A 70,363-nucleotide genomic window follows, 5' to 3' on the forward strand; every position below is an offset into this window, starting at 1 on the left:
CTTGCGGTCAAACGAAGGATGGTGCCCGATGCTCGGGCGCTCTCTGCTCACCGTGCCCAAACTCCCCTGCCTTGGTGCGAGCTGCCCGGGCTTCTTCTCTACCCATGATCCCAGGTACGGCCCATGCTCCCACGGCCTCCATACATTGCACTTGCGGCTAAAGGAAAGGAAGCCCAGAATAGGGTGACCAGATAGCAAGTGTGAAAAATCGGGACGGGGGTGGGGGGTAATAGGCGCCTATATAAAACAAAGTCCCAAATATCGGGACTGTCCTTATAAAATCGGGGGACATCTGGTCACCCTAGGCCGGAAGCAGGAGGAGATGGGAAGGACCTTGGTGCCCAATGCCCTAGTCAGTTACAAAACATTGACTGGGTAGGGCACCCCCTCCTGCTGCTAGCTAACTCCCTCAGACACAGGGGAGACAGGGGCAGGGACAGAAATCTGATGACGTACAACAAGGACAAGTGCAGAGTCCTGCACTTAGGATGGAAGAATCCAATGCACCGCTACAGACTAGGGACCGAATGGCTAGGCAGCAGTTCTGCAGAGAAGGACCTAGGGGTGACAGTGGACGAGAAGCTGGATATGAGTCAGCAGTGTGCCCTTGTTGCCAAGAAGGCCAATGGCATTTTGGGGTGTATAAGTAGGGGCATTGCCAGCAGATCGAGAGACGTGATCGTTCCCCTCTATTTGACACTGGTGAGGCCTCATCTGGAGTACTGTGTCCAGTTTTGGGCCCCACACTACAAGAAGGATGTGGAGAAATTGGAGAGAGTCCAGCGAAGGGCAACAAAAATGATTAGGGGTCTGGAACACATGACTTATGAGGAGAGGCTGAGGGAACTGGGATTGTTTAGTCTACGGAAGGGAAGAATGAGGGGGGATTTGATAGCTGCTTTTAACTATCTGAAATGTGGATCCAAAGAGGATGGATCTAGACTATTCTCAGTGGTAGCAGATGACAGGACAAGGAGTAATGGTCTCAAGTTGCAGTGGGGGAGATTTAAGTTGGATATTAGGAAAAACTTTTTCACTAGGAGGGTGGTGAAACACTGGAATGCATTACCTAGGGAGGTGGTGGAATCCCCTTCCTTAGAAGTTTTTAAGGTCAGGCTTGACAAAGCCCTGGCTGGGATGATTTAATTGGGGATTGGTCCTGCTTTGAGCAGGGGGTTGGACTAGATGACCTCCTGAGGTCCCTTCCAACTCTGATAGTCTATGATTCTATGATTCTAGGGATTTTGCCAGCACTCCTCAAGGCAGGGCATTCTGGCTGGAGTGGTGTGTTACCTGTTGTCAGTCAGGGGCTCCCTTGGTTGACCTGGACTCCCAGGGGGACACGGGCGCTATGAATTTCCCTCCTTGGCACCCTCCACTTGCAGATCTCAAGGCACTTCCTCAATATTCAGTCTCCCAGGAGATAAGCCAGTTTATGAGCTGGAGAAATTGAGGCACAGGCAGCAGAAGTGACTTGCCCCAGGTCGCCCAGCAGCAGAGCCAGGAATAGACCCCAGGAATCCAGGCTGCCATGCCACCTGCTCTGGCCACTGCCCCAGTCTATCTCCCTGAATGACACACACATGAATGAGAAAAGGACCACTGAGGACCACCCACCCATGGCCGTCTCGGAGCTTTCCATGTGCAGCGTGGCTGAAATGGAGGTCACCTGAAATGGAGTCAGGTATCTATACCGAGTTCCATTGATTCCAATGGGAGTTAGGAGCCCAAATACCTTTGAGGTTCTCTGGGCCTGTTAGGGTTTCCTCCCCACACTGAACTCTAGGGTACAGATTTGGGGACCGGCATGAAAGACCCCTAAGCTTATTTTTACCAGCTTAAGTTAAAAACTTCCCCAAGGCACAAATTCTTCTTCCTTGTTCTTGGATGGGTACAGCTGCCACCACCAAGTAAGTTAGACAAAGATTCAGGAAAAGGACCACTTGGAGTTTCTGTTTCCCTCAAATATCCCCCCAAGCCCCTTCACCCCCTTTCCTGGGGAGGCTTGAGAATAATAAACCAACCAAATAGGTAAACCAGATTCTTAAAAAATAGAACTTTATTATAAAGAAAAAAAAAGTAAAAGAAACACCTCTGTAAAATCAGGATGGAAGGTAACTTTACAGGGTAATCAGATTTAAAACACTGACGATTCCCCTCTAGGCAAAACTTTAAAGTTACAAAAAACAGGGATAAACCTCCCTCTTAGGACAGGGAAAATTTACAAGCTAAAACAAAAGATAATCTAATGCCTTTTCTTGCTTTACTTACAATTCTTGTAATTTCTTATTTTTGGCAGGGTTTTAAGAGATGGTTTTTCCTGCCCCTGGTCCCTCTCTGGCTCCGAAAGAACCCACACAAAGAGACAAACAAAGCCTCCCCCCTTCCAGGTTTGAAAGTATCTTCCTTCCCCATTGGTCCTTGTGATCAGGTACCAACTAGGTTATTTGAGCTTCTTAACCGCTTACAGGTAACCTCTGGCCAGAAGGGATTTTATATTACTGCATACATAAAGGTTGTTACCCTTCCCTTTATATTTATGATACGCCCCCCAAATCACAGAGGGTGGTGGACAGCCTGTTTCACACTGGCTGTGATTTCTTCCTGGATTTTTAGGGGAAAATGGAGTTAATGAGACACATGCAACTTTAGATATACTACTGATTAGATAAAAACTAACAATATTTTTCACATTTTAAGGACAATTTTAACCAGTTTATTTTGGGAAACTTTTGCGGCACTAGCCACCTTGTTAGAAGTTTTTGAAATGTGTTGTATTTTAAAATTAAAATCTGGCAGAGCTAAACTTTATTGAAGAAGTTTTTTGTTATTTTTCTTGACAGTATGAAGCCACTTTAGTGCAGCACGGTCGGTTTGCAGGTGGAAACGCCGTCCGCAAACAAATGGGCATAGCTTTTTTAGAGCGTACACAATGGCGTAACATTCCTTTTCACTAATTGACCAGTGGCTTTTCCTTTTAGACAGTTTTTTGCTGAGAAACACGACAGGATGGAATTTTTGATTTGGTCCTTTCTGCATTAAAACTGCTCCCACACCACGCTCGGACGCATTTGTGGTTACTAGGAAAGGTTTGTTAAAGTCTGGGGCCCTTAGCGCAGGGTCAGACATGAGTGTTGCTTTAAGCTGGTTAAAGGCCTTTTGACACTTTTTAGTTCACTGAACTGCGTTTGGCTGAATTTTTTTGGTTAGGTTTGTTAGTGTGGCGGTGATTTGGCTGTAGTGCGGTACAAATCACCTGTAATATTCGGCCAAGCCTAAGAAGGATTGGACCTGTTTTTTTTTACTTGGGACAGGCCACTTTTGAATAACATTTACTTTGGCCTGTAGGGGGTTGATAGTTTCTTGACCCACCTGGTGTCCAAGGAAAGTCACTCTGTTTAGGCCTATTTGACACTTTTTAGCCTTAACAGTTAGTTTTGCAAAAAGAAAAGGAGTACTTGTGGCACCTTAGAGACTAACCAATTTATTTGAGCATAAGCTTTCGTGAGTTACAGCTCACTTCATCGGATGCATGAAGTGATCTGTAGCTCACGAAAGCTTATGCTCAAATAAATTGGTTAGTCTCTAAGGTGCCACAAGTACTCCTTTTCTTTTTGCGAATACAGACTAACACGGCTGTTACTCTGAAACCAGTTAGTTTTGCCTTCCTTATGCGCTCGAAGACTTTTTGCAGATGCTTCAGGTGTTTTGCCCAGGAATCAGAAAAGGTGGCCACATTATGAAGGTAGGCAACTGCAGATTTTTCCAATCCCTCTAGGAGACTATTTACAAGTTTTTGGAAGGTGGCGGGTGCATTTTGCAGCCCGAAAGGGAGTACATTAAATTCATACAGCCCGACATGGGTGGTGAAGGCTGACCTTTCCTTGGCGGATTCATCTAGCGGTACCTGCCAGTACCCCTTGGTTAAGTTTAAGGTAGAGATGAACTGGGCCCATCCTAGTTTCTCTAATGGTTCATCTGTGTGTGGCATTGGACAGTTGTTTGGGCGAGTTACAGCATTTAGCTTATGGTAGTCCACACAAAAGCGTATTTTCCCATTTGGTTTGGGAACTAGAACCACTGGAGATGCCCATGCACTGCTGGAAGGGCGGATTACACCCATCTGTAACATATCCTGGATCTCCCGTTCTATAGCAGTTTTAGCTTGAGGAGACACCCAGTAAGGTTGGACTCTAATTGGGCGAGCATTACCTGTGTCAATGGAGTGGTACGCCCATTCAGTCAGTCCTGGGGTGGCTGAGAAAGTTGGCGCGTAGCTAGTGCACAGCTCCTGGATCTGCTGTCGCTGCATACGCCCAAGGGTCATGGAGAGGTTCACCTCTTCCACACCACCAGCACTTTTCCCTTCATAGTAGACACCTTCAGGCCACTCAGCGTCGTCTCCTCCCTGGGCTGTCAACTGACAAAGCTTTAATTCTCTGGAATGAAAGGGCTTTAGAGAATTAACATGGTACACCTTAGGCTTTCGGTTGGAGGTGGGGGATGCTAGGAGATAGTTAACAGCTCCCAGGCGCTCTTGGACTGTGAATGGCCCTTCCCACGACGCTTTCATCTTATGGGCCTGGAGCGCCTTTAAGACCATGACCTGGTCCCCTACTTTGAAGGAACGCTCTCTGGCATGTTTATCATACCAGGCTTTTTGCTCTTTTTGAGCATCCTGTAGGTTTTCTTTAGCAAGAGCTAAAGAGTTTCGGAGGGTGTTTTGTAGGTTCTTCACAAAGTTCAGAATGTTAGTTCCTGGAGAAGGTGTAAAGCCCTCCCATTGCTGCTTCACCAACTGTAATGGCCCCCTTAACCTCGCAGCCATACACATTTCAAATGGTGAAAACCCTAAACTGGGATGTGGTACAGCTCTGTAGGCAAAGAGCAACTGCTGCAACACTAGGTTCCAATCATTGGAGAGCTTATTTATTTACATATTATGGCCCCCAAAGTTTCATTAAACTTCTCCACCAGGCCATTTGTTTGATGGTGGTAAGGGGTGGCAACCAAGTGGCTCACCCCATGAGCTTTCCAAAGGTTTTTTATGGTCCCTGCCAGGAAATTAGTCCCCGAATCTGTAAGGATGTCGGAGGGCCAACCTACCCTGGCAAAAATATTGGTTAATGCCTGGCACATCCTTTTAGACCTGGTGTTGCTTAGAGCTACTGCTTCCGGCCATCGGGTGGCAAAATCTATGAAAGTCAGTATGTACTGCTTTCCTCTGGGTGTCTTTTTTGGGAAAAGACCCAGAATATTTACAGCTACTTGAGGAAATGGAACCTTAATTATGGGGAGTGGCTGGAGAGGGGCTTTGACCAGGTCTTGGGGTTTTCCCACTCTTTGGCACACCTCACAAGACTGGACATAAGTAGAAACGTCCTTGCCCACTCCCTCCCAGTGGAAAGACTTCCCCAAACTGTTTTTGATTCTTTGCACCCCAGCATGGCCACTAGGATGATCGTGGGCTAAGCTTACGAGCTTTACCCGGTACTTAGTTGGAACTACCAACTGTCTCTGAGGATGCCAGACTTCCTGGTGCCCACCAGAAAGAGTTTTCTTGTATAAAAGTCCTCTTTCTACAACAAACCGGGATCGAATAGAAGAGCTGAGAGGCAGTGGGTTGCTTTGTGCCACCGTTCAAGCTCCCTGGAGGATCTTATCTGCTTTCTGCTCAGCCTGGAACTGTTCCCTTGATGCTGGAAACATTAGTTTCTTACTGGATTGTGGACTTGGGCTTGGTCCCTCGGGAAGCAATGCAGGTGATGGGGCTGTTTCCGTTGACCGTGAACTGCTCTCCGCTGGGGCACTATGGGGTGTTTCAGGCTCTGGCTAAGCCTCTTGTGTAGGGTTATCTGCTGCTGCCAGGGCAGGCTCAATGGTGCCCTCTGGTGTTGGAGCTGTAGACGGGGTTGCAAGCGCTGGACTCAGAGCTGGCAATGGTTCTGGTGCTGGTGGCTCTGCCAGTTCCAGTTTTGGGCCTGGCTCTGGCTGGGTCTCTGCGACTGGATCAACTACTGCTGTCACAGACGTTGGCATGGGGTCCGGTTCCACCACCTCAGTCTGGGTCTCTGGTAACACAGATTGGGCCCTTGTAGAAGTTTACGGAACAGAGCTAGGTGTGAAGGGTTGCTTAGCCTGGCTGCAGATGACCATTCCCACCCTCTTGGCTAGCTTCACATGATTGGCCAAGTCTTTCCCCAGCAGCCTGGGAATGGGATAATCATCATAGACTGCAAAAGTCCACATTCCTGACCAGCCCTTGTACTGGACAGGCAACTTGGCTGTAGGCAAGTCAAAAGAGTTTGACCTGAAGGGTTGAATAGTCACTTGGACCTCTGGGTTGATTAAGTTGGGATCCACTAAGGATTGGTGGATAGCTGACACCTGTGCTCCAGTATCCCTTCACGCGATAACCTTCTTCCCACCCACAATCACAGTTTCCCTTCACTCTGAGGGTATCTGGGAGGAATCTGGACCTGAGAACCTTTGGTGTGACCCCGGTGTAATGAACTGTAATCTGTTGGGGTTTTGGGGCAGTTGGCCTTTACATGCCCCAGCTCATTGCATTTAAAACATTGCCAAGCTGACTGATCAGTGGGGCAAGGTGGGTTGCTGGAGAATGGTGTGGTGGGAGAATAAGGTGTCTGGAGTTTTCCTTGGGGTGCAGGTGGGGCCTTGGGCTGCCCGCGGTGATATGGTGTGGTCTCGGGATGCCCCTTCTGGTATCCGCCCAACCTGCGATCAGGGTTGTTCCTTTCTGCTACCTCCACCCGTTTTGTTCTGATTTTCCTTGCCTCTTTGGCGGTCTGGGACTGCTCGTATTGATCAGCATAAGAAGCAAGACTTTCTTCTGAGTCCATTTTCTTATCCCATAACCACTGTTTTACTTTATTATTGGTCACAGTCAGGAACTGCTCCTGTACAACCAAATCACACTTTCCTTCAAAGCTAGTTACAGCCCTTCCTTTGACCCATTTATTTAACAGATCCTTCATCTGGTTTACATAAGCCACATTACTTAGTCCAGGCCCTCTCTTAAAGGCTCTAAATTTTATTCTGTAAGTTTCAGGTGTAATTTGAAATTGCTTAAAAACCAAATCCTTAAATTTACCATAGCCAGAAGCATCCTCAATAGGCATCTTGTTGAATATGTCCAGAGCTCTTCCAGTTAATTTTGCTACCAATGTGGTCATCTTGTGATCGTCAGGAATTGTATGGAGGGTGCACAGTCTTTCAAAGGTGATGAAATATTCAGCAATATCACTGGATTCATCATACTGTGGACATAGTCACTCCCATTTGTGGATTTTTGGGGAAGTGGAGCCAGCAGCTGAAGGGTTTTTGTCTCTTCAACTCCATAACAGCCAGGTCATGCTTCCTCTCTCTTTCCCTCTCCTCCTGAGCATGCTTCTGGGCCTTCCTCTGGGCCTCCATAGCTCTCTTGTGGGCAGCCTTTTCTCTGGACACTTGTGCATCAATCTTCATCTGTCTGAGTTCCAGCTGTCTTTTATGTTCCTTCTGTCTTTCCTCAGCTTCAGATCTGGCTAATTCCAATTTTTTCTGGACATCACTTTCTGTCATCCTAGCCTTTCTGCACTTATCCTAGCTTAACCCGAGAGCGAGAAAAAAAAAACAACAACACAACTTGTGAATTGCCTTGCAGGACTTAACTACTCTGCCCTGAGGCAGAGAAAAAAAAACTCCAGCTGCTCTCAGCTAAAAGAAGAAAAATGTCACCTCCCTGCTTTCCAAGCAGCGAAAGAAAAAAAAAATCCTTTTAATATCCTGAGGTTTGAGCTTCTGGTTCAAAATGATCCCACCACTAACACCATGTCAGGGTTCCCTCCCCACCCTGAACTTTAGGATACAGATGTGGGGACCGGCATGAAAGACCCCTAAGCTTATTTTTACCAGCTTAGGTTAAAAACTTCCCCAAGGCACAAATTCTTCTTCCTTGTTCTTGGATGGGTATAGCTGCCACCACCAAGTGAGTTAGACAAAGATTCAGGAAAAGGACCACTTGAAGTTCCTGTTTCCCTCAAATATCCCCCCAAGCCCCTTCACCCCCTTTCCTGGGGAGGCTTGAGAATAATATACCAACCAAATAGGTAAAACAGATTCTTAAAAAATAGAACTTTATTATAAAGAAAAAAAAGTAAAAGAAACACCTCTGTAAAATCAGGATGGAAGGTAACTTTACAGGCTAATCAAATTGAAAACACAAAAAATTCCCCTCTAGGCAAAATTTAAAGTTACAAAAAATAGGAATAAACCTCCCTCTTAGCACAGGAAAAATTTACAGGCTAAAACAAAAAATAATCTAATGCCTTTTCTTGCTTTACTTACAATTTTTATAATCCTAAATCTTATTTTTGGCAGGGTTTTAAGAGATGGTTTTTCCTGCCCCGGTCCCTCTCTGGCTCCAAAAAAACCCACAAAAAACCACAAACAAAGCCTCTCTCACCCTCCAAATTTCAAAGTATCTTCCTTCCCCATTGGTCCTTGTGATCAGGTGCCAACTAGGTTATTTAAGCCTCTTAACCCCTTACAAATAACCTCTGGCCAGAAGAAATTTTATATTACTGCATACATAAAGGTTGTTACCCTTCCCTTTATATTTATAACAAAGTCCTACCCCAAGACAGGGGAACCACAGCCCTGAGACTAACCATGGCTTCTTAAAGGGCATCACCACCTTCCCAGCCCCTTGTAATGCTGCACCGGCTCCCTGTTGGCTCCCCAGCATGGCCCTTAGCTTCTTAGAGAAATGGTGCAGCTGAGGGATGGAAAATCCCAGCCCCTTGCTTGGCAGGGGTCATTCTTGGAGGGGATTTAAAAAGCAAACAAATTAAAACCAGATTTGGGAAGCAAAGGCTGAGTTCCATGGCTCCTGGGGCTAATCTTCCCCCGGGGGAGCTGGGCTGGAATTAAAGCCGGGGAAATGTGCCTGCTTGTTTTCAGTGGCTCCCTTCTGAACTCTGAAAGCATCGGAGAGGAGTTGGACGGCACCTATGGAAGCAACACATCTGTGTTTCACACTGATAAAGTCCCGATTTCCGTACTTCAGGCTCAATGACACCAGCCTTGTCTACAAGAGAAAACTGTCCCGATTTAGCCAAACCAGTTTCAATCTGCTGTAGCGCAGAGCCTTCCCGCCCCACCTCCCCGTCTATCCATGCTCCTGTTTCAGGGGAAGGGTTCCTGGCACCCGTGTGGCTTATCTTGATTCCAGAGGGCAGGTCTACACTACCGCTGAAGTCAACCTAGCGTACGTTGCTCAGGGGTGTAAAAAAGCCGTCTATACACACTCTCCCGCAGACATCGCTTCTGCTTCTCGCCGAGGCGGAGTAATGATGCTGGTGGGAGAAAGCGCTCTCCTGACTGGTGCAGCTGCACCGAAGCAGCACTGTAGTGTAGACGTGCCCTCTAAGACTGGCGCTCTTAAACCGAAATGGGCGAGGAGAGATTGGCACCGATTTAACGGCATCAGTTTCTAAACCCATTCCAGTAAATGGGTGTCGTTTTCTCAGGGCTCGGGGGCTGCGTTTTCCGTTTCTCTAAGTGGGACTCCCTGCCTGTGGCCATCATGGGCTGAGTTGCTTTGGGAAGGATGTAGAGCCCAAAGGCAGTAAAGAAAGAGCTGCTTTAAAAAAGCGATTCCACTAAGGCTGCAGATCCAGCCCCTGCTGACTGCTCCTTCCTGCCCCAGGGTGCCTTCCCGGCTGTGCCAGCTTAGTGTACTGACCCGGCTAAGGCTTCGCTGCGCTGCATGGGGACCGCAGGCCGAGTTCATGCACCAGCAGACCCAGCAAACACATTTCTGCTTTGATGATAACATTCACATGGTGTGCAGGACTAACAGAGGACTGCTGCCCTAGGCATGGCAGCCCAACCCCACTTTCTTTGCTGGAGAGGCAGCAAGCCTCGTGATTAGAGCATGAGTTGGGAGTCAGGACTCCTGGGCTCTATAGCCAGCTCTGTCACTGCCTCACTTGGGCATGTCACTTCCTGCCTCTGTGCCTCAGTTTCCCCATTTGAAATACAGGGTAAGCACACTGGAACTCCTCATCCCCCACCCCAAGCAGGGCCCTGAGGCCTAGTTCATGCAGAGCCTTGTAACGCTCAGGCGAATTGCTGCCAAGTGTGGCTTTTTCCCACACATCTGCCCCTCACCCCTCTTGTCTCTACTAGCTGGGATGAGAACTGTGCCTCCTCCCCCCTGGCTGCCCCCCATAGTCCATCACCCCTTGTTATGTTCGTGGCACACACCCAGAGACAGCTAAAAATACCATCTGGGCAGGTTGCAATATAACCCCACTTTCATCCTCATAACCCAGAACGGGAGCACACAGTAACCTGAAGCCCATGCTCAGGGGCCAACTGGTCGCCGTATTTGGGGTCAGGAAGGAATTCCCCCCCCAGGTCAGATTGGCAGAGGCCTGGGGCTTTCTCGTCCTCCTCTGCAGCATGGGGCACAGTCACTTGCTGGTTTGAACTGGAGTAAATGAGGGATTCTCTGTAACTTGAAATCTTTAAATCAAGGACTCCAGTAACTCAGCCAGAGGTTCTGGGCCTAGTGGTGGAGCGGGTGGGTGGGTTCTCTGGCCTGTTACGTGCAGGACATCAGACTAGATCAGTGGTGCTCAGACTGCAGCTCGCGAGCTGCAAGTGTCTCTTTAATGTGTCTCCTGCGGATCTTTGCAGCCCATTATATAACACAGTGTCATTTAATTATTAACTGATCTTAACAATTTCCATCCCACCATCAACTTCAGCCTGGACCAGTCCACACAAGAGATTCACTTCCTGGACACTACAGTGCTAATAAGCGATGGTCACATAAACACCACCCTATACCGGAAACCTACTGACCGCTATTCCTACCTACATGCCTCCAGCTTTCATCCAGACCACACCACACGATCCATTGTCTACAGCCAAGCTCTACGATACAACCGCATTTGCTCCAACCCCTCAGACTGAGACAAACACCTACAAGATCTCTATTAAGCATTCTTACAACTACAATACCCACCTGCTGAAGTGAAGAAACAGATTGACAGAGCCAGAAGAGTACCCAGAAGTCACCTACTACAGGACAGGCCCAACAAAGAAAATAACAGAACGCCACTAGCCATCACCTTCAGCCCCCAACTAAAACCTCTCCAGCGCATCATCAAAGGACGACCTGAAGGACGACATGAAGGAAGACCCATCATTCTCACAGATCTTGGGAGACAGGCCAGTCCTCGCTTACAGACAGCCCCCCAACCTGAAGCAAATACTCACCAGCAACCACACACCACACAACAAAAACACTAACCCAGGAACCTATCCCTGCAACAAAGTCCATTGCCAACTCTGTCCACATATTTATTCAAGGGACACCATCTTAGGACCTAATCACATCAGCCACACTATCAGAGGCTCGTTCACCTGCACATCTATCAATGTGGTATATGCCATCATGTGCCAGCAATGCCCCTCTGCCATGTACATTGGCCAAACTGGACAGTCTCTACGCAAAAGAAGAAATGAACACAAATCAGATGTCAAGAATTATAACATTCAAAAACCAGTCGGAGAACACTTCAACCTCCCTGGACACTCAATTACAGACCTAAAAGTTGCAATTATTCAACAGAAAAACTTCAAAAACAGACTCCAATGAGAAACTGCAGAACTGGAATTAATTTGCAAACTGGACACCATTAAATTAGGCTTGAATAAAGACTGGGAGTGGATGAGTCATTACACAAACTAAACACTATTTCCCGATGATAATTTTTCCCCTACTGTTACTCACACCTTCTTGTCAACTGTTTGAAATGGGCCATCCTGATTATCACTACAAAGGTTTTTTCTCTCCTGCTGATAATAGCCCACCTTAATCATAGAAACATAGACTTTAAGGTCAGAAGGGACCATTTATGATCGTCTAGTCTGACCTCCTGCACAACGCAGGCCACGGAATCTCATCCACCCACTCCTGGAACAAACCCCTAACTTATGTCTGAGCTACTGAAGTCCTCAAATCATGGTTTAAAGACTTCAAGGTGCAGAGAATCCTCCAGCGAGTGACCCCTGCCCCACGCTGCAGAGGAAGGCAAAAAACCCCCAGGGCCTCTGCCAATCTGCCCTGGGGGAAAATTCCTTCCTGACCCCAAATACGGCGATCAGCTAAACCTGAGCATGTGGGCAAGACTCACCAGCCAGACACCCAAGAAAGAATTCTCTGTCGTAACTCGGATCCCACCCCATCTAACATCCCAACATAGACCATTGGGAATATCTACCGCTAGTAGTCGAAGATCAATTAATTGCCAAAATTAGGCTATCCCATCATATCATCTCCTCCATAAACTTATCAGCTTTGTCTTGAAGCTAGATAGGTGCCTTTTGCCCCCACTGCTTCCGTTGGAAGGCTGTTCCAGAACTTCACTCCTCTGATGGTTAGAAACCTTTGTCTAATTTCAAGTCTAAACTTCCTGATGGCCAGTTTATATCCATTTGTTCTTGTGTTCACATTGGTACTGAGCTTAAATAATTCCTCTCCCTCCATGGTATTTATCCCTCTGAAATATTTATAGAGAGCAATCATATCTCCCCTCAACCTTCTTTTAGTTAGGCTAAACAAGCCAAGCTCCTTGAGTCTCCTTTCATAAGACAGGTTTTCCATTCCTCGGATCATCCTAGTAGCCCTTCTCTGTACCTGTTCCAGTTTGAATTCATCCTTCTTAAACATAGGAGACCAGAACTGCACACAGTATTCCAGATGAGATCTCACCAGTGCTAAAACCTCCTTATCTCTACTGGAAATATCTCGCCTGATGCATCCCAAGACCGCATTAGCTTTTTTCACGGCCATATCACATTGGTGGCTCATAGTCATCCTGTGATCAACCAATACTCCGAGGTCCTTCTCCTCCTCTGTTATTTCCAAGTAATGCGTCCCCAGTTTAGAACAGAAATTCTTGTTATTAATCCCTAAATGCATGACCTTGCACTTTTCACTCTCAAATTTCATCCTATTACTATTACTCCAGTTTACAAGGTCATCCAGATCTTCCTGTATGATATCCCTGTCCTTCTCTAAATTGGCAATACCTCCCAGCTTTGTGTCATACGCAACCTTGATTAGCACATTCCCGCTTTTTGTGCCGAGGTCAGTAATAAAAAGATTAAATAAGATTGGTCCTAAAACCGATCCCTGAGGAACTCCACTGGTAACCTCCTTCCAGCCTGACAGTTCACCTTTCAGCGTGACTCGCTGTAGTCTCCCCTTTAACCAGTTCCTTATCCACCTTTCAGTCTTCATATTGACCCCCATCTTTTCCAATTTAGCTAATAATTCCCCATGTGGCACCGCATCAAACGCCTTACTGAAATCGAGGTAAACTAGATCCACTGCGTTTCCTTTGTCTAAAAAATCTGTTACCTTCTCAAAGAAGGAGATCAGGTTGGTTTGACACGATCTACCTTTTGTAAAGCCATGTTGTATTTTGTCCCAATTACCATTGACCTCAATGTCCTTAACTAATTTCTCCTTCAAAATTTTTTCCAAGACCTTGCATACTACAGATGTCAAACTAACAGGCCTGTAGTTATCCGGATCGCTTTTTTTACCTTTCTTAAGAATAGGAACCATGTTAGCAATTCTCCAGTCATACGGTACAACCCCTGAGTTTACAGATTGATTAAAAATTCTTGTGAAAGGGCTTGCAATTTCATGTGCCAATTCCTTTAATATTCTTGGATGAAGATTATCCGGCCCCTCCAATTTAGTCCCATTAGGCTGTTCGAGTTTGGCTAATCGATGAGTCTCTTTAGACTTGGTATGGCAACACCCATTTTTCATGTTCTTTGTGTATATACACCGGACCCTCGCTATCGCCCGCATCGCTGTAGAGCAGATTCTCTTATAGCGCGGTCGCGGCAATGGATCCCACATTTACATATTTAAATTGGGATCCATGGCAATGCATCCCCTGCGTTAATGTGGGACCGCGCATGGATCCCAAGCCCCGGGCTATAGCGAGGGTCCGGTGTATCGTCCTACTGTATTTTCCACCGCATGCATCCGATGAAGTGGGCTTTAGCCCATGAAAGCTTATGCTCCGATAAATTTGTTAGTCTCTAAGGTGCCACTCCTGTTCTTTTAACTGATCTAAGTTATTAACCAACCAGGATGCTTTTCCTATGTTATTAATAGGGCCCTACCAAATTCGCGGCCATGAAAAACATGCCACGGACTGTGAAATCTGGTGTCCCCTGTGAAATCTGGCTATTGGAGGGGGGTCGCAGTATTGCCACCTTTACTGACTTCTGTGCTGCTTTCAGAGCTGGGCGGCCAGAGCATGGTGGCGGCCAGCCAGGCACCCAGCTCTGAAGGAAGCACCGCCACCCGCAGTGCAGCAGTGAGGGTGGCATGGTGGGGAGGGGAGTTGTCACTTTTTTGAGCGGAGGCAGGGCCAACCTTATGGGTGCGTGATGTGGGCGACTGCCCAGGGCGCCATGATCAGGGGGTTGCTGTGGTCACCACGCAGCCAGCCCAAGGCCCTTTTAATCTCCAAGCGCTGGGGAGGGGCAGGGCAGGGGCTGTGGGCACCCCGGGGCTGGGTCAGTCCCACCCCCAGCAGCAGTGCAGAAGTAAGGGTGGCAACGCCACACCGTGCCACCGTCCCTTCTGCGCTGCGGCTGGTGGCGGCTCTGCCTTCAGAGCTGGGCTCCCGGCCAGCTGCCACTGCTCTCCAGCTCTCCCTCTCTGAAGGCAAGTGCAGCCCAGAAGTAAGGGTGGCAATACCGTGACCCGGCTACAACGGCCTTGCGACCCCTGCCCAGGATCCTGTTTTGGGTCAGGATCCCCACCGTTGCAACACCGTGAAATATCAGATTTAAATATCTGAAACCATGAAATTTAAGATTTTCGAAAGCCTCTGACGGTGAAATTTACCAAAATGGACTGTGAATAGGGTCGGGCCCGAGTTATTAACCAATTAAGATATCAACTGGCCCTAAGTTATCAACTTATTTGCTGTGAGAATAATATATATATATATAATAATGTATATATCATATAATAATATTCTATATCAACTAAATATTTCCCCAGCATACTGTTTAAATATGAATAGTACTACAGTAAATGAAACCATGAATTCACACTGCTCTGGCTCTGTTGGGTAATGCTGAGCGCTAATTTGGCTCCTGAAGCACTGAGGTCTGAGTACATTGGATTTAAATGATCATGATGGTCCCTTCTGGCCTTGAAGTTGAGGAATTTGTGAGAGACAAAGCAGGCTGCTCCCTAAGGAAGAGGGGCATCACTCACCCCACCATGCTCTAGGCTGGTTCGGGCCAGCCTGACTGCCCATCACCATTTGCAGGTTTCCCTACGAAGGCCCCTAACCTGCAAGCAGGACCAGGAACCCCTCTACCGTCACCCTCCACATTCTTAAAGGGATTGCTTGCAATTCGAGGACAGTCCTCAATACTCTGCACCCTTCAGATGCTGCAACGCCACTCCACTTGGGTGCTGATGGTTTGTGATTGGTCTCCCCTGAGCAGTGAGGGCTCTCTGTATCCTGAGCCAGCTTGTGCCTCCAGAATGGCTGGTCCATCTGTGATAAGGGCCTCCTGCAGAGAAGGGGCTTCGGCAGTGGGGTGGGGAGAGATAACAGCCCTCAGACTTTCACTAGCAGCTACCAGCACAGGGCTCTTCATACACAGGCATGGACTAAACCCCCGACTCTCCCTGTCATGGCATTGGGGGAAACTGAGGCACGGAGCATGCAGGGGACTGCCCAAAGCAGAAGCAGAGCCATGAGTAGAACCTGGGTGTCCTGATTCCCCCCCCCCGCCCCCCGTGCCGCACCCAGCAGACCGGCCTGGCTCAGACGTTGGCAGAACAGGGTCTTTGATTTGGTGTCCACCCAGCGGGGACAGCCCAGACAGCAGCTGAGCAGCTCCCCACAGCCAGTCACACCACGGCATAGACGGCACCAGGGCCTGGGCCGAGTCCCTGAGCCGTTCCCAGCCTCGGGGGCCGCTCCGGGCCACTGCGACAGCGGCACCAGAGACGGAGAGGTGACATGAGCACTGCCTGTGTCTTTCCCCATAACCGTCCCAGCAAACCACAGCGCTGGGGGATCGCCCGAGAGGGGTGTACAGCTGGAAGAGGAAGAGATGGGGGTGTGGGGGGCGGGGTAGATGGACAGATAAATTGCTGGTGGAAGGATAGACCTAGCCTTAGTGCATCGTCCACTTCATGCGTTCCGCGCGCCCCCAGAACTCACAGAGACCTATAACCCAAACTCTGCAAACAAACCCACGTCTGTTCCTCTCGGGAAGTGCATAAAAAGCCCCGACTAAGCCCCTGAGTGTGGAGGCTGGAGCACTTCATTTATCACAGTCAGCTGGAGCCCAGGGGGACTTGATGCAGCCCTTTGACTTCCCAAACAGAGCTCTGCCTTACAGCCAACAGACAGACGCAGGGGGCGGGGGGCGGGCTGTGTATATCATGACATTGCTCAGCACATTGCTGGCCCCGGATTCTCCCCAGCTAGCGGAGCAGGGACACAAGGCTTCGGGGTGGGGGGGGGGGTGAGAGAAAGGGGTGGGAGGAGGGTGGAGTTTCTCTTGACCCAAGATCCTGTTTCAACAAGTGGCCCTGTCCAGAGAAGGAGAGGGGTGAAGGAGGGAGCTATTTAAAGAAAGCTGGGAAGTCTCCTCTATTGACTGCTTTTTCCTTTCCTCCTCCTGCGTTCCTTCCATCCATCCCCCGGCGCCCCGGGCTGACAAAGATGGGGAAAGGGGTGAGTAGGACACTTTGAGTGCATTTTAAGGGGCTCGTGCTGGGAATGGCTTGAATGGGACTGAAGACGACAGTGCTCCTGTGGTAGAAAAAGAAGCGGGTAAACGAACCTGAACTAAACACCACATTCCCCGAAGGAGAAGTGGGTAAATTCCGTCTACCCGAGTTTGCCCTCAGCTACGCGACGGGGGAACGAGGGACTGGAGAGCTTCCAAGTTTGAGACAGGAGTGAAGCAGCACCAAACGAGGGGGAACGTGGGGATGTACCTTTCTGGGGCTTGTTTGTGCAGCTTGGAGGGCAGGCAGGGCCAGTGCTTAATATGTGCCAGGGCTGAGTGCTGACACCTCTAGGCTTGGCAGTTCAGAGCCCCGGCACCTCTGGGCTTGGCAGTCCATAGCCCAGCACCTCTGGGCTTGGCAGTTCAGAGCCCAGCACTTCTGGGCTTGGCAGTTCAGAGCCCAGCACCTCTGGGCTTGGCAGTCCATAGCCCAGCACCTCTGGGCTTGGCAGTTTAGAGCCCAGCACCTCTGGGCTTGGCAGTTCAGAGCCCCGGCACCTCTGGGCTTGGCAGTTCAGAGCCCGGCACCTCTGGGCTTGGCAGTTCAGAGCCCAGCACCTCTGGGCTTGGCAGTTCAGAGCCCCGGCACCTCTAGGATTGGCAGTCCATAGCCCCAGCACCTCTGGGCGTGGCAGTCCATAGCCCCAGCACCTCTGGGCTTGGCAGTTCAGAGCCCAGCACCTCTGGGCTTGGCAGTTCAGAGCCCCGGCACCTCTAGGATTGGCAGTTCATAGCCCCAGCACCTCTGGGCTTGGCAGTTCACAGCCCCGGCACCTCTGGGCCTGGCAGTCTATAGCCCAGCACCTCTGTGCTTGGCAGTTCAGAGCCCGGCACCTCTGGGCTTGGCAGTTCAGAGCCCCGGCCCCTCTGGGCTTTCTGCATCAATTATGAATGTAAAAAAATTGCTTGAGCCCTGGCACCTCTTTCATTACAACTTAAGCACTGGGCAGGGCCCCCCGCTGCGCCGGGCCTGGTCTCTCATTCCATAATTGCCATTTCCAATCCACCCCCTCCCCTTCACTGCAGGGAAAGATTTTTGCAACCAAGCGAACAATCCAACGGAGGGTACCACTTACCAAACAATGTGACCGCCATTGTGACCGCCAATGTAAACAGCCCCCTCGCCAGGGCTGGGTCAGAGTCCAGGTGGGGGTGAAGGAGTTGGCCAGGGCATTGGCCCCGGGGATTATTTGGAGACGTAGGTTGCATTCCAAAAGCAAAATCAGCTCAGCTGTCCTCTGCATGCCACCGCCGGGATCAGAGAGCTGGCTTAGCCAGGAAGTTTGTTTGAATCAAGTGGGGTTCCCCGCTGGTGTTTTCAGCTCTTCGGGAACTTTTTGCAGCTGGTATTAAAAAATACCCCAACTGGTGCAAGCTGGCTCCACTCCACTGCCCCTTAAACCTCCTTGGTTTCCCAAAAGCTGTTGAGACACGAATGACATTTTGGAAGGAGCAATCCAGCCTAGCCGTCAAACCCCCCTTGCATTATCACGGGTGGGCTTTGCTGCATTGTGGGGTAGTTTGAGGAGAGAGAAGCATGTGCCCCAAATCCCTTGAAACGCAGAACAGAATTCCTCCAACCTGCAACGGCAAACTCCTCGCTCTGCTTTGCTAATTAGTTCCCCAGAAGCTCAACTGCAGAGTGGGTTGATTTATTTATGTATGTAGAACGGCCAGATCTGTAGGAAATGCCAAAGCCTGGGAACTTTTGTGGAGCATGAATTCATTAACTAGATTTATACACTGCTCCTAACACAAGACTCACGGGAACCTGAAAGAAAACATGGGGAAAGTGCGATACAGCAAACAGTGTTTAGAAGAAGGATTGATGAAGTGACAGTTTAGGAAGGCAGTGCGTAGACTAGGGAACTGGTAGTCAGGACTCCTGGGTTCTGGTCCCAGTACTGGGAGATGAATGGGGTCTAGTGATCAGAGCAGGGATCTGGTTGTCAGGACTCCTGGGTTCTGTCTCCAGCTCTAGGAGAGAGTGGAGTCTAGTGGGTATAGCAGCACTGTCAGGACTCCTGGGTTCTGTTCCCAATCCTGTCACTGACTTATGGCGTGACCTTGGGCAAGCTACTTCACTTCAGTGTCACCAACTGGCTAATGTGTTTGTCTCCCTCTGGTGGGTGGATCCAGAATTGATCAGTTGTATATCCTAGATCCTATAGTGCTTGTGGAGATTCTCCTCTGGCTCAGATGGCATGCGGGCTAGGCCTTGGAAGGTGTGGGTTCCAACCCTGCTGTGCTTCTGAAGCCCCATAGCTGGGAAGTTCCCAGATGATCACAGGTTTGTTACAATTTTCATTCACCTTTGAAGTTTCCAAGTGGGAGGCACCATGGAGGGGCAAAGAGGATTTCGCAGGATTATTTTAATAGTATTTTTCAGCCAAGCAATAATCTTATACAGAAGGGACAATGAAAACCACAGTGCCTGAAAAATAACTCTTCTCTTTAAACAGCTTCAATGGGGAAAACAATTTCCTGTGCCCACAGGAAGCTCTCAGAATGGGGAGACAGCAAGGAGACATGCATAGGAAACATACAGGGCTAAGAGTCGTCATAACCCTACAATAAGTGCTGCTTAGGGGATAGAACCTGGTCTGCATGTGGGTGCATAGAACTGCCCACACAGAGCTCAGCACAGGATTAGAGCCTTCAATAGCATTTAGCCTTCTTTTATTATCCGGAGCCCTTTGAAGAGGTTTGCCATGTGACTAGCTCTAGCTACAATACTTAGGGATGGCTGAAAATTTTCCGGTGAAATTTATTTTCAGCGGAAAATCGGGTTTTTGACTCAATATAATTTTTTGTGCAAAGGGTCGGCTTGCCGGACATTTTCTGGCCATTTCCTGTTGAAAAAACCTGAAAACCGAAATATTTTGGCCAAGAAAGCACTTATTCCTCTTTTCTGAGCTCATTTTTCGTTATTTGAATTTCTGGTACAAAAAGGTGATTTTCCCATGGAAAATGTAGATGAAAAGGAATTTTTGGCCTGTTTTCATCAAAATTTTCCATGGCAAAACCACCCATTTTTTGAAAAGCTACATAAATACTGAATAACAACATCTTGCATTGATACAGCATCTTGCAAGAAGAGATTTCACAGCTGTTGCTCTGGTGACGCTTATGGGGTCAGAGGAAACATAAATGAAGCAGGATGCAGTTTTTCACTGTTATTTCTCTGTGAGAACTGCCCCAATTGTCACATTTCTGTGTTCCGTGGCACCCCTGAAAACTTCACATCCGCAGCAGGACCAGAACTCTGATCCACCTGCTCCAAAACAATCCCATTACCTAGGAGCAGTATGAAGCCTATGACACACAGCTAATTAGTTGGGATCCCAGCCAGTTGAAGGCAGTCATGCACAGATGCACTAGCCAGTTCATTGCACTATTGAAAATGACAGCTGGCCAGATGCCACAGCAAAAGAAATATTACATGAGCGTACTGCAGTGTCTTCGGGGAGACTCCTGATTGGGGCTGTCAAGGGACTAAAAGAAATGTGACCCCCCCCCCCATTCAGAGACTCCACACCAGGGTCATGCTGAGCCCAGTGCCCGCTGGGACAGGATTTGGGGAATTTAGACAGTTCTTGCTGGGCAGATGTGGCCCCTAAAGCTCAGGGTCTGGTGCCTCACTCACAACTCTCTGTGCAGCCACCTGGGTATGGCACTTGCCTGCCAAGAGATGCCAGCTAGAAAGAGATGCAGGAGGGAGGATGGTGTAGATGAGCCACAGGGTCACGTCTTGACCCCCATCCCTGGGAATCATTGGCTTAGGGGAGATCTATGGAAAGGCACAGTGGACAGGGCTCAGGTGGGGATTCGGATCCAAACTCCATCGTAGGTCGGGCTCTGGCTGCCAGAGTCTCAGGGGTGAGTGAAAGGACCCTATTGAAGGCACGGGACCCTTCTCGAGCCCCCTCTCCTTGAGACTCTTGGCATTCTGGGCAGACGTTAATTAAACCCCACAGCACCCTGTGTGGTCCCCTCCAGCTGGGGAAACCAAGCCACAGAGTCGAGCAGCGATTTGCTTAAGTTCTCACTACAAGTCAGTCACAGAAGCGGGAACAGAACCCAGGAGTCCTGTGACCCTCTTTGCAACCACCAGGCCCTGCTCCTATCCCAGAGCTGGGAACAGAACCCAGGAGTCCTGGTACAGTCCAGCTCTGTACCTTGGGCATGGTGCAGGTGTATGTAAGCTCCCCAAGTTGGGGCTTTTTCTCATCTGGCCCCCAGCAACTCCCTGTATAGGTCTCTGCCCCACCCAGTCACCTGGAAGAGGCAAGGCACAGCTGAGGCAGTGTGTGGGGGTCTAGGACCTGTAATATTCTTCCAGGCCATTGGCCCCATGTAAATCCCAGCCTGGAGCTCTGGGCCCCCCTCTAGTGTTCGGGATCAGAACTGCAGCCCCATGAGCATGGCTGGCTGAAGGAGCGAAACTCCTGTAATGGCCCCGATCCTGTGGCTAGTGCGCCCAGTGAGAGACTGGGGGTGGGGGACATGAGGAGCTCAGGATAGGGCCCAAAGCATCTAACTCACCTGTGCTACTGACTACAGGCAGAGGCTCGTTCTGCCAGGTCTCCTCCTGCTGCTCGACAGTCCCTCTATAGGGCATCGTTTGGCACTTGGAGGTTGTGAGGGAGGGGGCAGAGAGCTGGGGCAAGGGGGGTGGGGTGATATTCCCAGAGATATACCAGATGTACCATGTCATGGTAATCCAGCCTCTACGACTGAAAGATAGGGGCTCCCACCTGTACTAGCCCAGCTTTGGGGGGCTTTTCTGCCCCCAGTCCAGAGCCCCCAAAGCAGGACAAGGTCCATGCTGGCTGCTTAGGGGGTGGTGCTGGTGATGGTAGGGGTGGCTGGCTGTAAGTGCCGTCTTTAAGTAATGTTCACCTAACCGTGGTCATTAAAGATCCAAGGCGGCTTATGGCAAGAGGCAGCGTGTTTACCCTGGCGGCCTTGCCCACGCACAGATGGGCATGGGGTTCTGTTCCGCTTGGCTGCTGCATCCACCCCCAGAGGGGGCTGCATTTCGGCAGCTGGGGCAGCAGATCCTGGAAGGTGCTTTGGGATCTTTGCTGGGAGCAAGGGGTGGTCAAACAGAAGAGATTGCTCCTTAGCTATCTCCTCTCCGCACGGCGAAGGATCCCGAAGAGCCATGGAAACCACAGGCAGGACTCATGAACCCTGGGAAGTGCCTGGGAAGTGCCAGGACTATTCAGCCCTTTATATGGAGCAGAAAGGAGGCTCTATTCTCCCTTCCCCATTCATGGCCTGAGAGACGCTTTCTTCCTTGCTCTCTTTCTTCCTACAGGGGGATTTTTGGCTCAGACTCTCCTCCGGTCTCTGGAGACAGACATGACTTCCCTTCCAGACCAGCGCCCTCTGGCATCGCCCTGGGGTGGGTGCGGGGAGCCAGCTCCTTGCTGCCCTGATCATAAACCCCAGGAAATCATTCCCTAATTGGATCTGCCTCACCAAGTCAAATAGGATCCAGTCAAACACGGCCCCTGTCTGGGCTGCAAAACTGATCGAGTCACCCTGGGGACCGGCTGTGTCCCAAGACTGTGAGATTCTGCCTGGACTGGCAGCACCAAACAGTGCCATAACTGGGCTACCGGGGCCACCCACATGGGCGGAGCCAAAAAGGGCAGGAGATATGTTTGTAAAATGCAAAGGGGGCCAAGGGTGGGGTGACCGACTCTCATGCTGCAAGGTGGGGAGCTGCAGGGGTCAGGAAGGATTTCTCATTGCCTACATGGCCAGGTGCAGGGGGAGGAGGGATGTTGGGCAGGAAAGTTGTATCTTGACAGCTGCTGATGCCGGGCTACTGCATGTATGAACCAGTGGCCTGTTCAGATGTGGAGGAAAGTGGGCTACTAGACAGAGGGGCCAGGCGGCCTGATCCAGAGCAGGGGGCTGCTGGGTTAGATGGGCCAGGGGGTGTGATCTGGAGTGGCAAATCTGAGACTCCTTTAAGAGGGTGCACTCCAGCCTCCTACCCCGTCTTCTTAAGGAGCCTGCTGACCCAGACCCAGGCTCACGGCCTAGCTTTGGGGATAGGGGGCTGGACTCGGGCTGCCTTTGAAATGGTTGGCTCTCACTGCGCTGCAGCAGATCCCCCTGGGCCTGCACCTGTCCCCCTCACTCTCACTCTGTTACAGGCAGTTCCCAAGAGTGGAACCGGAGGAGAGGGAGCCCTGCATGCTGGAGCTGGAGCCAGCGCCCCCATCCCCGGGGAAAAGTCTTCCGCTTCTGTTGATACAGGGGAAAGGGAGAGGCCCAGAGCCTGGGGCAGAAACCAGCGGGGCCTGTGAAGAGGGCACCCCCAAATCATAGCTGGGGCTGTGCAGAATGCACCCCGTAGTCATGGCTGGGGGCAGAGAGACATGCTCTGGAAATGCACCATAATGCTACATGGGGAGTTGCAAGTTGGCAGGCTGGCCTTGTCCAGGACTCTCCCCAAATTGTGGCTGCTTTAAGGGTACCTAACAGTTTCAATGCCTCCCTCCCTTCCCCCCATCCTACTCCCACCCCCCCACCCCCCGCCGTAACTTGACCCTTTGCTCACAGCAGTTGTTCTTGGCACTGGGGGGACTTTTCCATGACAGCACAGAGCCGAGATCCTCTTTATTTTCTGCCTTTGAATAAACGCTGCTTTTCCAGCTGCCTGGCCCCGCTCACACAAGCTGCGTGCTCGAGTCCCCGTCTTCGACCCCCACATCGCCCATGGGGGCCCATGCCCCGTTAGGCTCCCTGATGCCCCACTGGTGCGGGGAGGGCCAGGGGAATCATCCCAGGTCATGCCAGTCTCCCTTCAAGCAACCCCAGCCCCTCCTCCCGGGGACCAGCAGTAATGAATCCCAGAACCCCCTAAGGAGCAGCCACCAGACCAAAGTGGCAGGAACCAGGGGAATTCAGTGTCCCTGCTTTGGCAGAGCGTCCCTGGGGAGGGTGAAGTCACTGGCATAGCATGCAGGGCAAAGCGCTGTCTATGCCAGGGCAGCATTGGCAGGACAGCTAGAGGTCCCAGCTCCCCCTCCCCCCAGCCCCCATGTGTTGTCTGGGGCTTGAGTTCGGTTCCCAAACACCAGCTGCCTCCCCGAGCTCTCTGGGCTGCTGGGCTCATAAACTGGGGCAGGAAGCTCCCGAGAGCGGGAATCCTGATGTGATTCCCACCACTCCCTGTGACCGCTGCGCATGGGAATGCTGGGATAGGAATAGCCTCTCTCCTGGCATTCTGGCCCTGGGGCTCCTGCATGGAACAGAAGCAGTCTGCCATCTTCAGAACACCACCAGCAGGCTGGGGTCAGGGGCACTGGGAATGCCATCATCCACAGGGCCATGATCTTTTGCCCGTCCCTCGGAGGATCTTAAAGCACTTCACACTCATGTGCAAGCTGAGCCTGACACCCCTGGGAGGGGCGTCAGGATCATCCCCACTTTGCAGAGGGGGAAACTGAGGCACAGAGCATGAAAGTGACTTGCAGGCCAGTGGCAGAGCTCAGAGGAGCACCCAGGAGTCCGGCCCATGTTAGCCACGAGCCCTGCATTTGGGAGGGAGTTGCCCAAAGTTCTGAATCTCAGCTCCAGTTTGAGCGCTGGGCGGCGAGCCAGTGTGACCCTGGCCTGCTGGAGAGCAGCCCCTGCCTCCAGAGCAGATCTGATTCCCAAGACCTTCCTCGGGCATGAGGCTCAGGTGTGCAGAAGAAGCCAACAGCCGTAAATTCTGTCAGAGTCTCCGTCAGTGTGAACTTCCCAGCACCCCTCCCTCCCAGACCCCCAATGGCCAGAGCACCTGGGACAGGCAGGCTGGCTGCTGAGCCTGGGGCTTCATCACCCGACCACTAGAGCCCCCAGATGTCTGCTCAGCTCCCCCTTCTGATGCCCTTCTGATGACCGTGGTGAGTAATGAGCCTGTTAGCGCGTTTTTCAGGCATAGATCTCAAAGCGCTTTATAGTGGAAGGTCAGGATCATTTGTCCCATGTGGGGAAACTGAGGCACGGAGCGGGACCAACCAAAAATGGGGTCCCCTTGCGCAAGGTGCTGTACAAGCTCAGAATAGTGGCTAAATAGCGGCAGAGCCAGGAACAGAACCCAGGTGTCACAAATCCCACTAGGCCACACTGCTTAACCAACATAACCGCTCATTTCCTCTCGCCCTTTTCGTAGCTTCTCTCCAAACTCCCTCCTGCCGGTCTCCGGCCAGCCCCTCCTGATTGGTGTCCTGGGCCCCACATCAGACTGTACCACCAGCTGGCATCCCTGCCCCCGGGCTCTTCAGTACTATCGGTTGGGGAACCCAGCAGGCTCTTTCGAAAGCATGTTTGGAGCAACTGCTTCCCCCTGGCAGGGGAGACGCCCCGGCTCCCCCACTGGGCTCCTTGCCAACAGCCGGAGTGCAGGCGGGTGTTGTCGCTGGCCATTCTTGGGACATCGGTCCAAGGGGCTGTAGGGCGACGCCTGGCCCCATCCCAAACTGGAGACCGCAGCAAAGATCCAGCATCTCCCCCGCCCCAGCTGAGCACCACAGACCCCACTGTGGGTCAGCAGTGGGGGGAGGAGTTCGTGGTATAATCCATTCCTGCAGCCCACCCCCACCCCACCCCGTCTGGTTGTTCCATGGGGAAGGCCAGTGGCCCATGGCATTGGGTTAGGCAGAAATGTTGCAATCCCAGAGCTGGCATCAGGCCAATGCTGATCCTCAGTGTCCCTTTAAGGGTGTATTTTGTGGGCTGTATTTTTCCCCTCTGGGGGCACTGGCTCCAGTCTGGTCCTGGGGCAGAACTGGCTGGCTTGTGGAGAGCAAAGGTGTTGAGGAGCCATTTACCCCTAGGGCATTGGTTATAATGCAGCCCCCCATATCTAATTCAGGGGACTGTAAGGGGCTGGGCAACAGGACAGAAGCCTTTTCCCGCTGGGCTCCTGGCCCTAGCCTGGCCTCAGACTGGGAGGGCAGCTGGGTCTGGGGAAAGGAGCCTTGTACCTCTAGATTGTTAGTGGCTCTTTGAACCCACCTCCCCCCTTGTGTCCTGGGTCCACAGCTGGAGGTAGCTTGAGCTGCTAGCCCCATGGTAGCTAAACCTCTGGGCCTGGAGGCAGGCAGGGGCCTGGGATCCAGGCTCTCACAGAGCCTCCCCACATGGGTCTTTGGGGAGGGATGCTCGGGGCTCTTTGCTGTGGGGGTTGCTGAGTGCTGGGGCTGACGCAGAGACACCTGCATCCAGCAGCATTCTAGACACCAGAATCAATCAGCTGTGTCATGGCCTGAACTGTGAAATGAGTTGGCAGGTCTCAGCCCAGTGTGTTGGGGCGGCACCGCCTCCTCCCCAATCCTGATCAGCAGAGAGGCCGTGGAGTTAGCAGGCCATGGAGACTTGGTCCCTTCTCCATGGGTGAAGCACTGTGATGGGATGGTTGGGGGTTGGGGGGAGTCGGCCCTGCCTGGGCTGCTCCTGCTCTGGGGTTACACGGAGCCTCCTCTCCAGGCCTGTCAAACCGGTGTCCTTCACCAGCACTCAATGCTTATGATCAGTCATTGTCTGTATTATGGTAGCGCCTCAGAACGCCACCCTTGCACCGAGACCCCCACGGTGCTAGGTGCTGTATGTTATTTATTAGGTGTATTACAGTAGTGCCTCAGTGTTCCACCCATGCACCGGGACCCCATGGTGCCAGGTGCTGTATGATATTTATTAGGTGTATTATGGTAGTGTGTCAGAGCCCCAGCCACAGACCAGGACCCCATGGTGCTAGGCGCTGCACGTTATTTATTAGGTGTATTACGGTAGCACCTCGGCGCCCCACCCATGCACCGGGACCCCATGGCACTAGGCACTGTACGAACACAGAACAAAGAGACAGTCCCTGCCCCAAACAGCTTCCAATCTAAGTGTAAGATGAGAGGCAATTGGTGCAGAGAGACCCACAGACAGGGCAGCCCAAGGAAACATCCATTCTCCTGTTCCTGGCTGTACTCCCCCTTTTCTAATCTCTTGCAGCCAGACTTGGGATGGGGAGGGGAACACGACCCCCCCTCGTCCACTCATGGGTCTCGTCTCCCCCAGGCCTGACCTGCCACAGCAAGCGTGTGGGAGAGAAACCAGGAATCTCTCAGCGCTGCTGCAGGAGAAGCCGCTCCCTGGAGACCTGCCTAGGTTTTGTCTGAGGCCCAGAGCATCCGGGGACAGGACACTTGGGCTGTCCTGAGCTGCCGGGTGGCCAGAGCTAGGTTCTCTTCTGCTTTGGTTGCTCTGAAGTCCTGGCTGAGGACCTGGGGGGGGGCGGAGAGGGGGCTCTGTCTGCACTGAGCTCATTCCCACTTGCCGCCCAGTGCCTTCTGCCAGGGGGACACTCTGACCCGGTTCTGGATCTGAGCATCGCCAAAGATCAGACTTTGGCTCCACCAGCAGTGGGGATGGGCCCAGTGGGCATCCAAACTTCTCCAAAGGTCGGGGGTCAGGGGCCCCCTCTCCTGGGCTCCCAACATACAGACTGGCACCCCCTCGCCCACCAGGAGGTGACCACAGCCCAGACAGTCCTGGGCTCCCATGCCTGCCCGTGACCTTCATGCCGCGTGGCTGCCGTGGGTTGGGATGCCCCTCCTCCCTGCGTCTCTCTCCTCCCCGTGGGTCTGTGTGGCATCTGGGGTCCCCTGCCCACTGAGGTAACGCTACCCCTCTTTCTTCCCCATCCCTCCCCTGGCAGGTTGGGAGGGAGTATTCGCCGGCGGCAACCACCTCCGAGAATGGTGGTGGCAAGAAGAAGCAGAAGGAGAAGGAGTTGGATGAGCTGAAGAAGGAGGTGAACTTGGTAAGGATCCGCTCCATCCCATGAGCATTGCTTGGGGGCCGGGCTGTGCTCCCCACCAAGGCAGGTCACTCCCCCACGCTTATGTGGCTGTGAGGATGCTTCCCCCCCATCCTTGCAAGACCTCGCTGATCACCCCTCTGATCAGCACCTAGCATCAGACACCAAGGCAGTAGGAGACCGAAACAGTGGGTGGAAGGATGGATGGATGGATGGTGCAGGTGGCTGGCTGCTGGATAGATGGATGGTGCAGGTGGACGGATGCATGGATGGATGGATGGATGGTGCAGGTGGGTGAGTGGATGGATGGGTGGATAGATTCTACAAATAAATAAGAAGCAAGAGGAAGACCAAGGACAGGGTAGGCCTGATACTCAATGAGGGTGGAAAAACAATAACAGAAAATGTGGAAATGGCAGAAGTGTTTAATGACTTCTTTGTTTCAGTTTTCACTGAGGCTAGTGAAAAGGCTAGTAGTGATTGGACTTTTAACATAGTGAATGCCAGTGAAAATGAGGTAGCATCAGAGGCTAAAATAGGGAAAGAACAAGTTAAAAATTACTTAGACAAGTTAGATGTCTTCAAGTCACCAGGGCCTGATGAAATCCATCCTAGAATACTCAAGGAGCTGACTGAGGAGATATCGGAGCCATTAGCGATTAGCTTTGAAAAGTCATGGAAGATGGGAGAGATTCTAGAGGACTGGGAAAGGGCAAATCTAGTGTCCATCTATAAAAGGGCGAATAAGGACAACCCGGGGAATCACAGACCAGTCAGTTTAACTTCAGTACCTGGAAAGATAATGGACCAAATAATTAAGCAATCAATTTGCAAACACCTAGAAGATAATAAGGTAAGATAATAAGGTAAATAAGACAATTTGCAAAATGGGAAATGACTGCCTAGGAAGGAGTACTGCAGAAAGGGATCTGGGCGTCATAGTAGATCACAAGCTAAATATGAGTCAACAGTGTAACATAGGTGCAAAAAAAGCAAACATCATTCCGGGCTGTATAGGAGTGTTGTAAACCAAACCCAAGAAGTAATTCTTCCGCTCTGCTCCATGCTGATTGGGCCTCAACTGGAATATTGTGTCCATTTCTGGGTGCTACATTTCAGGAAAGATGTGGACAAAGTCCAGAGAAGAGCAAAAAAAATGATTAAAGGTCTAGAAAACATGACCTAGGAGGGAAGATTGAAAAAAATGGGTTTGTTGAGTCTGGAAAAGAGAAGACTGAGAGGGGACATGAGAACAGTTTTCAAGTATGTAAAAGATTGTCACAGGCGGAGGGAGAAAAAATGTTTTTCTTAAGCTCTGAGGACAGAACAAGAAGTAATGAGCTTAAATTGCAACAAGGAAGGTTTAGGTTGGACATTAGGAAAAACTTCCTAACTGTCAGAGTGGTTAAGCACAGGAATAAATTGCCCAGGCAGGTTGTGGAATCTCCATCATTGGAGATTTTTAAGAGCAGGTTAGACAAACACCTGTCAGGGATGGTCTAGATAATACTTAGTCCTGCCATGAGGGCAGGGCACTGGACTGGGTGACCTCTCGAGGTCCCTTCCAGTCCTATGATTCTATTCTATGATTCTATGGATGGTGCAGATGGCTGGCTGGATAGATGGATGGATGGTGCAGGAGGGTGGGTGGATGAAGGGTGGGTACCATAGATGGACAGTGTCTCTTACACTCCAAATCTGCTTTCCCTGTATACTGTGGGTGGCTGGGGCCTCTCTGCCCCGGTGGCTCCGGGTGCCAGCCTCACCCCAGGAAGTCATGGACAGCAGGCCCTGATGAGCCAGTGCTCTGCCAGATGAGCCCTTTGGATCTGGTTCTGTTCCCAGGACATTCAGCTCTCTTGCTAGTCTCACTGTGACCTTCCCCCACCTCTCCCCTGGCAGGATGATCACAAGCTGTCTCTGGATGAACTGGGCAGGAAATACCAGGTGGATCTGTCCAGGGTAAGTCAGGACATGTCAGTGTCTGTGGGTTGGTGCCCCTCCCTCACATTGCCCTCTCCCCCACCACTCTCCCTCCCCATCACCCTCCACTCCCCTCTTGCCCCCTCCCCTCTCATCCCACCTCCCCTCTCCTTCCACCCCTCGCTCACCCTCCTCCCCATCACTCCTCGCTCCCTGCCTTCCAGTTTCCAGGCTGCGCTGCCATCCTGCCCTACACCACTGCCTGATGACAATCGCTGCAGCATCAGCCATCGCAGGTACCCTCCTGCTTCTCCCCCTCCCCCCCACCGCGCCATCTGACCTCAACCCCCTGGCAGATTTTGGAGAATTTGCCCTCACTCCTCCCTTAGGGTGGGGTCAGCCTGGTCTGGGCCCTGATTCCCAGTCTCCTGGGGTGCAGGTTCCAGGAAGTGTCTGGGCCACTCCATTCATCTGGTGCTCAGATCTACAGGGAAGGGTCCCCCCAGAAGCTCCACTGGGGGAGGGATTCCCCACCCAGAAGCCCCAGCAGACCCCTGGGGAAGATGAAGCCCCTTCCCCTGCAGTGTGAGTGGTTTGGCAGGGTGGGGGAGGGGCTTTTCTCTGGGACCCCTCCCCCTGCCCCCAAGCCTGGCTGCACCGGGCAGTGCGGGATTCAGGAGAACTGGCCCCCCAGCGCTCTGTGATGCAGGGGAGGGAGCCTTGGGTAGCGGCTCCGTTCCCTTCGCCAGCTGCTGAGTGTACTGGGTCTGGTGGGGAGGGGCCAACAGTGTGAAATGCCAGGGATATGGGTGCTCCTCCGGCCTTCGGGTGCTTTGAACCCTGGAAGCACGTAACTGGCTCTTTCTCTCCGTCCCTTCCTCCTTCCTCCCCGTTTTGTCATTCCTCTGGGTTCTGTGTCACTCCTTCGCTACCCTGCCATCCCTCCGAACCCCCTCTTCCCGGGCAGGGTCTGACCAACACCCGCGCAGCCGAGATCCTGGCGCAGGATGGCCCCAATGCCCTCACGCCCCCCCCGACCACCCCCGAGTGGGTCAAGTTCTGCCGCCAGCTCTTCGGGGGCTTCTCCATCCTGCTGTGGATCGGCGCCATCCTCTGCTTCCTGGCCTACAGCATCCAGGCCGTGATGGAGGATGAGCCAGCCAACGACAACGTGAGCCACATGACCCGGGGCAGATCAGACAGGGGCGGGGTGAACCAAGTCATTCTGGCCTGTGTCCCAGGGCTCGGTTCAGCTGGATTCTCCACCCCACACCTGGAGTTTCTGGGGGTTGAACAAACCTCTAAATGGAACCACACTGAAACTCCCCTGCTTCTGTCCTTCCCCTAACGCTGCGGTGGTGGTGGTGGGGAGGATTCAGGGGGGACCCTCTGTCTGGCCTGAACTTGATGGGGGGCTTGGTCTTACCTAAGGGGTGTGACCAGGTTTTGCATGGCAGGGCCATAGAGTCTCATCCCAGCCTCCCAGAGATTTCTGAGAACCTGGCCTGGGCGCAGGGTCCGTGGGTCTCATCCGTTCGGTCAGCTCTGGGCTTTGATTCACCAAACTCAACCCAGACCAAGTGAGCAACATCTCCTGGCCAAGGCAGGGAGAGCCGGGGTGAACTGGTCCCACCTGGACACTCCCAGCATTGGGGGATGGGTGAGGAAGGGTTCACTGTCCCCCGGCATTGAAGGCAGGCTCCGAAACGACTCAGCCCTGTTTCCTAAATAAGAGCTGTAGTAACAGACGCGGCAGCTCTGCCTCGGCAGCCGTCCCACCCGCACGGGAGACCTGCAAGTGCTGCAGTGAGCGAGGAGGGGGCTCCGGAGGGGGTGCTCTCCCTTCACTCTCAGGGCTGGCCCCACCGCTCCAGTGCGGTGCTAGGGGGCGCTGTGCTGCAGGGAATGGTGAGGGTGGCCCAGTCGGGGGCGCTCTCCCCGTGGAGCCAGTACTGAGCATAGTGGCCAGGGCCTCGCCTTTGGGATGAGACACCAGCCCAAGTCCCAGCTATTTGCGTTCATTAAGGAACCGACTTTTCATCTCAGTGGGGGTGTTAGCCTGGCCAAACTCCATCTCCAGGAATTACCTACTTCCCCTCACAGGGTCAGATATTTGTTACTTCCTGTCCTAAACTGCTGGGCAGCATCACTGTGCATCTGTTAAGCAGCTGCCATGTCCCACCCCAGGGGTGGCTGCATTGCGGCAGTGGGTGAAGGAATCCCCTATGTCTGAACAGTCTCCTTCTCTCCCCAGCTGTACCTGGGCGTGGTGCTAGCTGCTGTGGTCATAGTCACTGGCTGCTTCTCCTACTACCAGGAGGCCAAGAGCTCCAAGATTATGGATTCCTTCAAAAACATGGTACCACAGGTAGGAGCCCCCCTCTCCCATCCTCTGCACCCTGCTGGCACCACATGGCATGGAAAGGGAGGAGACTGACCACCTGAATAAAGGCAACTCAGGCTGGAAGGGTCATGGTCAAGCTACAAAATATTGATTGCAACAAACCCACAGCTACCTAGGAGTGCCCACTTCATGGGGGATAGAACCTGGATCTTCCTGCCCCTAAGGCCCAGCCTCCTGAGCTAGAGGAGGATCCTCACTGACTGCTAGCAATATAGGACCTATGACACACAGCCAAGCAGTTCTGATTCCATCCAGTAGAGGGAAGAATTTTCCCCTCTTAGCCTCCCTTTTGATCCTAAATCTCTTTGGCAGGAGAGACAGACCCAAGCAGCACAAGTGGAATCTGGATTGGGGACACCTGTAAAGGCTTGGGGCAGGGTCTGGGGTTTTGGTCCATTTGGGAAACATGGGTCCAAGTCCAGTTTCAGGGTGTTAAGATCTCGGCCGGTCCCCTGCAGCGGGTAACCCAGCCAGCGTGGTTCCCTGGCTCCCTCTAGTGGTGGCCGGGCCACAAATAGGAGTTGATGACCCCACAACAGCCATGGGGAAATGGCCTTTTAGCTCAGTAGTAGCAGATGTCTTTAGATCCAGAGTTCCCAGATTCCAGGGCTGTTGCAAGAGCTGTTGTTGCAGAAATATCCCAGGCCATCGCTGAGTGATGGGAGAGGAGAATACAGAGCTGGAGGCTCTCCAGGGGCCCCTGAGCCCATCTGGGGGATCCACCTCCTCCCTGAGCTGGCAGCGCAGACAGGGGGCCATTTCTGAGTCCGGACGCAACCGTGCTCAGCTTTTGATTTTGTCCCAACCTCTCAGGCCTCCGTGCTTCCTCCTTCCAGCCAGTCTCTGAAACGCTGCATTGATGGGCTGGGATCCCCCTCTCCCGCTGGGAGAGCGACCCCACTGAAGTGGAGAGAGATCAGAATCAGGCCGGTGCCATGCCTTGCCTGGCCGGCAGCAGGAGAGCCCGCAAGGCAGGCGTTCCCAGCCCGGAGAGAGAAGATCCTAACGGAGCTGATTGCTGAGCGCTAGGGGTGGTGGGGACAGAGGAGCAGCTGCAGTGGTGGGTGGGCAGCACTTCCCTCTGCTGGCTGGAAGAGGGGGCACAGCTGTGACCCCCCCGACACACACTGTGAGACCAGAACTCCACTGGGAGTTCAGCCGAGCCCAGCAGCAGGCCAAGCCCTGGGTAAGGGTGGGGGTGGGCTCAGGACACGCCAGCGCAAGGTAAACCCCATGCACTTGCAGCTTTGCTCACAGCTTCCGCTGGCAGGACCGTTCTGCAGGGCTCTCCCACGAGGGGCTGGGACCCATCAGGTCAGATGGGGGTCAGCGGTGCGCAGCAGGCTGGGGCGTTACAGGGGGTTCCAGGGGTGCAGGAGCCGGGTGCACCTTTTGCCTTTACCTCCTCTTGCCTTTACCTCTCCTTCTGGTTGTGTTGGGCAGCAAGCCCTGGTGATCCGGGAGGGCGAGAAGATCCAGATCAACGCTGAGAACGTGGTGGTGGGAGACCTGGTGGAGGTGAAGGGGGGAGACCGGGTCCCTGCCGATCTGCGCATCATCTCCTCCCATGGCTGCAAGGTGAGGATGGCGGGACTGTGCCCCGGGCTGGTGTGGGGGCTTCATAGGCTAGAGGAGAGGGAGGCATGGCCGGCTATAGGGCAGCCAGTGCTGCTCTGTTTAGCCTTGTGGACTGACAGGCCAGCTGGACAGATGGACCCTGCTTTGTCGATCTTACATGGAAAGGCTAAAGAGACCTGGCTGCTCTCGTAGCTTTATGAGATCTACCCACGGGGCCACAAAGGGTGATATTGGTGTCTGCCTTCTTGGAGGGGCCGCTGCGGCACACCCAACGGGTAGCAGGCTATGTCAGGACAGCCCGGGGGAGGTTGCAGTGTCTCGGCCCGGCCCAATCTCCAGGTCCCATGGGAATCCAGGGCTCCCCTGCAGGGATGGGGTGAAAGTGGAGGCCGTGCTGTCCCTGTATGCCCGGCTGCAGCATGGCCAGCCCCTTGAGGGAGCAGCACTGCCAGCCCAACCCTTGGCACCCTCGGAAACCCCCCAGCCTGCCCTGATAAGGGCCCTAATGCCTCCCCTGCCCTAGGATGATAAGCACCCCGAATCCAACCCTCCCCATACCAGCTGCGGAACGCCTCCCCCCTTCCATCCCCAAGCTCGAGCGTTCACATTCTCCCCCCCCCCTCCAGCAGCGCAGCTGCCAGGCGCCCGCAGTGAGCTGCGTGGGATGAGGGAACCTGCCAGCAGCCCATGGTCTCTGCAGAGGGCCCCGTGGGAACTGGTGCTGAGGATGGGGGGCACTCGAGAGGTGGGACATGGGATCCCCAAGAGTGGGGTGGGGGGTGTCCAACTGTCTATTCGGGCAGAATCGGGGCTTATAGGCTGATGCCAGTGACAGGGCAGGGGACTGATAATGACTGGGGCAGATTGCCCCCGTGCTGTCTGTCTGTTCCTCCCATCTCTGTCTCTTTTGAGCCCCGAGGCCCCTGACCGGCCTCCCGTTGCCTCGGCAGGTAGATAACTCCTCCCTGACGGGCGAGTCGGAGCCACAGACCCGCTCCCCCGAGTTCACCCACGAGAACCCCCTGGAGACCCGCAACATCTGCTTCTTCTCGACCAACTGTGTGGAAGGTGAAGGGGGGAGGGGGCCACCTGGTCCGCTCAATTTAGGGCCTGGCCCTGGATCTGCAGGTCTGCCCCACGTGCCCCCCGGCACTGAGCCTGGAGCGGTTATGGAGCCCTGAAATCAGTGTGCTTTGGGGAGGGGTGGTGATGAGGAATCGGCGGGGCAGGGGGGACTGAGCAAAGGGCAGTTGAAATGGCCAGACTGGGGGGAAATAAAAGGGGTTATTACCCCCAGGGCAGCCTAACCCCAAAATTGCACAGGCAGTGCCCGGGACGGTGCCCGGGCAGGCGACTGGGCCGTGATGCCAGGAAGGTCTGGCCATGACACACAGACCGCTGTGCTGAGAGAAGGGCCACAGGGAATGCTGTGCTGAACAGAGAGCCCTGGAGGCTGGGGGGCCCGTTGCTCAGAGAAGGGCCTAACCCTAGAGACAAGCCAGGCCTCAACCCCTGCCAGGCCCATCACCCACCCAATGGATGGCACGCGCTTGCCTACTAAGAGTGAGGGGCTTCGTCCAGTCCTGATGCTGAAAACAAGGGGCCAGCCTGGTGGGATGGGCTGAGACCCCCACAAGCTCATTGCACAGAATAGCCACCAGGCAGGGTTCGAGTGGATCCCTGGAGGTACAAAGGCTCGTGGTCCAGGGCTGAGAGGATACCCAGGGCCCAATCAAGTGGTGCATGGGGGAGTTGCATCAATGTTGGGGTCCCTCAATCCTCAGTCCCTCCTGAGCCCCCTCCCAGCCCCGAACCCCTCACCCCAGTTCCAGTCTTCCCCACAGAAGTACTTGAAATACCTGTCCCCCCTCCCCCACCACTGCACTAGGCACTGCCCGGGGCATCGTCATCTCGACCGGGGACCGCACAGTGATGGGCCGCATCGCCTCGCTGGCTTCGGGGCTGGAGGTGGGCCGCACCCCCATCGCCATGGAGATCGAGCACTTCATCCAGCTCATCACCGGGGTGGCCGTCTTCCTGGGCCTCTCCTTCTTCATCCTCTCCCTCATCCTCGGCTACACCTGGCTGGAGGCCGTCATCTTCCTCATCGGCATCATCGTCGCCAACGTCCCGGAGGGGCTCCTGGCAACCGTCACGGTAACAGGTTCCGCTCCTGCACTGCCCAAGGGCGGGGCTGGGTGCCTGGCCAGGCCCCTCAGGGCGATCTAACCACACTGGCAGTTCCGGGTGCAAATCCTGCCCCCGCCTCGCCTGCTCTGACCCCCCTTTCCCCTGGCCCACAGGTGTGTCTGACCCTCACCGCCAAGCGCATGGCGCGCAAGAACTGCCTGGTGAAGAACCTGGAGGCGGTGGAGACGCTGGGCTCCACCTCCACCATCTGCTCCGACAAGACGGGCACCCTCACCCAGAACCGCATGACAGTCGCCCACATGTGGTTCGACAACCAGATCCACGAGGCTGACACCACCGAGGACCAGTCTGGTGAGAGACCATTGCTGCTACCTGCCACCTGCTCCCCCTGCCCCCTCTACCTGTGCCCCCTGCCATCTGTGCCATCACCACTCCACCACCTCCTTCCCCTTCACCAGTGCCGTCACCAACCTGGCGTCCCTGCCCACACCCCCACCGCTCATGCTCCTCCCACACCATTGTGTCCTTCTGCCTGCCACTACCACCACTGCCCGCACCTCTGGGACTGCCACCACCACCCACACCCCGCTCACACCCTGCCCGCACCCCTGCCGCTATCACACCACTGCCCGCACCCCTGGGACTGCCACCACCGCCCACACCCCGCCCGCACCCCTGGTACTATCACCGCCACCTAAGTCTAAGATGACGCTAGCACTTTGCTGGTAAAACTTTTGTCAGTCGGGGTGTGAAAAAAAACACACCACTGGCCGACGTAAGTTTCACTGACAGAAGCACCAGTGTGGACAGCCATAGCTCCTGCTGCTCGTTGGGGTGCTTTAATTATGCCGGCAGGAGAGCTCTCTCCCGTTGGCCGAGAGCGGCTACAAGGGAGATCTTACAGTGGTGCAGCTGTAAGGTGTGAAGTGTAGACACAGCCTGAGCCTGCCCTGAGAGCAAACTGTCTGTCTCCACACACTGGGTAACAATACAGCATAGAGGGGAAACTGAGGCACAAACAGGACTCATACAAATATTACAAAATATTCCCACTTCGTCACACTCCCCCACTGCGTGTGCCCTCACCCCCCATCCCTACCCATGCCCCATGCCAACTGCACCTATCCTCTCACACAACGCCCCCATTGTGTGACCTTACCCCCTTCATCTCTTCCCATGCCCCCCACTACCACCACTGCCTGCACCCCCCATCTCCACCCATGCTTTCACCCCCCACCACTGTCCCCTCACCTGTGCCCTCGCCCCCTGTCATCACCACCCACGTGTCATGGCTGTCTGTACCCTACACCCATGCCCCCTGTGTCTCCTGCCACCCCATCCGTGCCCCCTGCCACCACCTCCACTCTGGCTACCAGCACCCCTAACTCATCATCTTGCGCATCCCCCTGCCCCAGCCGTCCTTGCCTCCCCCGACCTGCATCTGTCTAACCCCTGGTGCTGCTTCAGAGCAGGGCTGAGGTGGGGTACAGGGGGGAACCTGTGGCACTGCAGGGTCAGCTGTGCTGAGCCCCAGAGTGTGCCCTGGGCAGTGCCTGCAGGGTGGATGTGACAAGCCCTCGCACACAGCACCTGTGTTCCATGTTCCTCTCCCGAATTCCTGGCTCTTCTTTCCCTTGTTTGCCTCTGTCTGGGTTCGATCCCATGGGACCTGACTTCGGGCAGCTCTGGTTTGGAGACCTGGGCACCTCCCAGGAGCAGGCTCTGCTGGATTAGAGATTGTAGGAAAGATCCTGGCGACTCCATCCCGGCCTCTCCTGGCAGGGGATGATGTAGGGGGTGGGGCAGGAGCACTGGCTGTGGGGGGAGTTCCTGACTACTCCAGCCTTGGCCAGCAGGGGGCACTGTACATGACAATGCTGCAACCAGGCAGTGGGGCTCAGCTCGCGGCTCCAGTCCTATGGTCGGGAGTCAGGGAGGGCTCATGTGGCTGACTGGTGTGTCTCCTTCCAGGTGCGACCTTCGATAAGCGCTCGCCCACCTGGGCGGCCCTGGCCCGCATCGCTGGCCTGTGCAATCGAGCTGTCTTCAAGCCAGGCCAAGAGAATGTCTCTATCTCCAAGGCAAGCTGGATTCCCGGACCCCACCCCTCACTCCCGGGCTCCCTGCACGGCTCCCACAAGTGAGATGGGTCCCAGCGCTGAGCATACCAGAATTCCCAGGGGATATGGGCTCTGAAGGTCTCCCCCTGTCCCCCCACATCCTTCACGCTGCTCTGATCCCTGCCTGGGGCACCACCTGAGCACAAGGAGGGGGCCGTGAGGAGCTGCACTGAGATGGGATCTTGGCATCCCACAGCCACAGCCGGCTGGCCATAGCCAGATGGGCTCAGAATGCCCAGGGGGCCTGGACAGCCCCCAGCCTCTGCCACGCTGCCAGAGCTCTGTCCTACCCGGACCCCTGGCCTGGGAGCTGGCCTCAGAGCACACAGGGCCAGCCTGGGGAGAGAGCAGCCCATGGGAGTGTGCTTTCCTAGGACCGGATCCCAGAGCCAGGGGCTGTTCAGTCTGACCCATAGCACGCGGCTGGGTTGTTCCCTGCCTCCGCAGGATTGTCAGCCTCAGAGCAATGCCCAGCAAGCCCCATAGCCCGTTTGGCAGCCGCGCCAGATCAGACTAATACCCACCGAACCCCACGGCCCATCCACCAGCTGTGCCAGATCAGAGCAATGCCCTGTAAGCCCCATAGCCCATCCACCTGTTGTGCCAGACCAGAGCACGCACACCTCCCTTCCCATTGGCCAGGGACCCACTACCCCAGCCATGCCTCCCCCACCCCACATTGACTGTGGCCCCACCTTGCCTCCTCACCCATTGGCCATAGCCTTCCCCCACTTCCACATCCATTGGCCTCTGCCATGCCTCCTCTTCCATTGGTCATGGCCTCACCCTGCCTCCCCTCCTATTTGCTGTGACCCCAGCCACACCTTCCCTCCTGTTGGCCAGGGCTCCACTACCCAACCCCATCCATTGGCCATGGTCATGACTGCCCTCCCATTGGCCATGACCCCAGACGCACCTCTCATCCCTTCACCCCACCAGTCTGCCCTTGCCTTGCACTGATGGCCCCTCTCCCCTCGGCAGCGGGACACAGCGGGCGACGCCTCCGAGTCGGCCCTGCTCAAGTGCATCCAGCTCTCCTGCGGCTCCGTCAAGAAGATGCGGGACAAGAACCCCAAAGTGGCAGAGATTCCCTTCAACTCCACCAACAAGTACCAGGTGGGCTGGGGCATGGGTCCGGGGCTCAGAGGGGCACAAGCTGCGTTGATGTGGGCACAGATCAGGAACAATCTGTGGGGTTGGCGGGGGGGTCAGTGTGCGACTGGGAGGGAATCAGGCTGTGGCTTGGAGATGGCATTGGGGATAAGTGTGGGAATGCAATGGGCCTACGGGAAAGTTGTGCCCCTTGGAGGAGCCATGCAGTGGGGGTGCTGGCCACTTGGCTCCCAGCCCCACAGCATCCTCAGCCTCCAGCTGCACAGTGGGGCGCTGGCCACTTGGCTCCCAGCCCCACGGCATCCTCAGCCCCCAGCTGCACAATGGGGCGCTGGCCACTCGGCTCCCAGCCCCACAGCATCCTCAGCCCACAGCTGCACAGTGGGGCGCTGGCCACTCGGCTTCCAGCCCCACAGCATCCTCAGCCCCCAGATGTGCAGTGGGGTGCTGGCCACTTGTCTCCCGGTCCCACAGCATCCTCAGCCCCCAGCTGTGCAGTGGGGCGCTGGCCACTCGGCTCCCGGCCCCACAGCATCCTCAGCCCCCAGCTGCGCAGTGGGGCGCTGGCCACTCGGCTCCCAGCCCCCCAGTCCCTCAGCATCCCCAGTCCCCAGCTGAGCCGGCTGAGCTTGGCTGTTGCCAACATTCGTTCAGCAGATTCAATCCCCATGGATAATAGTTGGGCATAGACAAGAGGCTGCACTCTGGCCAGAGACCAGCTCCCAGACACAGCCTGCTGAGCCCCCAGACACAGGGCCAGGAGGAGCTGGAGGGAGGAAGGGAGCCCCAGGCCTGCTCAGGCTGTGTGTGCAGGGAGAGCAGCCCGGGGCAGAGGCGGGGGGGAGGAGTGACACTGGGATGGGATGCAGAGGAGAGCAGGTGAGTTGGAGGCAAAAGGATGGGAGGACCTAGAGAGACAGAAGAAAAGGTCCTGGGGTGGCCATGCAGGGAGTGGCAGGGGACTCGGCCCCTTGCGGGGTGCAGCGCTGGAGGGGAGGCAAGCCCCGTCCTCCCAGCGTGGCTCCCCCTAGCCGACTCCCCCTTGTGTTCCAGCTCTCCATCCACGAGCGTGAGGACAACCCCGAGGGCTACTTGCTGGTGATGAAGGGCGCGCCGGAGCGCATCCTGGACCGCTGCTCCACCATCCTGGCACAGGGCCAGGAACTGCCCCTGGACGAGGAGATGAGAGACGCCTTCCAGAACGCCTACCTCGAGCTGGGCGGGCTGGGGGAGCGAGTGCTGGGTGAGGGCACCCGGGCACTGTGGAGGGGGAGGGCTGGGGGGGGTACACGGGGGGAGATTGTGAAAGAGCGAACACCGTGCGTGCGTGCGTGTGTGTGTGCAGGGGGGATTGGGAGTAACAACAGGGCAGGGATGATTGTGCACGGGGTTGGCGGGGGTGTCTGGCTGTGGCTCACGCTGGCGCTCTCGGCTCTCCCAGGCTTCTGCCACCTCCACCTGCCCCAAGACAAGTTTCCCCGGGGGTTCAAATTTGACGCAGATGAGATCAACTTCCCCACCACCGGCCTGTGCTTCGTGGGGCTCATGTCCATGATCGACCCGCCCCGGGCGGCTGTGCCTGACGCTGTGGGCAAGTGCCGGAGCGCAGGGATTAAGGTAAGGCCCTTAGGCAGAGATCTCATTGCCAGGTCAGGTGAGCCCATACTCCAGGCTGGGGGCAGAGCAGCCCACGCAGGTGGGGCCATGTGGACAGCAAGCTTGGCTTGCTGCCATGCTGGATACAAAGCCAGGGACCCTGTGCGAAACCCAGCAGGCATGATGCCTTGGCCCAGACACTGCATTGTCAGGAGCAGAACCCACTGGCTCCTACTTTAACCACTAGACCACACTCCCCACTGCATCTAGGAGTCCTGACTCCCAGCCATCCTGCTCTAACCACTCCTCCCAGTACTGGCTCCCAGACCACTACATAAACCACTAGACCCCACTCCCCACTGTGTTTAGGAGTCCTGTTTCCAGCTACCATCCCCAGTCGAAAAACTCGACCTTACTCCCCTCCCAGAGCTGGGAATAGAACCCAGGAGTCCTGGCTCCCAGCTGCCCTGCTCTTACCACTAGTCCCTACTCCTCCCAGAGCTGGGAACTGAACCCAGGAATCCTGGCTCCCAACTCCATTGCCATGGCACTGGGCCCTGCACATCAGTGTCCATGTCTTGACTGCTGCGTGGCTCCACCCCCAGGTGATCATGGTGACCGGTGACCACCCCATCACCGCCAAGGCCATCGCCAAGGGTGTGGGCATCATCTCCGAGGGCAACGAGACGGTGGAGGACATTGCAGCCCGGCTCAACATCCCCGTTGGCCAAGTCAACCCTAGGTAGGCTGGCCCTGGCTCCCAGGGTCCCCCGTCCAGGCTGTGGGAACTGGCCAGCCCTGACGCTGTCTCACCCTACAGGGAAGCCAAGGCCTGTGTGGTGCACGGCTCTGACCTCAAGGACATGACTGGGGAGCAGCTGGACGAGATCCTCAAGAACCACACGGAGATTGTCTTTGCCCGCACCTCCCCCCAGCAGAAGCTCATCATCGTGGAGGGCTGCCAAAGACAGGTGAGAGCCTGTGCCCTGTGCGGGATCCCTGAGCACTCAGCTTGCCCCCTGCTGGCCAGCCTGACCCACACACCTGCCCCACTGGGGAGGCCTAGGCCAGTGCCCCCCAGGCTGCACGCCCCCGGGGACGGCTCTCAGCCTCGGTCACTCTGAACAGCTGGCTGGCCAGCGCAGCCAGGTGGGGGAAGGTCCCTGCCCTTCTGAAACTTGCCACCCTGCCCTGCTTCTAATAGAGCCGGGCACTATGGATTAGTTACCCCCAGGGGAATTGCCATGGATACCACAGCACTCGTGTGTCCATGGGTTGAGCTGCGCCCAGCTGGCATGAAGGCTCGGTGCCATCTGGGCAGCTCTGCTCTCCTCCAGATGGTCGCCGTGCAGTCCAGCTCCTAACCGGCAAGCTCAGAGCCATGCCCACAAGGGCCACCCCCTCCCCTAGCGCAGAACCCCCAGGACATAAAAGGGGAGTAATTGCTCTAGCCACTAGACCCCACTCCACTCCCAGAGCTGGGAATAGAACCCAGAAGTCCTGACTCCCAACTGCCCTGCTCAAACCACTAAACTCCACTCCCCATCCAAATCAGGACTAGAACCCAGGAGCCCTGGCTCTCAGCCCCCCACTGCTGTAACCTCTAGACCCCCCTGCCCATCCGGAGTAAGAAATAGAACCCAGGAGTCCTGACACCTAGGCCTCCCCGCTGTGACCAATACCTGCCAATCCCCTCCTGGAGTTAGAAGTAGAACTCAGGGGTCCTGTTCCCTCCAGCCTTTCTTTCACCCCCAACCCATGGAGCCCCTTGTAGCTCAAGGACTCACTCACCAGCCCCATCTTTGGGGGGGTGGGAGGCAGGAGCCCCTCCTGCCTAGCTCCGAGCCCTGTGATGTGTGGTGGGGATTGGGTGACAGTCCCGGGGCGAATGCAGTGACTTGTGCCATGTTTGGCCCAAACATCAGTGCTATCTGGGCAGGAGGGACCTGGCCAGGATTGGGCGTGTACGTCCCCTCCAGCCCCACAGCACCCCGTACAGCACGGTTGTGCAGTGAAACCAGTGCCCCCTGCTTAGTAACCCCCCCCCAGTGCCCCTTCCTTGGGGGTCTCCCACCCTGCCCAGCTCCCAGCTTGAGGGCTGGCACTGCCCCCTCCCGGTGCTGATCCTGCCTCTCCCTCCTTAGGGGGCCATCGTGGCCGTGACAGGGGATGGCGTGAACGACTCGCCCGCCCTGAAGAAGGCCGACATCGGCATCGCCATGGGCATCGCCGGCTCCGACGTCTCCAAGCAGGCGGCCGACATGATCCTGCTGGACGACAACTTCGCCTCCATCGTGACGGGGGTGGAGGAAGGTGGGTGCCCAGGCTAGTGTGGGGGCAGGGAGGCGGGCAGTGACCTCCCTCCCTGCATCCCTCTCCCTGTTCCCTCAAACCCAGCCAATTTGTGATCTGGACATCAACCAAGCACCAGGCAGGCACCAGGATCCAGGGCACCCGAAGACGTGGGCCTGGCACTGGCTCGCCCAGCCCAGCCCCCGCCCCTGATCAGCCCCCTGCTGCCTTGCTGTGGGGAGTGCTGGGGCAGTCCTCCAACAACAGAGCCCTGATGGGTGCCCAAAGCTCCCCGAGCTGGCTGGAGCAAGCTGTGTGCCGGCCCACGCCGGAGTAGGCTGGTGCTGCTGGGCTTGGAGCCTGGCCCGGTGTCACTGTCTCTGGGCCAGGCTGGCACCCGGTATGCTGAAAGTGGAGGAAGCTGATGTTGCCACTGCCCTGATTGTGCCAGGCCTTGCCAGAGGCAGCAACACGGCATTCCCCTCCCCCTCTGATCCCCCCACTCACCCACCCACCCACATTACCATCTTTGTCCTCTGCCCAGCCCCCCCTGCCCCACGACTCTCGCTCTCCCTGTGCTTGCTCCTGTCAGGCCGCCTGATCTTCGATAACCTCAAGAAATCCATTGCCTACACGCTGACCAGTAACATCCCCGAGATCACCCCCTTCCTGCTCTTCATCATCATCAATATCCCGCTGCCCCTGGGCACCGTCACCATCCTCTGCATCGACCTGGGCACTGATATGGTGAGGGACGGGTGATGTCTGGTGGGGGAAGGGAGCAGGGGTGTGATGGGATGGGGGAAGGAGTGGGGTGACATTGTAAATGGGGGAGGGGTGAATGAGAGCGGGGTGGGGGAGGACAGCAATGCCCCGGGGCAGAGGGTGGCACTAACAGGAGTTTCCATGCCTCTGCCCTTAGCCTTGGCCGCAGCTGAGCCCAGAGGATGCCCCTTCTCCTGCCCGTAGCTCGGGGGCACTGAGTCCCTCATGGGCGCCAGGGCGAACTGGGTGCAGCAGGCTGCCAGGTCCGCTGGGGGACCCGAGGGGCCGGGTCTGGAGATTGGGCCCTGCAGGCAGTGAGGCCAACAGCTCCTTCTCCTCCTGGCACAGGGATGGAAGCAGTGAGCATTCAAGCCTGGCTTAGTTTGCATGGCGCGGTGGGCTCTGCCCTCCCTGGGCTCCGAGCAGCCCCACTCCCTACGTCCCAGGCCCCAGCCCTGGGCCACCGTGGCGGGAAGAGGGTGGTTTGAGTTGGTAGCACCAATCCCAGACTGGCTGCACTATGGTTTGTGCTCAGTGTCATGGCATGGAAGTCCCCCAGCCCCAACACAGCCCCCCTGAGTGGGCTGCAGCATGCTGGTGCCACATGGCCATGTAGGTGCCTTGCACTGGCCTGGCTCTTCTGGGCAAAATCATACCCCTCCCGCCATGTCTCAGCCGGTCTCAATGGGGGCAATCCAAGCTGAATAACCCATAGGCTAGATGGATGCATGGGTGGATGGGCAAGGCAGTCAGTGGGCGGAGGGAGGGAAGGATGGACAGGCAGGTCAGTGGATGGAGGGAGGGAAGGACAGGTCGGTCAGTGGATAGATGGAAGTGGGGAGGGAGGGTTGGACAGACAGGTCAGTGAATGGAGGGATGGACAGGCAGGTCAGTGGATAGATGGAAGAGGGGAGGGAGGGAAGGACAGGCAGGTCAGTGGGGCTTGGAGGGATGGAGACCCTGCAGACTCCGAGCAGGGAGAGTGGAGGTGGGGCGGGTGCCAGAAGACAAGGGGGTTGCAGTGAGCCCAGGAGAACTGAGGCTGACTCTCGGGCGGCCTTTCCAAGCCACACAGTCTATGGGGCCATGGACTCGTTTCCTCCCTGGACGCATCATTACTGGGCAGTTCAAACCGGGCTGAAGATGCCCTCGCTGTACCACCAGACAATCCCGCACCGGGGGATGGGCCACTGAGGGTTCTCCATCCCCAGAGCGTGGGAGCCTGGAGTCCAACAAGGAGCTTAGGCCTGGATCTGAGCCCTGAGTCCCTCCCTCAAGATGCCACGGGAGGAAGGGGCTTCCTAGCTCTGTTGAGGAGGAGTCCCTGGTCCCCAGCCCCATTCACTCCCGGCCCCTCCTGCCCCTCCAGGTCCCCGCTATCTCCCTGGCCTATGAAGCCGCAGAAAGCGACATCATGAAGAGGCAGCCGCGGAACCCCAAGACGGACAAGCTGGTGAATGAGCGACTCATCAGCATGGCCTACGGGCAGATCGGTGAGTGGGGCTGTGGGCACTGTCGGCTGCACCCCGGGGCTGAGACCCCCAGCCCAGGGGCTGCAGGAAGCTATGCTGGTGGTTCAATAGAGGGTGCTCTCCCACGACTTAGGACTGAACCCGGTACCCCTGTGGCAGCAGGGGGCACTGTGCTGCAGGGAGCAGTGGGGGTTAGCACTGACAAGTACCCCAGTGTGGCAGCAGGGGGCACTGTGCTGCAGGGAGCAGTGGGGGTTAGCACTGACAAGTACCCCAGTGTGGCAGCAGGGGGTGCTGTGCTGCGGGGAGCAGTGGGGGTTGGCACCGACCAGTACCCCAGCGTGGTACCAGAGGGCGCTGTGCTGTGGGAAGCAGTGGGGGTTGGCACTGACCAGTATCCCAGCTTGGCAGCAGGGGGCGCTGTGCTGCTGGAGGTGGCACCATCCAGGTGAGACACAGCTCTGGTGCAGCAGCCCAGGTGAGGCCCCACTCAGCCCTGCTGGAGTAACCGTCTGCAGCACCGGGGGCTCCTGGGGGCGAGGGCCTTGCCCTTGCAGCCCACCCAGCCTGCGCAGGGCTCTGGCCTGTCAGCTGAGCCACGCCCCAGTTGGGAGTGAGCCGCACGCAGCGCCGACAGCCCGTGCCGAGCGGCCGGGGTGCTGGGCGGGTCCTTGGAGAGCGACTGACTCCTTCGCAGGTCGGGCTGGTGCTGGACAACCAGGAAGGAAGGAGCATTTATGGGTCTCTCCTTCTCTCTCTCTCTCTCTGCCGCCCTTCCCACCTACTCTGCCATCCCCCCTGCAGGTATGATCCAGGCCCTGGGCGGGTTTTTCACCTACTTTGTGATCTTGGCGGAGAATGGGTTCCTGCCGTCCACCCTGCTGGGCATCCGCCTGGATTGGGACGACCGTTCCAAAAATGACCTGGAGGACAGCTACGGGCAGGAGTGGGTGAGTGCGGCCCCAGGGAGCCGGGGGCAGGCAGGGCCCCATTTCTCCCCCTGCAGCATTTGCAGAGCTCCCATCAGCCCCCCTCACAGCTGGGGGACAGGGTACCACTGAGGGGCCGCCTGTGTGGTGTGGGGAGAGGCGTCTTGGTGCCCGAGGGAGCCAGCTGCCCTCCCTCGTGCCCAGTGTCCCGTCCCTGTCCCCGCAGACCTATGAGCAGCGCAAGGTGGTGGAGTTCACCTGCCACACGGCCTTCTTCGCCAGCATCGTGGTGGTGCAGTGGGCCGACCTCATCATCTGCAAGACCCGGAGGAACTCCGTCTTCCAGCAGGGCATGAAGTGAGTCCCAGCCCACCCACCCCCCTCAGTCCTGCACCCTTCCACTCACACAGGACCTGCAGGACTTCTGTCCCCATGTGATGACGGGGGAGGCCCAGTGCCCCAGGGGGAGCTGCGCTGCAGGAAGTGGAGTGGGGGGCTCAGTAGGGGGCTCCCTGCTTGCAAGCAGTGCCTGCCCCCACGTGGCACTAGGGGGCACTGTGCTGCTGGCCGGTCCATTGCTCAGTTGAGCCATAAGCCAGCAGTTCTGCTCGCGCCTCCTGGGTGAGCAAATTCCTGATCCCAGCTGGCTTTGCCCAGCCCTCTCAGCACACACCGAAGCCCCCCGCCCATAATCTCCCACCCAAAGCCCTCTGTCCCTGGGACTCCTTGCATCTCTCTGTGGGCTACCGCAGGCTGGGGCCAGGGCTTGGAGGGGGTTGCTGACCCCCATTTCCTGTGTTGTGTTCTTCTCCACTCCAGGAACAAAATTCTGATTTTTGGTCTCCTCGAAGAGACGGCCTTGGCCGCCTTCCTGTCCTACTGCCCCGGCATGGGAGTGGCGCTGCGGATGTACCCGCTCAAGTGAGTGACACGCGGCCATGGGGCAGGGCCTTGAAGGGCACAGACAGCAGGGAGCTGCCGTCCCCCGTCGCGGGGCGATGGGCCCGTGCCTCGGCCAGGCTCCCTTTCCCCAGCACAGTCACCGAGTGGCACAATCCAGCCTCCACCCCCACAGGGTCTCCCCAGCAGCGTGGTCCCTAATGCTCCCCTGGACCCCGTGCTTCAGTGTCCCCCCAGCAGCAGAGTCCCTAGGGCTCCCTCTGGCAGGGTCCCCCCTGGCGGTGCAGTCCCTAGGGCTCCCCCTGGCAGGGTCCCCCCCGGCGGCGCAGTCCCTAGCGCTCTCCCTCCTCAGGTTCCCCCCCGAAGTGGCACAGTCCCTACTGCTCCCCCCCCAGCATCACCCCGTGGCACAGCCCCTAACGCTCCCCCTGCCCCCCACAGGGTCACCTGGTGGTTCTGCGCCTTCCCCTACAGCCTGCTGATCTTCGTGTACGATGAAGTGCGGAAGCTGATCCTTCGGCGTTATCCTGGCGGTGAGCTCCTGCCCACGCAGTGCCATGGGCCGCCCTCCCTCCCGTCCACGGTTTGCCATGTCCCCCCGCCCCACACAGTGCCACCCACTCCCACCCACCCACTCCCCCACTCACACTCTGACAGATAGCTCCCTCCATCCCTGCTGCCCTGGGCCAGGGTTCGACCTGGTGCCTGGGAGGAGAAGGCAACAGGCCTTGCTGCCCTGGGTTTGCATCGGGGCCCTTGAGCTGCCCGCTGGCAGAGACGCTCGGCTCTAGAAGGAGGCTGTGCCAAGCAGGGAATGGACATCATGTCCCCCCCAGCCCAGGCCCATGTCTGACCCACTGTACCTCTCACCCTGTCCTGGCACTGCCATCCCCCAGCCAAGCGCACGCCCTGGAGCCGGGGGCTCCGTCTCTGCCTGCTCCCCCATTTGCTGGCACTGACAAGCTTCTCTCCCTTCCTTTCCCAGGCTGGGTGGAGAAGGAGACGTATTACTGAGCTGGGCCGGCCGGGCGGATTCTCTCTCCACGTCGCCTGGCAGGGAGGGCGCTGCTCCGCCAAGGCCGCCTGGCACCACCACAAACCTTAGAGCAGAATGGGGGGAGGGGGCATCAGCATCACACGCTGTCCTGTGTAGATCTAACGCGTAGGCACTAACCCTGCTGGGACGAGGGGACGAGACGCCAGATCCCTGCCCTGGTAGCTAGGCGGGGAGGTAGGTGGAGCAGGCCTGACTCCAATGGGCCCCTGCTGATGGGGAGGGGGGGTGGCTTGATAAGACACAGAGACCCTGGAAGGGCCTATGGGGGAGAGCGGGGAGCCAAGCTCTGGTGGGTCCCAGCCGGGCTCTGTGGAGCCAGCAGCCCTTGGCCAGAGAAAGAGTGAGTGAATATGTGGGGGGCACCCTAGGGCCCCTGGTGTGAGCATAGGCGCCGACTCCATGGGTGCTCCAGGGCTGGAGCACCCACGGGGAAAAATTGGTGGGTGCTCTGCACCCACTGGCAGCTCCCTGCCCCCCTCACCCCAGCTCATCTCCGCCTCCTCCCCTGAGCACACCTTCCCTGCTTCTCCCCCTAGCTCCCAGCACTTGCCGAGCTGAGGGGGGGTCGAGCACCCACCGGCGTGAGCAGAAGTCAGCACCTATGGGTGTGAGGATGAAAGGCACCCCCAGGTAGGGTGACCACCTGTCCCGAATCAGGCAGGACAGTCCCGAAATGCACAGTTCAAGTCCCGGTCCCGGGACAGGCTCGGGGGGGTGCCAGCCTCTTCCCAGTGGTGTGGGGCTGAGGTAGGCCTTAGTGCCCCCATTGCCACAATGCCCCCCCTCCGCTCCTCCTCCCCACCCCCTGAGGTGCCCCCCCCCCCGGGGCAGGCTGAAAGCTGGAGCTGGGCCATAGTAAGAGCCACCCAGGGAGCCCGGGCCGCTGTGGGGAGCCCCAGACCCTGCACCTGCCCTGGGCGGCACATGCCGGGAGGCAGGGACACAAGATGCTCTCAAGCACCCCAGCCCCACGCTCAGGGCAGGTGCAGGCTCTGGGCTCCCTGCAGCAGCCTGGGCTCCCTGGGTGGCTCTTACCACGGCCTGGGTCTGGCTTCTGGCCTGGCCAGGGGGCAGGGCCTTGAGGGGGAAGGGGAGGAGCAGGGGGTGGAGCCACAGAGAGGGGCGGGGCTCCTGCATGTATCGCACTTCTGCTTTTTGAAAAGGTGGTCGCCCTACCCCCGGGCCTGGCATGTAGTGGCTCCCCAAGGCTGCGAGCAGATCCCCAGCCCCCACACACCACTGGGTGGGGGTGCTGGGGGGTTGTTTGCTGGGGCAACACTGCCCTGGGTGGGGAGGCAGGGAGTCTGGTCACTGCTCTGGGTGGGGGTGGGGAGGCAGGGGGTCTGGTCACTGCCCTGGGTGGGGGTAGGGGGCTGGGGATCTGGTCACTGTTCTGGGCAGAGGGCAGGGGAGAGGGGGTCTGGTCACTGCCCTAGGTGGGGGTGAGGGGGCTGGGGATCTGGTCACTGTTCTGGGCAGAGGGGAGGGGAGAGGGGGTCTGGTCACAGCCCTGGGTGGGGGGGGGGCTGGGGATCTGGTCACTGTTCTGGGCAGAGGGCAGGGGAGAGGGGGTCTGGTCACTGCCCTAGGTGGGGGTGAGGGGGCTGGGGATCTGGTCACTGTTCTGGGCAGAGGGGAGGGGAGAGGGGGTCTGGTCACAGCCCTGGGTGGGGGTGGGAGGGCTGGGGATCTGGTCACTGTTCTGGGCAGAGGGCAGGGGAGAGGGGGTCTGGTCACTGCCCTGGGTGGGGGTGGGGGGGGGCTGGGGATCTGGTCACTGTTCTGGGCAGAGGGCAGGGGAGAGGGGGTCTGGTCACTGCCCTAGGTGGGGGTGAGGGGGCTGGGGATCTGGTCACTGTTCTGGGCAGAGGGGAGGGGAGAGGGGGTCTGGTCACAGCCCTGGGTGGGGGTGGGAGGGCTGGGGATCTGGTCACTGTTCTGGGCAGAGGGCAGGGGAGAGGGGGTCTGGTCACTGCCCTAGGTGGGGGTGGGAGGGCTGGGGATCTGATCACTGTTCTGGGCAGAGGGGAGGGGAGAGGGGGTCTGGTCACAGCCCTGGGTGGGGGTGGGAGGGCTGGGGATCTGGTCACTGTTCTGGGCAGAGGGCAGGGGAGAGGGGGTCTGGTCACTGCCCTGGGTGGGGGTGGGAGGGCTGGGGATCTGATCACTGTTCTGGGCAGAGGGGAGGGGAGAGGGGGTCTGGTCACAGCCCCATGTGGCAGAGGGAGGGTCCAGGGAGTCTGGTCACTGCTCTGGGCTGGAGGTGGAGGGGCAGAGGAGCCCCCAAAAGCAGGCGCCTCGTATGTCGAAGATGTGCAATAAAAGTAATTTAACCCCTTCCTGCCTCAGAGTTCCTTCAGCTCCACGGCCAGTCACAGCCACAAGCCTGCTGGGGAAGCAGGGACTAGAACGTGGGACTTGGCCTCTGGCTCCATCACCTCTGCCTCTGGGCTAACGGGGAGCACGTCCAGCCCTCGCCCTTGAGCCTCTCGAGGGCAGCACGAGCGTGTCGTGTTCCTCGGTGCCAGAGCCGGGCTGGCCTCAGAGCTGGTCACCCCAGCTGGGCTCAGTGTCGTCCGCCAGGCATGGCTGAGGCCTGTTTCAATACAGTGTTGTACGCACCGCGCCACCTAGTGGCTGAACAGTATGATACAGTTTAACGTCCCTTTACCTCTCCCTCTTTAAGTTCTACATTCCCATCATTTACCATAGTTACACTGACACGCTCTCTTTGAAGTTCAGTGCGGATCAGGCTGCTGAGTGTCTCTGAATCGTGCTGGTTTCCTAATTACAGAACCTGAACATGGAACAACTTGGTCATCTGGCTGTCCGTTAGTTACGACTGGCTCTGGTCGGTTTGGCAGCCTTCTTGATCTGCATCTGCCATCTGCAGAGTTTGCTTTGCTGATTGTTCTTTCTGAGGAGCAAACTGTAGATGCTGATGATTGCTGCTGAACTCTCCATTGTCGGTCTCGATCACATGTGATCTGGGCTCTGAATTCTTTTTCTGTAAGAAAACTGTAAGTAGATCTTGGAGGTCTCGACCAAGGTACTTTACCATCCCTACTATACCTCTCAGTTCTGGTCCATTCAATTCTCAAATTGCTTTTACTTTCTCAGGGCTAGGACTGATTCCATCTTGTCAGTTCCAAAAACTCGATTTGGGATAGGCAGAAAATGCATTTTTCTTGTTTACTTTGAATCCAGCCTGACTGATGAGGCTTCGGACTTCATTGTGGGTTTTGGTGTGGTTCTTCCATCAAAGATCCATATATCAGACTGGTTTCAGAGTAACAGCCGTGTTAGTCTGTATTCGTAAAAAGAAAAGGAGTACTTGTGGCACCTTAAACTGGTTAGTCTCTAAGGTGCCACAAGTACTCCTTTTCTTTTTATATATCAGACTAGTGTCCATGAAAACTACAACTCCATTTGAGTCTGCTAACAGTGCTGCCATTTCTCTTTGGAAAATTTCAGGTGCACTGGCAATCCCAAAAGGTGATCGTCAAAAGCAAAATCTCCCAAAGGGTGTGATCAGTGGAATCAGTTTAGCACTTTCTTTGGCTAAAGAAATTTGCCAGAATCCGCTCAAGGCATCCAGCTTGGAGAAGCTCCTTCACTAGAGGTTTTCAAAAGGAGGCCAGGGAGCCATCTGTCTTGGATGGTTTAGACACAACAAATCCTGCATCTTGGCAGGATGTGAGACTAGATGACCCTTGCGGTCCCTTCTAATCTGTGGTTCTATGAATACTGGAACTCCTTTCACTTTGGAGAGGAAATCATCCAGTGTTGGGAGGATATATTTTTCTCTTACAACTGCTTCATTAAGTCTTTTAAGATCCACACAGATTTATATTTTTAAATTATTTTTTATAACCGGTACCATTGGGGTGCACCACACTGCTGGCTCAGAGATTTTCTCAATTATGCTAGTTAGCTCCATTCTCTTTAACTCAGTTTGCACTTTATGAAGTAATGGGATAGGAATCCTGCTAGGTGCATGTACACTATATGGCTCAGCTTTGTCTCTTCAGGTGATTTGTACTGGATTTCCTTTCAGAAGTCCAAGTTCACCAAATATTCCTTTGAATTCTTCCACCTTTCTCACTAGACACCATCATGGCTGCCACACTGCGGCTCAGAACGTTGTTGGTCTGCGATCCTTTGAGCACATACACTCTGAATGCATAGCTTTTGCTTTTGTAAGTTGTTTCTGTGGTGAACTGGCCCATGAAGTTCAGAACCCCTTCAGGGCTAGTCTGGGCTAGACTTCAGCTCTGGGAGGGGTTGAAGGTGATTGTAAGGCCCTTCTGAGGTGACTGTGATGTCAGCTCCTGAGTCAATTTTAAAGTCAATAGTCTTGCCAGGAATATTCAGTTTCACTTTCCAGGCAGGCTCTGTGTCATCATAAGTGTTAGATCCCAGAAACAATGGCTCTTGATGGTCTGTAATATGAATCAAATCCCTGACTAGTTTGGTGCAGCAAAGAGGGGCAAAATGTCCATATTTCATGCATTTATTACACCATGCATCTCTGGCGGGACATGCATCATCTCTTGGGATATGACTTTTTCTACACCTTGTGCGTGTAGGCTGGAATTCGTCCCTCTTGGCCTGGGAGTTCTCTCTCCTTGCTTCAGGTCTTATAGGAATGACTTAGCACTCATACTTCATCTATTAACAGCTTCTAAGCTAATTTCTTGTTTTTCAAGTTTGGCAAGTTGCTCTAGGTTTGCTGTGTCACCTGCTCAGACTGCTTTCCTATTTGAATACCTGTGGCTAGAGTTAAATCTCTCTTCAGCTGTAGCTGCCGAGAAAGGTTTTTATCTGTTAACCCAATAACCAGCCTGTCTCTAATATTTTCATGTTTTGCATTCTCAGAATGACAGCCAATGTCTGCAGAGCTCTTATAAAACATTCAACATCTCCCCCTGGCCCTTGAATTCTCTGGTGAAAACATGTTCTTTCATAAACCACATTTTTCTGAGGTGTAAAGTATGCACCAAAAATAGCCAGAACCCTTTCATTTGTGACTGCCTTCATTACAGTCAAAGGCATAAATTACAGATGATACCTGCATGTCTCCAGTTTCTTATACAGCTTTGTAGCAATGCAAAATCTTGTCAAGTACGGCTTCCAGTCTGTCCATAGTGAAGGTCTGGCAAAGCTGAAGTTCTCTAGGGCATTGAAGAGCGGCGTGTTGATGAGATCCTGCAACCTTTGTTGCTGTTTTCCTTCTGTTTTTTTCATAGTTTACTCCTGACATCATGTCATGTTCCTCTGTACCAGATCTGGCCTGGCTACAGAGCTCGCTTATCCACCCCAGATGTATTCATCATAAGATCCCTTAATGCTCTGCCCAGTCTGGCTGAGGTCTGGTTAAATAAGGTGCCACCTCACCTCTGAACAGTCTATACAGCATAGCATTCCATTGCATGGGGGTCACTGTCTCCCCTCCCAGAGCATCACAGCAGGAGGCACCTCCTACCATGGGCTGCTCATGGACATCTCTGGCTGTGAGGCGGGGGCTGTGTATAATACTCTCCTGGCAATGAGGGGGGGAGCACATCTGCAGTGGGCCAGCCCCGCCATTCACATGCCATTGGGCTCCTGCCTATTGCATCCTGCCAGCCCCACCCATCACATGCCTTTAGGCCCCTGCCAAGGGCCTGGGCTGGGCTCTTGGTAGGTGCTCAGCAATCACTGGAGGGATGGGGGGTAAACATGAGGGGGATTGGGCAAGAGGACTGGGGGGCAGGGGTTTGGAAGGGAGGAGGAGGAAGAAGTTGTGGAATGGAAGATGTGGGAGGGACGGGCAAGGTGAGGGGGGCAAAGGCAGTTCAGAGAGAAGGCGGAGGCTGGATGGGGATGGGGTGTTGGGACTGACAGGAGGGGCTGGTAGGTAGATTGGGGATGGGAGTAGATGCGGGGGGGTGAAGGCTGGCAAGAATGGGGGAGAGGTGCGGTGGGGGATGGGGGTGAGGGCTGGCAGGGAAGTGGAGGGTAGAAGCAAGGGGTGAGGACTCATGGGGGATGGGGGAGGGGTAGGGGTTAGGGTTGGTGGGGGATGTGGGTGATGGGGTAGGAGTGTGGGATGATGGGGGGGGGCTCCCCCTGCCAAAATGTTGTTCTTGAGCCCTTCTGCTCCCATTCTCTCCCCCCAGCATCTCCTCCCCTGAGAGCAGCCCCGCCCCGCCCCTGCCATAAGGTGCAAAGGCTGGGGGCTGTGTGCCCATCAGGCTCTGCAATGCAGCTCCCACCCTTCGCCCCATTGCTCCAGCAGCATGGATCCCACCCTGGCAATGGTGCCACCCATTGGCCAGCAGGTGATGCCGCTGCCCGAGCACTCGTGCTGGTAAGAGGAGCTGGGCTGTCGATGTAAAAATAAGCCTCTGGGTCAGCAGAAAGAGCTGAAACCCCTCGCGCCTGCTGCCAGGGCCCAGGCATTTCGCACTGATTAAAATAAGAGCAGCTGTTGGGCTATAAATAGAGCCAGGGCATAGCTTGCCTTAAAGACCAGCGCTCCCAACAGTGAGAGGTTCGCGACCTGCCCCACGCCACCTGTCCACAGGCAGTCACAGTGGGGCACCTGGCATTCCCTTCCCCCGACTCACGTTGCCCCAGAGCCCTGGGGGGGTTCGAGGCTCCTGCAGGGTCTGCAAAGCCAGAAGTACTGCACATGGGTGCTAAATCGTGCCAGTGGCTGAGATCAATTTACACATTGCAAAGCCGTGGCCAGTGCATGGAAGGATTCACTTAGGCCAATAACGGGGCCCTCTCAGAGAGAAATCCGCCCTTTGCCAGGCTCGCCTTCCTGCCCGCAGCGGGGCCGGTCTCACCACAGCAGCCCAGAAGTTCTCACGATTTGCGTCATGGCCCCGATGAGGATGGGGGCCCCGTTGTGCTGGGCGCTGTGCACACACAAGGAAAAGCTGTGCTCTGCCCCAGAGAGCTTCCAAAGCAAGGATGAGACAAGAGGCCCCAGGGCAGTTTGTTTATGGCACTTTCTACCTCTTTGCTTTTTGACACCACAAACTGTTCCCTCCACGTCGCATGTGCCTCGTAGGGGAAAGATGTGCGGGCTGAAGACGCCCACGTTCTCGCCGCAGATGCTTGGGGTCCAGAAACAGCCCCACAGCAAGCCACAGACGTCACCCTCCTACACCGAAGGCCTCATGCTAACGTTGGCACCGCAGACTGAGCGGTGGAGGGGGCTTGTGGCGAAGGCACCAGGCTGGCACCCAGGAGATCAGGGTTCAATTGCTGGCTCTGCCATAGACTCTCTGTGTGATCTTCCCACTGGAGCGAAGCGTGTGGCCTCCCTCCAGCCCTTTGCTGAGGGCTGTGGTTGTCCTTGTTGGGAGGGGGCAGCTGTAGGAACAGAAGTTCCTCATTAGACTGGAGGGAACTGAGCTGGGAAAGCAGCATGAGCAATAGCCCCAAAGCGAGTGCGAGGAAGCAGAGTTGCTGCGTTACCCTTAGAGTGACCCTTCGGAATAGCAGCGTTATCTCCTTTAACCCAGGGGGGATTAGATCCACCTTGGTCCCATTGTCATTTTGATCCCAGTGCTCCAGGATGTGAGAGCCCTGGTGGAACAGCTCCACCAGGAGAGCTCAAGAGCGCAGCTCCCAGATGTCCCGTAGTGAGGGCTGTCCTCTGGGAGAGCCAAGTTCAGTCTTGGCTCTTCCATCTTCACATGAGGCAAAGGGGGGATTTGAACCGGCACCTCCCAATCCTGGCTGGGTGCTCCATGCACTGAACTAAAGGATATAAGGTCAGGGCGGGGAGCGGGGGCAGGTGTCATCTCCACTTGTGGCTCTTCTGTGGGGTTTCAACGTGCTCAGAGCATGTCTAGTAGATCCCCCCCATGGGCTGCCTAGTTTGTGAATCCCGCTGGGGCTCGAAAGCGAGTTAGGTGCTTGGGGGGGGGGGGTGTCAGGATCTCTGTGTGGGTCCAACCACCCAAATTTAGGTGCCTCAGGGACTTTAACGGTGGAAATTCAGGCGCCGAGGAACTTTCGGCCCCTATAGGGTCAGGAGGCAGCTGAGCAGGGAGTTGTCAATGCCAGTGGTGCCCAAATGTTGGAATGAAGCATTAGGCGCCTACATCCCCCTTGCGAATCCCACCCCTCGGCGCTTGAGAAACTCCCATGAGGTGCCCACCTGCACTGTAGGCACCTAAACCCCTCTGACATCTAGCCAGAGTTACCAATTCTGAGTGATTTATTTTCTTGAATATCCTTAAAGGCTACACAAGCAACATGAAGCTGGTAAATTAAAAGCAGAGTCCCCTCATCTCTGTGTGCGGGGAAGAAAAAATTGGCGATCGTCTTTAATGGACCCCAATTTCCCGGGATGACTTGGGCTCTTTGATTACTGTTAGCCTTTTCACACAATGACAGGCCGGTCAGTTTCACTTCCTGGTTCTCAGCCAAAGGCTATTGTGTTTGGGTCCTTGAAAATCCACACTAAATTTCCTCTCCCCATTTTGGCTTTATGCCTCCCCCTGCCCCCTTCACAAATAAAAACCTGACCGTTTGACAGGCCTGCACCTAAATGATCATTTAACCCTTTCAGTGCTTTTAAAAAGAGCAAGGGAAAATGGTTGGGCATGCAAGCTGCAGTGGAAAGAATCCCTGGGCCCTTTGAAATCTGCAGGGTGCCAGAAACGTCTACCCTTTTCCGCTCCCCATGAGGGCAATAATAACACATTGCATTTCTGTTGCAGCTTCGGCCTTAGTGGAGTCCCAATCAGTCACTTCTCTGATCACTGAAATGCAGCCACCTCTGGGGTGGGAACGCAACAGTGCTGCACATCATCTTAGGACAGGGAGGGAAGAAGAAACCACCTGTATCCAGCTGAAACTGCAGGGGGCGCTAGGGAGACAGAATGGAATTATCCCAGGTAGATTTGGAGTCAACGCCACAGCTCTTGGGAAAAGTGCTTTGAGATCTCTAGAGACCACAACAGATTGGAACAACCAGACACAGCCCTCAATCTGCTCCCTGCAGCACAGCACCCCATAGTGCGGCACTGGGACATTGGAGTCACTGCTGACTGTGAGGGGAGAGCTCCCCCTACTGACCTTCCTGTCCCCTGGGTCATTGGGTCAGCACTGACTGAGAGTGGATAGTTCTCTGAAGACGTCCATGCAGTGTGCAGCAGCAGTCAAAAAAGCAAACGGGATGTTAGGAATCATTAAAAAAGAGATAGAAAATATGATGGAGAATATCTTATTGCCCTTATATAAATCCAGGGTACACCCACATCTTGAATACTGCGTACAGATGTGGTCCCCTCAACTCAAAAAAGATATACTGGCATTAGAAAAGGTTCAGAAAAGGGCAACTAAAATGATTAGGGGTTTGGAACAGATCCCATATGAGAAGAGATTAAAGAGGCTAGGACTTTTCAGCTTGGAAAAGAGGAGACTAAGGGGGGATATGATAGAGGTCTATAAAATCATGAGTGGTGTGGAGAAAGTGAATAAGGAAAAGTTATTTACTTGTTCCCATAATATAAGAACTAGGGGCCACCAAATGAAATTAATGGGCAGCAGGTTTAAAACAAATAAAAGGAAGTTCTTCTGCACTCAGTGCACAGTCAAACTGTGGAACTCCTTGCCTGAGGAGGTTGTGAAGGCTAGGACTATAACAGGGTTTAAAAGAGAACTGGATAAATTCATGGAGGTTAAGTCCATTAATGGCTATTAGCCAGGATGGGTAAGGAATGGTGTCCCTAGCCTCTGTTTGTCAGAGGGTGGAGATGGATGGCAGGAGAGAGATCACTTGCTCATTGCCTGTTAGGTTCACTCCCTCTGGGGCATCTGGCATTGGCCACTGTCGGTAGACAGGATGCTGGGCTGGATGGACCTTTGGTCTGACCCAGTATGGCCATTCTTATGTTCTTAGGGGAGAAAACCTCCTCCTGAGCCCTTACCCCATGCCTTGCAGCACAGCATCCCCTAGCACCTTACTGGGGCATTGGGCCCAGGCCTGACTCAGAAGGGATACAGCATTGCCAACCCCAAAAGTTCAAAAGGTATGAATCTGACTTCAAAAAGTAGAGAGATTGGCCCCGAAAACATGAGTTTAAAAAAGATTAAACTGTGAGTATTGGTCTGTTCTCTGACCCTGAACCTTCCCTAATTCTAACCCCCAAGAGCCGCATAGCAATTCTGTGCCCCACATCAATTAATTTTGTGCCTCAGGCTCATCTCTCTGCCCCTTGCCCCTGTTCCTACTGCAGCTGTGAGGCTCTTTGCTGTGGGGAAGGGGGCAGCTCCAGCAGGAGATGCTATCCCCCCAGTAGGGGGGCAGGGCTGAGCTTCTGAGCTCTTTTGGCTCCTTCTGGCCCCTTCTCCACTCATATTTTTATGTCAGTCCGTGGGGTGGGGAAGCTCCAGCGGTGTGTGTATGTGATCTATGTTCTATTAAATGTCAAAAAATGTTGTGAACGCAGAGTTAAGGTTGCCTGGGAGTAGCTCATGCCCTTCCAGACTGGCAAGATCAGCAAAACTCAAACTTCAGAAAGCCAGGATTTGGAAATACAGTGCGAAGGTAACAGCCATATCACCTTAACTGTGCCCCTTGGAGCTGGCAAAAATTAGCTGCACACACTCCAGCTGCAATCAGTGAGTCAGAAGCAGCTGTACTGAATGGTGGAGGAATAAACTGGAGCAGCATGGAAGGGCTGTGACTGTGAAATGAGAGGATGGGGGGGTTAGTTTGAGGAGCGGCACAGAGCTGTGACTGTGTCAAAGGAAAGAGGTGTGTGTGTACCTTCAGGTTCCAGTCTGCATCATTCAGTACAGAATTATGTAGGTTGCATCAGTAGCAGCTACTTCTTTTAAAAAAATAATTAGATAAGTTCCTGCAGGCTAGGTCCATCGATGGCTATTAGCCAAGATGGTCGGGGTGCAACACCAGGCTCTGGGTGTCCCTAAGCCTCTGACTGCCAGAAGCTGGGAGTGGACAAGAGGGGATGGATCACTTGATGATCACCTGTTGTGTTAATTTCCTCTGAAGCACCTGGCATTGACCACGGTCGGAAGAGAGGATATTGGGCTAGATGGACCATTGGTCTGACCCAGTACAGCCATTCTTATATTCTTAGCAGGGCAGTAGGCTGTGGGTATCAGTAGTGATGTGCAATATGAGGGTGTCTGTGGATTTAATGATGAGCAGGAGAAGGTAGAGGTGTAGGTGGTATACTGTATGCTTGTGTGAAGGGGTTGTAAAAGAGGATGAAGAGGTTGTTAAATGCTACAAGGGTGGAGCTCTGTCAGGGGAATAGGCTCAGTGTTCAATCGCAGGGCATGTACAGGTAGCAGCTGCCCATTACAGTGACAAGGAGAGGGGGCATATGTGCTATGGGTGTATTTGAGCTTCTTTCGAAGAGGGAACAGTTACAGTTATGTGGGCTTTTACCCTCATGCTGTATTTCCTGATTCTTGGGAGTCTGAGTTTTGCTGCACGTGCCATTCAGGAAGGGCACGAGCTATCTCCAGGAACCCTTAACTCTGCGTTAACAAAGTTTATGACATTTAATCCCCTACTTCTATAAACAGAAAAAGAAATGTTTGTTGCAGGAGTGAGTGTCATTTAGACAGTTGTAGTTCTCATCCGGATTTGCAGTTCATGTGGCTTCTGTGGCTAGGTAATAATCAAAATACCTGGCTTTTATACAGTGCTTTTCATCAGTAGAAGAAATTCGCGAAGAATTTTACATTTCTATCCCCATTTTGCAGGTTGGAATCTGAGGCACAGAGAGGTGAAGAGACTTGTCCAAGATCACCCAGCCACCCAGTGGCAGAGCCAGGAATAGTCCCAGTCCCAGTTGTCTTTCCACTAGGCCACACAGTTGCTCTGTGATTCCTCAGGGCTCTCGCCACATACAACTTGTTAGAGTGGACTAAGCATAGTGGCCATGCTTTGAAATGTTTGCAGTACACAGCTGCTAACAGGGCTGATGAGAGAAATCTCATCCATGAGCCATGTCCCAAAACCTCAACAGTTTTATTACATGGTGGTTACAGTAACTTTAAGTGTGTGAGAGACGCCTGGTTGTCTACCTCCTTCTGCACCTCCTGCCCCACCGTTCCTTGCAACATGTAGGCCCCCTCCAACATTTCCAACTCCCCCTCCCCTTCCTGTCCCGTTAAGCCATTAGCTGGCCCTGTAGAAGCCAGTAGCATGTAAGATGTTGCTCCTAACTGTCCCCAACCCCCTGCAGCTATGCACATGTCTCAAAGGCAGCAGCTTGCTGGAAGGTCGCCATGCTGCTTTGGTTAATAGCCAGAGCTGCCCACTGAGCTTGGCCCCCCACTCCCATTACCCACCCCCAGCTGGAACTGCTGCCCTGCTTCAGCCAGGCTTCCCCAGCCACCCCCGAGGTCTACCCAGTCAGCCCCTCCTCCAAACCGGGCTCTTCCCCCACACTCTGGCCAGTCCCCACACCCCACAGGGATGATGTGGATCTTTGCTATTCATTTGCTGGATTTCAGTTGTTTAAATGTGCTTTACCTTTGTTCCCTCCACCCCAGATCCCAGCTCACATGGGGATCAGGGAGAGGGGCTCAGACACTCACAAGGAGCTGATCATCCCTAACTGTTCACAGTTCATCCTCAGATTCCTGCCCAATTTCACAATTGCTAGAATCTGTGAACTTAACAAAGAATGTAATGAAATGTGGTTCCCCCCACAATCATAGTGGGGGAGGCTGTAACTTGAGAACCTCCTGCCTGACAGACCCCACATTTGGATCTTGACACTAACTCCAGCCTATACTCCCATCCGGCATAGAAAAATTCAAGCCAATCTATGTAAGCAAGCAGATTTTAGAGCACAAAGGATACATCTACACTGCAATACAACACCCACAGAGCCCAGGCTCAGAGCCCGTGTCCATTGGCTCAGCCTTGCAGGGCTCAGGCTTTGGGGCTAATAATAACAGTGCGGACATTAGGGCTCAGCCTGAGACTTGCTGGGAGGCATTTTGGCTTCAGTTATTGTCCCCTTTCCGGTCTCCCCAATAACCTGCTATTAATGTAACAAAGCACAGTCATCCAGTGATGCCAGGGACAGCAACCAGACAGACATGGAAACGATCACAGAGCAGCCCCACGTGCTGCACAGCTGTGATTGGCTGCTCTTCCCCAGGAGGCCAGAAAGAGTTGCTGGACTGGCCTGGAAATTGATAATGACCCCTACTTAGCCCCACCCACCTACCTCCTGCAGTCAGCACCCCCTAGTGAGTCCCCACCCCTCTACCTGCTGTACAGTGCCCCCTGCTGAGCCTCCACTCCTCTACCTACAGCACAGCACCCCCTACTGAGTTCCCAGCCCTCTACCTGCAGCACAGAGCCCCCTGCTGAGTCCCCAGCCCTCTACCTGCACCACAATGTCCCCCACTGAGTTCCCAGCCCTCTACCAACAGCACAGAGCCCCCTGTTGAGTCCCCAGCCTGCCCCCTACAGCACAGCACCCCCGCTGAGCCCCTGCTCCACCCCTTGAGAGCAATGCTCCCTAGCATGTCACCACCTTGCCCCCTGCACCACTGTGCTCCCTACCAAGCCCCCACCCCTCTTCCTGCATTGCAGAGACACCTGCTGAGCTCCCACCCTGCTCCCAGCAGTACAGTGCCCTCTACAGAGCCCCATCCCTCTCCCTGCAACACAGCACCCCCTACTGAGCCCCCACCCCACTCCTTGGAGCACAGCATCCCCTGCTGAGCCCCAGCCCCACTCCTCACAGCACAGAGCCTCCTGCTGAATTCTCACCCACTCCCTGCAGTATAGCACCCCCTACTGAGCCCACAGCACCACTCCCTGCAGCACAGCACTCCTACCATGTACCCACCCTGCCCCCTGTGGCACAGTACTACTGAACCCCAGCAGTACCACGCCCCCTCCAGCATTCCCACCCTGCACAGCACCCCCAGCTGAACCACCCGCACCATTCCCTGCCGCACACGGCTTCCCGTTGAGTTCCCACTCCCTGCCATACAGCACCCCCTATTCCTCCCTGCCCTGCTCCCCGCAGCACAGCACATCCTCGCACCATGCTGGCGCATGTGGGGTCAGTACTGACTGTGAGGGGAAAGCACCCCCTTCTGGTTCACACACTGCCTGCATCACCCAGACGCTCCTTGGGGGCCCGAATCTGTTTGTCCCAGGTGGTCAGAGAGGATCCTAGCGCAGGGCAACCCAGCCCCAGAATCAGTGAGGTGAGGACCCCAGAGATCACAGCTGTGACTCCCACTTGAACCTGACCTATGGCCATGGGGGATGGAGGTGGGCCGACACACTCCAGTCCCAGCTGATGTTTCCTGGCCACGGAGCCACCTGGGATGTCTCCACCTGGCAGCCAGCTGGCTCCTTTGCATAGAGCTGAGCGGTGAGTCAGCTCAGAGCTGCCATACATGACCTGCGACCAGCCAGCAGAGGGAGGGGGGCTGAGTTTGGGTGGGGGCTGCACCCTCCTTCATCAGTCACCTAACAGACCAGGGGTGAAGGCAAATGGCAGACCCACCCACCTGGCTGGTGGGGGTAAGGGGCTGGGCAGGGGATCAGGATTATAAATCCCCGTGGGGGTGGGGGGAAGAGGCAGATGCCACCAGCTCCCCTCCCTGCTGCACATCTCCTTCCCTACTAAGTATATATGTGTGTGTGGTGGTGGTGGGGGGTCATGGCAAAATAACTGGGGGCCTTTAGGAGTGAGATCATGCCTGGCTCAGGAGAAACAGCTGTGTCTAATGGTTATTGCAGAGGGCCGGGAGCCAGGATGCTTGGGTTCTGTTTCTGGCTCTGGGTGTGAAGTGAGGTCTTTGGGGGCGGGGGGGTGTTGGAAGCTGGGAGTCAGGGCTCCTGGATTCTATTTCCAGGCTGTGAGGGGCCTGACAAGTTGCTCACAGACCCTCTGGCTTCTGCCTCCAGCTGGGATTGAGGGCTGCAGAGTGGAGGAAATTCTCTCGCTTGGGGGGAGCTATGCAACCCCCCTGCAGTAGACAGGTTGCTTGGTTCTGGTTCCTTCCCCTCCCAGCATTCCAGCTGCGCAGACTGGGGGTGCTGACTCCAGCAAACCCAAAATAGAGAGTCGGAGAGAGAGGGAGGCGGGGGAGGGCCTCCTAAGGAGGCTGAGAGATTTTGGGCACTGCTCGGGTTTCACTTACAGGGGAGGGGAGGTGGTTAAATATCCACCATGGTTTAAAAATAAGGAGGCCCAGGCTCAGGGTCATTCGAAACTGGGGCCAGCACCTCAGGGCTGGGCGGTGGGGTGGGGGTGCTGCCAGGGGCCTGGGAGGAAGGAGCGAGATGTTAAGGAGCAGCTGCCAGGCTGGAAGGAGCAAGAGGGGCACACCCCATCCCTCTCTCTGGGGGACCCCGTCCGGCTTCAATGCATTAAATGCTCATCCCCAAACAGACTTCTCCCACTCCCGACACGCCCCCCCCACCCCAATTCCTTGTGACTCTCCCCATCCAGCACACCAACCCTCCCCCAATCGCCTGTGACTCCCCACATCCCTCCTGATTCCTCTGGCCACCTCCAAAACAAAGTTCACTGCTCATACAGGTGGTTCTGGCCATGCATGGCCTTGGTGTGGACCACGGGTGATTTTTACAGCTTGGCTCACACAATCTCAGAGCAACATGTGCTGACTGCATGCACTCCAACGTCACGCATGTAATCGCATGCAATGGCATGTAAATGACGTGAGGCACCGATGAACCACATGCGACCCTTGCTGCGGTCACGTATCCCATCAACGGCACAAACATGCAACATGAGCCATGTACGTGAATCCACATGAGACACATCAGTGCCACTTTTCAGAACCCATCAGACATGTCCCAACTGCAGGAAGCTCACATATGGCACATCATTGCCATGCATTGGGCACAAGAGCCACACGTGAATCCTGGAGGAGCCACACCAAGGCCAGGCTGACCCATGGGGTCCAAATGTTAAACAACAAGGTGGCTGCAAAACACGTCCAAGCAGCACTGAGGTCATACATGTGACGTCAGGAGCCTCATCTTCATCGCTTCACAGAGGCTAATGCAGACGGGACATTAGATCATCCAGCCTGGCCTCCTGCATCACACAGGCCAGAAAACCTCAGGTATGTCTGGACGGAGCCCAGTAAACTCTGTCTGGCTACAGCATCTCCCAGAACAGCCTCCAGGTGGGACAGGAAGCCATCAAGCCATGGGATCCACCACTTACTTCCTGGGGGCATCTGTTGCCGTGGTTACCCACCTTCACCGTTCTATATTTGGGCCTAATTTCCAACTGGAATTTGTCCAGCTTCAGCTTCCAGGAGTTGTGTTCTTCTGCCTTTCTCCACTCAATCAAAGAGCCCCTCAGGACCCATGAGGGTGCCTTATATACGGCGATCAAGTCCCCCCTCAATCTGCTGTTGGATGGGCCAGTGGTTCTCAACCAGCGGTACGTGTAGCTCTGGGGGTACACAGAGGTCTTCCAGGGGTGCAGCAATTCCTCTCGCTTTTACAACAGGATGCATAAAAAGCACTCGCGAGGTCAGGACAAACCACAGTTTCATACAGACAAAATGAGAACCTCAGCAATTGTTCCGTAACCGTGCGGCTGTGACACTTGTGTACTTTTATGTCTGATTTTGAAAGCAAGCCATTTTTAAGTGATCTGAAACTTGGGGGTACGCGAGACAAATCAGCGTCCTGAAAGGGGTACAGTAGTCTGGAAAGGTGGATAGCCACTGAGCTTGACCAGTGATACTCAGACCTCAGTGGTTCAGAAGCCAAATTAACGATCAGCATTACCCAACAGAGCCACAGGAGTGTGAATTCATGGTTTCCTTTAATATATATACTTTAAAAGCATCCTGATTGGTTAATAACTTAGACTGGTTAATAGTCACATCACAGAGAGTTTTTATATCACGTGCTGGAAAGAGCCGTAGGAGCCGCATGAAAGAGCCACATGTGGCTCATGACCCTCCAGCCAAGTCCCACGGATCTGTACGGATGGAGTCCCTCGAGATGGGGAGAAGGGCAGGAGCCCTGGGCGGTTCTGTGCCCTGGGATCTCAGGGCGCCCGGCCACCTCAGGCCGTCTTCCTCTGAACTGGGAAAGAGATTAGACTGGGGAGCTTCCAGAGGGGGAAACCCAGAGCAGGCTGGGGTGGCCAGCAGGAGCTGTGGGAGCCAGGGCAGGCAGGGGTTAAAGTAAGGGGCTGCAGGGGGGATGCAGCTGAGAGAGGGCGAGGTGGGGCGGGAAAGCAGCCCATTCTCCCTCCCACCTCCTCCTACCAGGTGGTGCTGTGCACGTTCCCGCTCTTGCTTCACCCCTGGTTTGCCCCACAGAGCAGAACATCCAGGGCACATCGGGGGGAGGGGAGGAACCTGCCTCAATGAAGCAGGCCCAGGAATTTCCCACTAGAGGGCAAGAGCAGCCCCCTCCCCACAGGCCCTGGCTCTGTCCAGGCTCCTCCATCTACCCCAAACTGGCACTGACCCTCCCTCTCCCTGCCGGCCTGCCCCTCACCTACATACCCATGCACCCTGCCTGCTAGCGTGGCAGAGGAAGGAGGCAGGACTGGCTTTGCCGAGGCATTGAAATGACTCCTCTTCCCAGCCATAGGCTACAAGCAAAATCACACTGTGACTCAGTGGCAGAGCTGGGGATAGAACTACTCCTGAGGGCATTCTGTGCCACAGAAATAAAAAAATCTGCGCACAATATTTTAAGATTCTGCAAAATTCTGCAAATTTTATTTGTCAAATAAATGTGGAGGCTCCAGCATGGCACTGGGGAGCACAAGCCACTGGCTGCACTGAGGTGGGAGATCCCCCCAAGCTCCACCCCCCCAAGACATGGACTCAGCAGTAAGGCTGAACCCAACCCTGACAGCCCAAGGACCGGGCCTGCCCCAGAAACACCCTATGACCCTGCCCCTCTGTGCCAGGTGCACCAGGTGTGGGGCAGGCAGGCTCAGCAAGGCAGGATCCAAGTGTGGAGGGACTTCATGTGGAGGGATCCAGGTGTGGGTTGAGAGGATTCTGTGTGGGGCAATCTGGATGCGGGTGGCTCAGTGGGGAATCCGAGTTCGGAGAGGATCTGGATGCCTGTTGTGGGGTTCTAGGTGCCATGGTAATGAGACAATGCAGGGAGGTTCAGGTGAAGGTGGTAGGGGCTCAGTGGGGGAGGGGGTCTGGGTGTGGGAGGATAGAGCTCGGCAGGAGGATCTGGGTGTGGAAGGTTCATTGGGGGGGTCCCAGATTCTGGGGGAGTGGGGCTCAGTGGGGTGGGGATCCAGGTGCAGGTGGCTTGTTGCGGTGGTCCAGGTGTAGGGAGAGTGGGGCTGTACAGGGGGAGTTCTGGGTGCAGGGAGGGGGGGATGAGGCTTGGTGGGAGAGTCTAGGTATGAGGGGGTCTGGGTGCACGGGGGTTAGGCAGACGGAGGAGCAGCTCCCCATACAGTGATTCCTTCCCCTGCAGCTGAGGAGCAATGGGTGCAGGAAGCAGGCAGGGAGGGGGGGTCTTCAGAGCTTCCTTCAGCCTGAGGAGAAATCTGGGGGTGGGTCTGACCCAGCCCCGGATTCTGTGAAGGGAAAGAGGAAGCCCGTCCTCCGCAGCCCAGCCAGGACTATTAGCTGAGCCCGGGGCTGGGTAGGAGCCACCAGCTGGATCTTCCCCAGTCCTGCCTCCTGCCCCACAGTGATTTACCTCTCTGCCAGCTGCCCTGGGCACACAAAACATACTGCTGGGGAGAGTCGCATGACCACTCTTGTGGCTTCCCTTTGCTTCCCCGTCAGAAAGTTATTTTTCTGCAGGGAAGCAAATAAATCTGCGGAGGACATGAATTCTGCGCATCTGCAGTGGCGCAGAATTCCCTCAGGAGTATAGAACCCAGGAGTCCTGACTTCCAGCCCCCACCCCCGCCTGCTGTAATCACTAGACCCCACTCCCCTCCCAGAGCCAAAACTCAGGAGTCCTGATTCCCCATCCCTTGTTCCTCTAACGGTTTAAACAGTACAGACTTAGTTGGACAGCAGGAGTGCCCTGCTCCAGGAGACAAAAATCTTCATAAAACCCTGAGCAATAAAAATGAGAATCTAAGATTGTTCAGCCTTGGCCCCATACAGTAGTCACTGCCCCTCTGTCTCTGCTCTGTTCATGGGGAAGGAGGCAGGCCAGCACAGCGCCTGAGAGGCAGGGGCCTGGAGCACATAGCAGCACTGTCAACACATGGCACAGCCTCGGCTCTCGGCACCTGCGAGATCCGGGCTGGTCATACAGCAGGAGGCACAGGCTGGTCCTTGGGGAGCAGACCTGGGTCCCCGAGACTGGGTCTGGTGCCTCACTTCACCTGGGCATGCTCACCTTCACAGCTCATCCTGGGGGCAAAGCCACAGACAGACAGATAGAGGGGTGTGTATGGGGATACGGGACATGTAACCCCCTTGGGAGTCTGCCAGCTCTTGGAAAGCTTGGGCCATTCCATAGGGGAGGGCGCTACAGATAGCTAGATTGATGCATACTAGAGATGGGTGGATGGATGGATGGATGGATGGATGGATGGATGGATGGATAGAGGGTCAGACAGGGATACCAAGAGTGGATGGATGGATGGCTAGTCAGGGGTGGTGTTAGATGTTCGCTGCGTCTGTGTGTTCTCCCTGTGTGCTGCCCCAGCTCTGCGCAGACAGCCAGCACAGCAGACCTCGAGTGAAACACCCAATGACCACAAGATCCATTAAGGTACGAAGGCACCAGGCCAGGTTTATTGTTGATGGAGCACATCCTCTACGAGGATACTAAGACATATATGCCCATGACAATGGACACAGTTCAGCGAATGGCGGGACTTTCCATTCGCCCCTCAGCTTGACAAAGATACTTCCTCTGAGACACTTCTTTATACCCTGATACAAACAAGTTCCGTACGGCCTCAGACATAACACTGCCCTCTGGACATGGCTAGTTATCACCCATCTCTTGGTTTGATCAAAACATCTCTATTTATTACACTGTCATCCTGACCTTATCTTTTAGGAGGTGTCAGCGTGTTCCTGTTATCCCTGGGAAACGTTTTTGTACCATTCTTAATATTGGGATGTTCTGGTACCACATTTCAGAAATGTGTTTGCGTGAGTGCTCTGTGCCTAGCACATCTTAGGAATGTGCGTTTCTGCAAGACCGGCCCTGTGCTTGCCAGATTCTGTGAATCTGCAGGCAGGCAGAGCCTGATGGTTGCTCATGGCCTGACTTTGCTAACTTTGCTTTACATCAGCAAAGCCTGCCCACTACTGTAGCTCAGGCCTCACACCAGGCCTCTGATACAAGGGCTTATATCTCAGGCTCTCTTCCAACTACAAGGGGTGCGATTGATGGATGGCCAGACAGGAATACTAGGGGTGAATGGATGGATGGCCAGTCCGCACTTGGAGATGGGCTCAGGATCTTGTCTGCACTGGTCTTTGCTAGAAATTTGCCATGACTGTTCTTGCCTAGGGCCAGCTCCTCAGTGCTAGCAATGGCAGGAGCTCTCGGAGCGGTGTGGGCTGGGGTTTATTCCTGGCTCTGTCCCTGCGGCAAGTTCCTTCCCTATTCTGTACCTCAGTTTCCCCTCTCACCCTGTGTCTATTTACATGTGAGCTCTATGGGGGCAGGGCCTGTGTGTCTGTGCAGGGCCCTGGGGGCTCTGTGTGCTACCGTAATACACCTAATAATCACAGTAACAGAGACAGCCCCACCAGGTCAGGGTGACTCCAGTGCCCAGTGCTGCATTTCTATTGGGCTTCTTCAGTTGTGGGATCCAATCACATGCCACCAGCCTCCCAGTGCTACCCAGCAGGGCTCTGCCCAGCCGCAAGGACTCGGCAGCGCACTCCACCCCGCACATGTGTTGACGCCTCTGGGCCTCCTCACACTTCGGGTTTCTCTAGCACTGGGGATCCCAAAGTGCCTCACAGACATCAATGAGCAAAATAAGCAGCCACCAGCCTTTCCACCCCTAGTTCTCTGAATGTTTTACAGGAGGGGGTGAGCGTGATCAACCCCCTAAAATGCACATCCCTGCTCCCCAACAGGAAGTGATTGGCCCAAGATCCTGCAGCCAATTAGGGAAAAGAACCCAGGAGTCCTGATGTGCAGTCCACCCTCGTTCTAACCACTAGGCCACAGTCCCTCCTGGACCTTTGAATAAAACCTACAAATTGTGACTCCCACTCCCTGCCCCCAAACCTGGAAACAGAACCCCGAAGTCCTGACTCCTCCTCCAACTCCTAGACCCCACTCCTTCCACATGCCTCCCTATCCTGCATCCAAGATGGGCTGCTTGTGACTGAGCGGGAGGGTCCCCCTGGGGTCTCCCCTCCCTCGGGCGGTCCGTCTGCTGCCCATTTGACCCCCGAGGTGTCCCTCCCCTGGCTGGCCTGGCAGCCAGACGATGGCGGCTGAGGCTTAGCCAAGTTCCTGCATTAGGCCTGTGATTTATGGCCTCTCTCCTGGCTGCGGGGCTGCTGCCGCTGTGGGGATGAAGCCAGAAGGGCTGCGTCACCAGCCTGGCTGTCACGGCAGGGCCCACCGCCCATCACACGTACCGCGCAGCCTGTGCCAGGGGATGGCAACTGGGGCGGGAGTAGGCGGAATAGCTCAGTGATGCCCTGCGCCTCCAGCCAGAGGGCAGAGCTAACACCTGTGGGTCCCAGGGAGATGCAGATCAGCCCTGCTTCAGAACCCAGCCACCAGCCCCTCTCTCCTCCCCAGGGAAGTGGGGGCAGGGATGAGACAGCTTCAGCCAGGTTTCCTCTGGGGGAAGCTTCTGGACCCCTCTCCAAAGGCTATCCTTCCCCCCACACACCCCCGCAAGAAACAATGACTCTAATAATCATCAGAGGTCACAGCGGCTTCCATCCCTCTGCCCTTGGCAAATGGAACATTAGCATGGCTTAGCCCAGCACTGAAATGCAGCCACTTCTGGGGTGGAGCACAGCAGCTGTTTAACAGCCATGCTGTACAATGGTTTGGGAGACTACAGACGGGTCTTGGAGAGGGAGTTTGGCCAGGACATTAGCGTGAACAGTCCTCACTCTTGGGAAAAGAACCATGGGATCGTCACTGAACCCCAGGAGGCCGGCTCTCACATTCCTAGCTTGTGTGGAAGTTGGTAGCACAGCCCCCACACCCGCAAGGGCTCTGAGTCTGTGCTCAGGTGGAAAAGCATCACCCTGGGACAGCCTGCAGCATCCCAACTGTCTATTGTCCTTGGACCTGGCCCATGCAGCCCATAGCCCCACCTGGGCCTGCATAGCTCAGTGCCCAGCACCTGGTGCCAGGGCAGCGGAACCCGATCCAAGGCAGGACTGTGCCCCAGCTGGGCCTCTC

General features: G+C 55.2%; 1 protein-coding gene across 1 annotated transcript; it reads left to right on the top strand.

Annotated features, from left to right (window-relative positions):
- Positions 1–16,666: 16,666 nt before the first annotated feature.
- LOC102938341 (sodium/potassium-transporting ATPase subunit alpha-2) lies at positions 16,667–49,359 on the top strand. The gene is made up of 23 exons (XM_037883251.2): positions 16,667–16,817; positions 27,593–27,697; positions 29,597–29,656; positions 30,585–30,788; positions 31,872–31,985; positions 33,465–33,599; positions 34,550–34,667; positions 35,488–35,756; positions 35,903–36,101; positions 37,722–37,831; positions 38,852–38,986; positions 40,037–40,226; positions 40,425–40,600; positions 41,185–41,321; positions 41,400–41,550; positions 42,724–42,892; positions 43,464–43,618; positions 45,006–45,129; positions 45,913–46,058; positions 46,264–46,394; positions 46,857–46,958; positions 47,379–47,470; positions 47,923–49,359. Exons 1-23 carry the CDS (start codon positions 16,806–16,808, stop codon positions 47,949–47,951), a joined length of 3,063 nt encoding a protein of 1,020 aa, XP_037739179.1. The 5' UTR covers positions 16,667–16,805; the 3' UTR covers positions 47,952–49,359.
- The last annotated feature ends 21,004 nt before the right edge of the window (positions 49,360–70,363 follow it).

Source organism: Chelonia mydas, chromosome 24 (genome assembly GCF_015237465.2).
Source record: "Chelonia mydas isolate rCheMyd1 chromosome 24, rCheMyd1.pri.v2, whole genome shotgun sequence".
Classification (NCBI taxonomy): Eukaryota; Metazoa; Chordata; order Testudines; family Cheloniidae; genus Chelonia; species Chelonia mydas.

What these genes read in the sequence shown, in the direction of transcription:
- LOC102938341 (XM_037883251.2), top strand. An exon ending in TCTCCTCCCATGGCTGCAAG is followed by an intron (nt 33,600 to 34,549) that starts GTGAGGATGGCG and finishes TTGCCTCGGCAG; the next exon opens with GTAGATAACTCCTCCCTGAC. An exon ending in GTTGGCCAAGTCAACCCTAG is followed by an intron (nt 41,322 to 41,399) that starts GTAGGCTGGCCC and finishes CTCACCCTACAG; the next exon opens with GGAAGCCAAGGCCTGTGTGG.